This window comes from Meles meles, chromosome 18, assembly GCF_922984935.1.
Source record: "Meles meles chromosome 18, mMelMel3.1 paternal haplotype, whole genome shotgun sequence".
Classification (NCBI taxonomy): Eukaryota; Metazoa; Chordata; class Mammalia; order Carnivora; family Mustelidae; genus Meles; species Meles meles.
Genome location: NC_060083.1, coordinates 46,928,130 through 46,979,307, shown reverse-complemented (window position 1 = coordinate 46,979,307; position 51,178 = coordinate 46,928,130). Strand labels below are relative to the sequence as shown.

Sequence of the window (51,178 nt, the reverse complement as noted above, 5' to 3'; positions counted from 1 at the left end):
AAACTACCCGAGGATGAGGCTTAGTATTGGAGGGAGAACATGGCAGAGAGAGAGAAAGAAGCTGGGTTTCTGACACCATCGCTGAGACATCAGCTGACCCCTGCAGAGTCCTGCTTCAGAATTTCTTGGTATGTGAAATAATACATTTTCCTTGTTTATTAGGCCACTCCCAGCTGTTAATTTGCAACCATAGTCTTCCTAAGTGACATCTGTGCCCTCCTGTCCATAGTGTCTAATATGGTACAGTTAGATTAAGTGCTGTTGATTGACTCACGATCGAGCTACTTTAATTTATTGGCTGGTTAGGCTTCTTTTTCTTGGTTTGGGGGTTTAGTCTGGTTGAGGGTGAGGTTGAAATTGCTCTTGGAGCAGGGAGACTCACTCTGAGACGCCTTGGAGGGAGAAGGGAGCAGCAAGAGATGGTGTGGGGCGGGGGGGGGGAGATAAGGCTTAAAATTAATCCAGAATATACTTACATCTTATGCTGCCTTTTCCTTTTTCCTTAAGAAACTGCGGCTTGATGGCTAATGGGTATGAGTGTGTTTTGGGGTTGATGAAAAGGTTTTGAAATGAGACTGTGGTGATGGTTGCATGACTCACTGAATATACTACAAGCCACAGAATGGCACACTTTAAAATGGTAACTTTTGTGGTGTGTGAATTGCATCTCCCTTTAAAAAAAGAGGGGAAAAACCTGGAGCTCAGCCGCCTTCCTCCCACACTCTCTCCACCTGTAATCACAGCTCTCCATTCCTTCGTGGCCTCCTTGGGGTCCCAGAGAAGCCCCCTCCCACATATCCACACAGCTTCCTGAGGGAAGCTCTGGGGCTGGTGCAAGTCTCCTCTGGGGACCCGGGTGGGGGGTGGGGCTGTGTTCTTCCTCTCCCCCACCCCCCATTGGCAGGCTTCTGTGGGCATCAGCTTCACTCTTTTGTCTCCTGGACAGGATCTCCTAAGTTAGGTCTCTCTCCACTGGCCAGCCAGCCTCGGGATATTAGGGGAGCATGGGCTCTGGGATCAGAGGGAGGCATTTCAAATACTGGCCCTGCCACTGCTTTGCTGTGACTTTGGGCGAGTTATCTGGACCTCCATGCCCCTGTTTTCTTATCTGTCAAATGGGTATGCTAATTCCACACCTCCCCGCAGTTAAAAGGAATAATTTACTCAGAGAGCCTGGGGCACACAGAGACCACAAATCCTGATGCCCTAAAGACTTATTATAAACTTGTGACTCCCCAAATGGCAAAATCTTGATCAGAATGTCTAATGATTGAGGGCCAGTGGTGATGGTGATGATGTTCCCAGAGCAACTTTCCTGGGTCCAAAAGTCTTTCTTCTCCTCATTCTTCTCGCCTACCCCTATCTGGATCATCCCCCGTTCCCTTCTGCCTTTTGTTCTGCACATCAAGGTGAGGGGTGCTGAGAAGTCATTTTCTGAACCCCAAATCAGAGAACATGGTGTAATCAAAATATTTTAAATTTAATTTAATTTTTTTTTTTTCTGCTCCAGAATGTAAGAAAATCTGAAATATGGTTTGGCCGAAGGTTGGAATTTGGAGAACGTTTCCGTCACTAATGATAATGTTCCTCAGAAGCTGGAAGGGACCACCGATGCCCCATGAAATGAAGCATGGTATTTAATTACTTCGAATCACACAAGAACGTTCATTTACTCACGTCCCTTATTCCACTCTCTTTCACTCCTTTTGAGTGTTGTCGAGGAGGAAATCCGCTTGGTGCTAAGATTTCTTTCTAATAGAGAGAGCGTCACACGTTCAAAGACTTTGGGGGGCCAGAGTCTCTAGTTAGAATAAATTCGCATTGTCGAACGTCACCATCATCTCACATTTCCTCTTTAATTGAAGTTATTAAGAACAAAGCAAATCAATTTAAAGGCAAGTGTTAAGAAAGTAGCGGATTGGGTCCCGTGGGGGTGAATGTGGCATGAAAATGCCCGTCAGATCCCGGTGTCAGCCTGTGTGGTCGTGGCCTGCACCTACTGGATGGTCAGGGGCCCTGAGGGTGAGCCGGGCCGGACCTGGCAGGAGTGGAGGAGCCTCAGAGTTGGAGCCCCTCTGGCCAGGAGCTGAGACTCACAACATGGGTCTGCCCATCCGGCTAGTGAATATGTCAGATGACACAGTGGCCCAGAACCAGGTCTCTGTGCCACAGACACTTGTGGTTGGGGGAGGGATGGAGGAGGAAGCTTGGCTGTCTCCTCATTGTCCAGAGGGTCTGCAGAAGAAGGTCTGGGGGTCTCCCTGCTAGTCCTGGCTGGACAGAAAAGCCTTTTGCACGGAGGAGGCAGAGAGCTTTGGGGTAGACAAGTCAGAGCTCAGAAGGTGCACTGGCCTCAGACGGCCACCTGTTTCCCCAGCACAAGGAGCATAAAGAGCCACGAAGAGGGAGAGCAGAAGCCAGGGTTGCAGCTCACCTTTCCCCCATCTGCCTGTGTGATCTCAGGCAAAGCACTTACCCTCTCTGGGTCTCAGTGTCCCTCTAGACTGAAGTGGCCAAATGAGGACTCCTGGTCCTGACACTCACAGTGAATGATCCACCTTCCCAGGACCCCCGTGCCCACCACCCCTTGTGTTCCTGCCCATTTCAGGGCAGACCGGGACACTGGGCCAGAGCTGGCAGCCGGCCTCTGGCTGGGGCCGTCCCAGCCTTCAGCAGAGGCTTGTCCTTCTAGGTGAGGGGTTGTTGGTGTCTGGCCCCGTGAGGCCCTAGCAAGGCCGGGCAGTGCCCAGTGGCACTATTGGCAGGCTTAGGGTACTAACAGAAGAGACTGGGAGCTGAAGCAGAGGAGGGGGGAGAGAAGGAAGAGGGGCGTGCAGGGTGAGGGAGGGCTGGTTCTCGTGGCTGCCCCTCGTGAACGTGCCGAAGGTTGCCAAATTGAGTTTAAGCCTTGGTTCCAGAACACAAAGCCTCGTCTCTGGGGGCTTGACCCCTCGGAGCCCCCACCCCCAGGCCCGGCTGGCTGAGCTGCCCCAGAAGGGCCTGGTTGTTGGCTGCGAAGTGGCTGGGAGGGAAGTTTTAATGATACACAACACAAGACACAGGGGGGAAAGGAAAAAGGGGGGTGGTGGAGGAGAGAAGGGAGGTGGGGTGGGGGGGAAAGAAAGACCTCCTGCCAGGCCTGTTGCCAGGAGACGGCTAGGCAGCCAGAATCAGCCCTGCTCTTTTCACAGTTGCCTTTAAGCACCGAGAGAAAGCCCTGGCCATAAAGGGGGACATGTGTTGCTGGGTGTGTAAGGCTAGCCTCTGCAGTTAGGGGAGCCCCTGGCCCCCGCCCCCTGCCACTGCCTGGAGAGAGCCCCTCTCGCCCCCAGCCCTGCCCCCGCTACTGGGGGTTATGGATGAGCGAGATTGGGCTGCAGAGCAGTGGAAAAGGGCTTGGGGAAGGCGGTGGCCCTGGCCACCTCTGGGGTGAAACTCACCAGCCAGGGGCACCAGGAAGCTGGCAGGGGTGAGAGGCCAGGGGAATGCAACGGAGGAGTGGGAGTGTTCTGTCGGCTCTGGGTGGGCCATGGGGGCTTGGGGCGTCTCCACAGAAAGAAGCCTCAATGGGGGACTTAGGTGGGTAGACTGAGGAGTCAACAAGTCTCAACAAGTACAAGTCCCCCCGACCTGCACTCCGGCCCTGATCCCTGTCTCAGGCCCCATGAGGGATCTGCAGGGATCCCAAGGCTGTGTGTGCTCTAGCTGCCCAGGGGACAGTGTCCTAGCCGCCCAGTGTGTGGCTGCATCTATTTCTACTGGAAGTCCACCACGTGACCACGGAGGAAACAGGAGGTGAGGGCTGTTGGCAACACCAGGGCTCCAGTGTCCCAGGCACTGGCTGTCCATCCGTTGAGAGCCATCCGCCCCGCCAGTGGGGGGGGGGGGGGGGGGGGAGGGGCAGCGCACTCAGTGCCCAGGCTGCCAGTAAGCCAGCTATGGCACCCACCACCCCTGTGTGCGGAAGCTGGGCTGGGGCCCCAATAGGTTTGATTCTATGCCACGTGACCTCCCCAGTGTGTAAGGGTTCTTTCCACCCCACGTGCTTCTGCCCCCACCGGAAACAGGCTGTGGTTTCTGTTGCTTTGTGTAGGGATCAAACGAGAGAGCGCGCACGTTTCTCCCAATCCTCTGGCGTGCCACCGGGGCCTGGGTTCTGGTTCCAGGAGCATTACCAGCACGTTGCAAGGTGTCTGAGTCTGTACTGGGAAGGAGCAGCCGATGGGCCTCAGCTTCCTTGCTGGGGGGCTGGCTCCCGTGGGCACGTGCAGAGAGGCGCCGACCACTCCTCTGACCTGGCCACCGGCTTTCCCCGGCTGGCCAGGCCCCGGGGAGCGAGGCAGGGCATTGTGTGTCGCACGGGTCTGCTGAGGCCGGCTCTGGACAAGACGGACACTTCACTGCACCTTCTCCAAAATCTTGCTCCCCGCCTCTTTCTGCACCTTGAGATGGTTTTCTCACGTGGTGGCCTCCGGGAGGCGGGGGACCTCTGAAGGAGGGAGGAGGTGAGACTGCCCACAAGACACTGTCCGTTCCAGGCTCCTGCGGGTGACCCTTGCTTTTCCTCCCGCTTCCCTTTTGCACGTGATCCCTGCCCCAGTCTGAGTGCAGTTACTAGTTCTCAAATCTTTCCTGTCCCCATCTGGGCCAGGCCCCATGCCAGGTGTCAAGGCTCACTTCCAGAAGGGCCGAATCTCCATGAGGTGATAACCAAAAGGGCAAGTCTCTCAGAGGGGGAAGTGGGGAGGGGAAGGGGCGGGGTGGCCGGGGCCTGGTACTCCGGGAGGGCCTCTGGGAAAGATGGCAGGAGGGTGGACAGATGGGCCAGGAAGAAATGCAGAGGAGGGAGCTGGTGAGTTCTGACAGGCCCTTGACACATCTTTTGTGCAAAAGCCCATCTCCCTGCCTTGGCACTGACTTTTCAGCCCAAGAAAGGCCAAGGGCCCAAGGACGCAAACACATCTGGCAGGCTCAGCCCTGTACCTGAGGCTGGGCACAGGTTTAGCTCTCCTCCCTGCCCCTCCCCCTCCTTCTCCTGTCGCACCCCTCCCCCATCCAGACAGCCCAATTTTAACCTGGAAGGCAGGTCTCCCTCTCCCCTCTCACCACTCTGCATCCTACTATTCTCTCATATCCCTTGCCAGCCCCTCCCAAAGCTCTCTTCCTACTCCACACACACACACACACACACACACACACACACACACACACACACACACACATGGTCTGTGTCTCCTGCTTCCCTGACTTGTGGGAAGAGAGTCCCTGGAAGCCCACCAGACTCCAGAAACATCTCCCAAAACAGCCATCCATGAACTCATCTCTCAGTATTCCTCCCCCAGATAGTACTGAGTCCCCAGGTTGGCCCCTCTGCACTTATTTTTCTTGTGAGGCAGGGCCCTGAGTTAATCTCTTGAGTCCACAACCATCTCCTCCAGGAAGCCCTCCCTGACTTAGAGTCCCCTTTGTGTCTTCTGGTTCCTCATCAGTCTAGTGATTCCTGACCCTGAGGGGCCTTCAGCAGTCAACAAGATTTAGCCTCAAAGCTCAGGGCTGGAGGTAAGGTGGATTGATGAAGAGTGGGGTTGGGGAGGACAATCTCCTGATGCAATGTAGGAAGAGACTGATGGGGGAAAGGGAGGAGGGTCTAGGTCCCCTTCACTCTCCACTCTATACCTAGACCCTTGACGGTAAGGTTGAACCTTCCCTGGACCACAATCCTTCCCTAAAATGATCCTGGGAGAGAGTGCAGCAGAGATGGGACCCTTCTCTTTGGGGCAGGACTCTTCCTGTGGGACCCCTTAGAGGTGAGTTCCCACCTCTGGGAGGCCCCCCAGGCTTCAAAGGTGTCTTGCCTGCAGACCCAGAGGAGGGGCCTGTGAGGATGGTCTGGGTCACAGTGACACCTGCTGGGACTTCTAGGAACAGCAGCTGAAGAGACGTTGACAACGGGTGGAGGGTGCAGTAAGGGCATTTAATAACACTTTAGTGCAGATCCTGAAATTCCCCTTAGATATTTAGATATTAAACCCTTATCCCTTTTCCCAGGGGAGAAGCACAAGAAGGTGTGGAGGGAACTGGGGCATTGGAATTCCAACTGGGGCTCCTAGGGAGAGCCAGGGCCCCAAGGACATGAGCTGCATTCCTCAGAACGGATGGTGGTTTTTTTTGAACTTCATTCAGAGTCTGGTTTCTAGGGATGTACCCAGAAGGAAGCCTGAGATAGTTCTTTGCAGGGCCAAGAAACAAGAGCACCCTCTTTGTTTTACTGCATTGAGAAGAGGAAGAAAAGTGTGTGATATTGCAAATGGCAATGACTAAAAACAATTCAGGTGATTGCTGTAATGTCAATTTCTGAAGAAACTGGCAGGACTGAAAAAGACAGTGAAATGAACGAGCACAGTGCCTGACGCACAGCCAATGCTCAACACGTTGGGGGCAATCCGTTGATAGAATGAAAGCCACGGTAGTGAGAGCCATCAGCTTCCCTGGCGAGCCGGGCTGGTGAGCAGCTGCCCAGAAGGCTGAGGTCCTGCTTGGAAGCCACCAGCTGACGGTGTCCTAGCACACAGGTGTGCTGCTCGCAATTCTCTGGAATAAATAAAAAGCCAGGCATGTGAAGAAAGAAATGCAGGGATGAGGATTTCAGTTTGTAAAATAATCCTTCACTTCAGGAAGAACTCAGTACAAGACTTGCAAGTGTTTCATGTGTTGTTTACTTGAGGGGCTTAAGGACGATCAGATTCTGCCGGCAGTGACAGGACTGGAGGGAGAAGCTACCCAGTAGCCTCATGTTGAGGTTCCTGGGGCAGAGTTTGAGGTGTAAATGGAAGAATATAGAGGTCAAGGGCAATGTGGGGAACTCGGTGACATCACGCCCTGATTGTGAAGCACTACGTTTATTTCCCCAGGTCTTCCTCACTCAAGTCCCAGGTCAGAGCTGGCATGGCTCTCACTTTGCAGCTAAGGGACTTGTGGCCCAAGAAGACTGTGAGATCTAGTTGAGGTCACAGTCCTAATAAGAGCTGGACCTGAGATGTGAACCCTGGAGCTCAGGAGGGAGAGGGAACTCTTCCAAAGGGCTGAGGCTGGGTACACAGGAAGGTTTGGTGGGCTAGCTCACGGTGCAAGACTCAGTTTCCCATTCATCGGGCAGAGGAGCAACCTGGTGTATGCCTTTGGTGCTGCCATGCACAGCTGCACAGGTTGGGCACTGCAAAAGGGAAGCCCTCATAGGAATGCATCATTGGCATCACAGGCATATTGGCTCGGACCATTTTCTGACATTTTCTGGAGGAGGACATATCTGTTTCCAAATCACTCAGAGGGGCTGTGTGGGTGGGCAGTGCTCTGCTAGCCTTTTCCGTGGGCACACTCATCTTCCTGGAGGCCTCCACACTAGGGAGTGAGAAGTTGTTGGGGCAACTCCCAGCTGTAGCCTGGAAGTGGAGAAACCTTGTGCATTTTCTGCCCCAACAGTCATCACAGGGGCAGCAGGGAGGAAACTCTTCCCGTACCTCCAGTCCTGCTGTTTCCTCTCAGAGCTATCTGGCTAAGGGTTCAGGCTTCTTCTCTCTTTGCTGGAGTAGGGCCTTATAATTGGGGATGAGGGAGGGGAGGAAGGAGGGAGAAACGAGTCAGGAGCCCAGTGGATAAATACAAGGAAAGATACAGAACAGGAGTTGGCTTTTTTCTTTTTTTCCACGTTACAGATTTTTAAAAAGATTTTATTTATTTTAGAGGTAGTGAGGGGAAGAGGGGAGCAAGGGAGGCAGACCCAGTTACCTGAAAGTCACGTTCTCTGTGGCTTGATCACCCCTCATTGTCCAGCCTTTCCATTCTTCTAACAGCAGGACCCTTCCTTTCCTAGGGCCCTTCCACACTCACTGAGTGGCCTGGTCCCTGATGCTGCTCGCAGTGGGAGGCAAGGTGTGGGGGAGCATTGCATCTGCAAGGTTCACATCCAAGATTGAGGGTGCCAAATAGGAGAGGGATGAGGCCAGGGAAACCAGCCTAAGGCTCCTTGAAAATCTGACAAATCAACCTTACTAATTATTGAGCACCTACAATGTTCAGGCACGTGTTACACATTTTCTCATTCAAGCCTCATAACCCACCGGATGAACAGCTTTATTCCTATTTCACTGTCAGGAAGCAGAGGCTCTGAGAAATTTAAAGTGACTTGTCCAAGGCTAGGAAAGAAAGCCCCATAGATATCCTGGCTGTTAGGGCCAAAGACACTGGTGGGCTGCTTTGCAGTGAGATGAAGAAAAAGACACACGTCTACGTTCATCACCCACTGCGAGTTTGGCCCTGTACCAGGCACCTATGGGTGGGGAAGGGCTGAGTGGGTGAGTGGAGAATCTGAAAGAAAGAGACCTCATCTCTGGTCCCCAAGATCATGCCAGGAGCCTGACAAAACCACGTCCCCCAATTGAAAACCATTTAAACTCGAAGCCCCGGGAGACAATAGGCTGGGGGACCTCTGGAGCTGCAGGGTGGGAAGGTTCCCAGAGTGGGTGGGCTTGTGGGACGGGGCGGGACTGGAGAGGAGGGAAGGAATGAGGGCTGGCTTGGCGCAGGCCGGGGAGCCAGGGGCCCTCTGGGCTCAGGAATGCGGGGGTCCGAGGGGAGGGGAGATGGAGGGCTCTGCACTGCAAGGCACGACGACCGAGAGACCCGCATCCCGCTGGCTTGCTGAGAGCCTTTGACCAAGTCACTTACTCCTCTGAGCTTCGCGTTTGCCATGTGTAAAGTGAAGAGGTTGGGACGTCCCCTGGGTTCTTCCTGTTCTAGCCCGGGGAGCCCAGGTGGTCTCCGGTCCTCTAGAGAACAGTCCCTCCAGCACTGAGCATCCTCCTCCACCAGCGGCTGCCGTTAGCAGCAGCAACGGTGACCAGCAGGGGGCACTCCTGCAGAAGGCTGGTGGCCGCAGCTGCCCTCAGCTCCATCGGCCTGACCAGGGTGTCCCGACCAGAAGGTCTTCCCTTCTCGTCCCACCCACCCCCAACCCCCGGGTCTGCTCAGGTTGACTGACTTTTCATTATGTCCCTTCCCACCCCATGTTCTGGAATTAGCTGGTTGGGAGGTTCTTCGAATCCAGGTTCTTTCTTGCGCGGGCCACTTCGCTTCTCTGTGCCTCAGTTTCCCCATGCGCAAACTGGCTATGAGAAGAAGAGATGAGTTATTGGGTGGGAAAGACTTCCAGCCAGAGGCTGAGGTGGATGTCCTACCGCTTTAAACCTCATCATTTTCCCAGGACCGGGGATGCTGCTTTTACTGCTCTCCGGGGAGAATTCTTCCCTGCCCCCATTCAGTGTTACAGTTTGCTTTAAAACTTGTTTTCAAAGTCTGATACAAAGAGATAATTTTTGGATTCCATATGGCACCTGGCAAGATAAGGGATGCTCAAAAGGTGGTTATGGAATGACTGGTTTTTTGAAATCATCAGGACAGGAGCTGCCTCTTCTGAATCTCAGGGGAAGATGTCCGTATTCATCCTCATTTCTCACCACTGTTCTGTGAGGAAGACAGCGAGTGTTGTTTCCATGTTACAGACGAGGAAATGAGGTCACGGAGAAAGGTTAAGTTAGGACCCACGGTTCTCTCCATTCAACTATTGGCAGGTGTCCCATCCTTTCCGTATCAGCGACCCCTATTGAAGACATGTGGTATTACAGCCAGGTCGTTGTAGACACTGAATGCCCTGCGGGCCATGAGAACCGTAGGCACATCCCAGGGGCTAAGCCCAGAAAGAGCAACTCGGGTAGACCTTGACTTTGGAGCTGGGGGGCGGGGGGGGGATGTCTGTGTGAAAATGAGATTCCAGAGTCAGTAATATAGGGTGGCAATATTCAGCAAGTCTCAAAGACATTTCCTAATCTCAAGTCCCCAGTACCCTTTCAATCTACATCTGATTCCAAAGGTGGACTCAATACAGCTAAGGAATGTTCTGGAGGGTCATCCCTTAGAATTATAAGGACAACCACTGGTAAAACTTGACTCCTTCTCAAACGTTTACGTGGCAAATTAGGATGGATTGTGTCTGTTTGGTAAAGTTCAGGAAAATGAACAGAAAAAACCATTCTACAAGATCCAGCTCAAATATGGCTGCCCCCTGGTAGTGTCCTAGACACCCCTCCCCTGGAACAATGAGTGGACTGTCCTCTTGTCAGTTCCCCTCTTATTTGGGGCTTTCTAGTGTTTACTGCAGCACAGTGATGAAACACGTAGCCTCTGGGGCCAGCTCCCTAGGTTCTAATCCCAGATCTAAGCTTACTAGTTGGCCAGCTGCTTAACCTGTCTGTGCCTCACTTTCTTCATCTGTAAAATATCATGAGAATTACATGAGTTAATATTCTTATAGGACTTAGAACGATGCTTGGCACATAGTAAGTTCTAAATAATTAGCTTACACTCACAGAGAAATGTCAAAATACTCTATTTATTTATGCGTCCTTCCCAACAAACTGCCTGCTCCTTAAGGACAAGTAATCATCACTTATTCCTAGGGCTTAATACCAGAAGTTCAACTGAAGTTCATTACATTGCATATTATATAATCACACTTCAGATGGCATGCAAATTTTGCAGTAAAATGGAGGTAGTCACCTTTTTTTCCTTGAGCAGTTAAGTCTGAGCTTACTGTTTCCCAGATATAAGTCAAGTTTTGAGTCTCTCCCCAGTTTAAAGAACAACCTCCGGCTGGAACAACGGAATCCCGCACTGAATTCAGGGAGACATCCTGTGGTCCAACCGTCTACTGGTGAAGACTCTGCTAAGGAGCACTCCCTGCAAGCTTATTTGTACCTGTAGTTGTGAAAACGTGGCCTGGAGGAAGCCGTCTCTGATGTTTTTCCTACAACTGCAGGGGATGGCATTCTGAACTTCAAGACGGGACTCCTTCCCCCTCATCCTTCCCTTCGGAGAGCAAGAATGTCCTCAGATGAAAACCAGCTACAGAGAAAAGCCTGCCTCTGTTCAGAATCAAATCTTTAGAATGTTATTTGTAGTAAATTCTGGATTGTTTTTCTTTCTCTCTCCTCTCTCTCTCTCTCTCTTTTTTTTTTTTTACTAAGAAAGCTGGGTGCTTTTTGTTTTTGGTTTTTGGGTTTTGTTTTGTTTTTGTTTGTTTTTCCTCCTTCCTTTCTTCCTTCATTCTTCCTTCTTTGAGTTGTATTTGTAGCTGTGCCTTACATGCAACACCTTTTTGCAGTAAGACATCCCAAAGTAGAGTCTCTCCTTAGTGCTTTGCCTTGGGAAAGCCTGTGGAGGATTCACAATAGTCACAAACAGAACGGATGCTGCCCAGCACTGCATGGCCCGTCATCTTGCTGTACTTGAATGTTTCTGGAAGCAAAGACCCAGGGAGGGGGTATATGGATGTTGAGTCTGGTGCCAAGGCGGAGCACAGACATATATGTGACTTAACATTTATGAGTTATGTGTGGGGACAATGGAGCAGGCTATTCAAATTGGAATTGTCCATCCATATTATTATCTATCTATCTACCTACCCAGCTACCTACAAACCTATCCATGATCCCTAGACAGAACCAGACTGATCAGAACACTCCCTCTAGCGCTAACCATGCTGGTATAGAGGGCTGAACGTCTTGCCTTCATGAAGATTACAAAATCAAGGGCAGAGTTTGTAGCCTTCAGTATGTCAGGTTTGGCCTATCCATGGTCCAGTGTTTATTTACTCATTAATTCAAATATTTAGTGATTTCTGTGGGTTGAAGCTCAGTATATATAAAAAAGCAGAGGTCAAGGTCTTGCTCATTGAGAAATCTGCAATCTACACATAATCGGGGTACCTAACATCCCCCAAACTCAAAGACAGTGTGCATTAATATAATCACTAGCATGGGGGGCCCTGGGTGGCTCAGTGGGTTAAAGCCTCTGCCTTCGGCTCAGATAGTGATCCCAGGGTCCTGGGATCGAGCCCCGCATCGGGCTCTCTGCTTGGTGGGGAGCCTGCTTCCCCCTCTCTCTCTGCCTGCCTCTCTGCCTACTTGTGATCTCTGCCAAATAAATATATAAAATCTTTTAAAAAATAGAATCACTAGCATAAAATTAAGTTGTGCCAATCAAGTGTCGAGGTCCAAAGTGATGAGCGAGCAGAGCCAGGAGTGGTCAGTGAAGGCAGGTGAGGGTTCCCGGAGGGGTGGTGCCCCACAGCAGGAAAGATGCTGGCCTTGGCAAGGGAAGCATGGCTGGGTGGAGGGGTGCTAAGGGGCACCCCTCTGCATTCAGTCTTCCTTGGCCAAGTTCAAAGATGCTGCTGTATCAAGGGCTGGAGAGAAGCCTCATGCAGGCAGGGCACAAGGAAGGGTCATATCTTCCCACAGCCTTTACTCAGGTGAGGAAGGTAGGGAGGAACAGAGGCAAAAAGACCTTGAACTGGAATAGCCATGGGTGGGGGAGATCTGTCGTCTCTGGAGTGAGCTCTGCAAGAGAGAACAGGGGCACTTCCTACAGAAGTATGGATGGAGGGGGCCATAGAAGATATCCAGAATGCTTCCCTCTGCCCCTCCCAAGTATCTTTCCTGACAGTGTTTAAAGTCCTATCATTAGGTACTATTCTTGGGTATTTGTCCCCTCCCCCTTGAAAGGAATTTTCATTATAAATTTTAAGCATGCTTGTAATAGAATATTTGGAAAATGCAAAGGGGATATAAACATTTTCTACCCAGACTTTCAACCTCCAAGGCACCCACTATTTTATTTTTTAACACTTTGGTGTCTCTCTCCAGCATCTTTTTGTTGTCGTTGTTGTTGTTCTTTTCGCACATAGCCCTGAGCCTCCTGTGCGTGGGATTTGGTAGTCCACGCTCCCCACCGAGTTTCAGTCCCATCTCAGTCTGATGTTCTGGCAACATGAAATCCCCAACCATCAAGTGCCAGTGAGTTCGATGACACTGAAGAAGTTGCCCACCTTTCCGGACTTTGGGGTTGTATGTGAACAGCGAGGAGAGTGATTGATGCCTGGCAAGCTATCGCACCATGCCCCCGAGTCAAATCATGCACGGGAGGGTCAAGTCTGGTTCAAATGTGCAAAGGTAGGTCAGAACAGAAGTAGCAAACAAGACTGGGTCACAAGGAGGTGGGGAAGACAGGCTGAGGGACAGGCCAGCCTCCCCAGGACCAGCTCTCCTGAGCAGCTGTGCCTCGGACCACCCAGCCACTGGTGCCTTCCCGCACAGCTGCTGGGCCATCGCCTGCCCCACTTCCTGTCAGGTCGAGTCCATTTCCTGTGCAGCCTGGAGGGCGATCAGAGGGAGATAGCCAGCCTGGAATTCCTCATTTCCACTTGCTCATGGCCCGGTGGTGGGCTTGGAGGATTGGGAGGTTGTGTGATTGCCAGCCTCTGCCTGGGGCCTGGGTTGAGCTGGGGCTTGGAGTCCTGGGGGACCTGGGGACAAATAAAGTTGGATGCCCCCGAGGGTTAGGATCAGGCAGGGCAGCCTGGTCTGTGGACAGGCTTCAGGGGGACGAGAGAGGTCTGGAGAGACCCAGGCACTGGATTTGATGCAGCCTTAGCAAACCATTCAGCACATGCTTGCGCCCTCCAAACTCCGTGTGTGTGTGTGTGTGTGTGTGTGTGTGTGTGTACACACAGGGGGAGGGGAGGGCTCCGTCCCTGAGCTTGGCTGCCTTGGGCTGGTTCATGGAGACAGGTAGCTGCATGTGGTGTCTAAGAATGCTTCTCCTGCGCACCTGTGTGAACCTGTGGGTCCAGGAGCAGCTGTGGGTCTGCCTAGGAATTTAGACATCCGCGGGGGAGGTGTGGGGGAGTCTGTGTGTCGCTGAATGCCTGGACTTGTGTTGTAGAGTGTCATAGTTATAGGTGTGTGTTTGCACACGTGCACGCGTGCGTGTGTGTGTGTGTGATGGAGCTTGTGTCTGAGCTTGGGAGGGGATGCTGTGAGCACACATTTTGTCAGTGTGACCTTTTCTCTGCAATCCCGCATGGAGATCACAGACGGATTGCAAGCTGGCAACAAGACGTATTTCCTGAGCACCAACTACGTGCTGGGTCCTGTGCCTGCCCCTGGACATATGGAGAGAAGTCAGGCTCACAGGGTATAGGAGCGGCGAACCACCTGTGGCATGAGGCTCTGAGTCCTGCGGGCTCCCTTCATGTCCTTCCTTGGGGATTCCACAGTCCTGCAACTGCGGAGATGGTGTGCTCTCACCACTGCCTCCCACTCCAGGCAGGAGCCCTGAGGAGGGACCTGAGGCTCCGCAAGGATGGATTATGCAATGGCCAGTGTGCGTCAGGGTGTGCCGGGGCAGTCCCCAGCCTGCCACAGCCAGCCGTGAGGCACCACCAGTGTGACAGGGCCGCTGGGCCTGGACTCCACTTCTGTGTCCACTATTTCCAGCTGGGTCACCCTCACCAACTACTTAACCTCACTGAGCCTCCAGTTCCCTCATCCGCAGTGGGGATCATGATTTCCCTGACCTCTCAGCGGGAGGTTTCAGTGAGACCACATGCCACGCCCGGCATGCGCGCACACACACAAACACACGTGTGCGCACGGTACCTGGGAGCTGCTGCTGGATTTGTGATCAGAGGCAGGAGCTGCCACCTGGGCAATTCTTTGAAGCCCAGGCGTCAGAGAAGGGGGGGCAAGGCAGAAGCAGAACTCTGATGATTTTGTGGGCAAGCCAGGAGCCACCCCAGAGACCCACACAGTTCGAACACCAGGAAGAATAAGTCAAGGGTGGCGTCCATGCCATTGGCTAGTGAGGGCTCAAGAACACCCATCTGGATAGTTTCTGTGTGTATCCCACTATCTAGCCATTGACCTCTCCCTCCCATCTTGGTGCTTTTCCTCCAAGCCCTGCGTCACAGCCTTAACTGACAGGTGTCCACATGCAACTTTTATGAGATGTTGAGAATGTGTCACTTTGGGAGCATATGCTCCTCCCTTGCAACGCCCCCCTCCAGGCACATGCTCACCTGTGCATGCTGGTATATGATGGCCTGTGCCATGGGCATGAGGACAGGAGGGCCCACTGGGTCTCCTTGATCTTCACGTGCCCACACTCCGATGCCCATTGGGTGTGGCTTGGGACTCTTCCCCTTCCCTGACTCACACTGGTTGAGCTTGCCCCACCCCCCTCCTTGAGCCTCACTGAGCCTGGTTCAAGGTCTTAAAAGTGGTACCCTGGCGTCAGTTCCGACTGGCGTCCAGAACTGATTGAGCGAGTCTCTTCCTAACTCAGGAGATTGGGGATGATGCCGTATTGCCATCTTGACATCAGCCATGGTGGGAATATTTACAGCATGGCAACTGAGAAATGATACAAATCAGACACCCATCCACTCCCTGAAAGCATGTAAAACACGAGCAAACCCCTGGTCCTGCCCGCTGTTGTAACACCCCGCTAGCCCCCGCTAGGCATTTGGTGTCACTCTTCTCTGCACAAAAATCCTGTGAGATAGTCGTCAGCATCCCCGTTTCATATTCAGGGTTCACGATGTACATGATTTGATGCTGGGTCCCAGCTTGCCACCCTGGTCTGTGCACCTCAGTAACCAGGACCATGAGAACTGACAGGGCTGGCCGAGTTGTTAAAGATCATTGATCATCTCGTCACTCCACTCTGCAGAGAAACTGAGCTCAGAGAGGCTCACTGTGGCAGGGGCTTCCTCTGCTAATCCTGCCTAAGGTGGAAGCCGCCATCTCCCCACACACCTCCCAGCACCACATTGGTGCCCACCGCAAAGTCAAGGTCACTGTCACCTGATGTTCTACAAGCATGGCTGAGATTTTGGAAACTTTGAATGCAGATCTTGACATTCAGTGCAAGTTCTATTTTATTTTGCTTGATTTGACCCAGTGCTCAAGACTCTCAAAAACATTTAAAATCTTGCTTGGGTCATTTGTGGTATGTCTCTCTCATAGACTGGTGTCATCTACTGCCTTGATCACTGCACCGTCGCTGCAGGAATTGGGGTTAAAGTTTTAAAAAGGGACAAGCAAGACAGAGCTTTGTGGCCCACTACTGGACATCCCCATCTTGTCTGACAGAGGTCTGGCATCCACACACTTTGGAAAGCAGGTTCCTCCCTGGCCCTCCTTTTCCCACCCCGGCTCCTCCTGCCGCCAGCACCCCCCCCCCCTCCGAGAATCTTGATTTGTGTTCAGTGAACATCAGCAGCACTTTTTCAAGACGCCCACTGAGGCTCGTGCTGTGCACCTTGCCCTCGACAGTCTCGAGTTTAGAAAGAGGGATCTTTCCCCCTCCTCTGCTCTAAGGGATACCCCTCCAGGATTCCTTTTGTTGGACAGCAGAGTCCCCCAGCCATTCATTAGACGTGGAACTCCGGTTTCGGGAGTAAGCGGCTCTGCGTTAGGACCTGGCCCTGCCCTCAGAGTCCCAGGACTGGGCAGAGGGACGCATACCCGCCGCGCAGGAGAGTGGACACGACGCGGTTTCTCCACAGACTCCAGGGGCCTCCCTCTTTCTGCGCCCTCCACCCGCGTACCTCGGGGGAGAGAATCTTGCGCGTCCCTCTACCCCGCCGGGAGATTCAGAGACTCCCTGGTCTCAGCCTCGGACCCCCCTTCCCGCCTCTCCAGGCCTGGGGACCTTCACGTTCAGCCCGCGCGCCCCGGGCGGGCACCGCCTCAGGTGAGCTCTCACCTGGGGGCGGGTGGGAAGCGCAGACCGGGGGCGGGGCGGGGCGGGGCGGGGGCGGGCCCTAGGCGGCGGCTCCACCCGCGACGGGGCGGGGCGAGGCCGGCAGGGCCAATGGGGCGGGGGGCTCACCGCCCGGGGGGGTGCCGCCAGCGGCGCTCCCTCCCCCCACCCCCGCTCCGCCCCGCCCGGCTTTAAAGCCCCACTGGCTGCTGGTGGCGGCGCTGCGAGCGCTGAGCGGCGCGAGGAGATGCGCCAGGGTGCCGCGCCGCCGGCACCATGCGCCCCTCGCCCGCGCTGGCCCTGGCCTCGCTCTGCCTGCTGGCGCTGCCCGCCGCCGCCGCCGCTGCCTACTTCGGGTCAGTGCCCGCCGCGCCCCCGGCCCGCGTCCCCGGCCAGCCTGCCTCCCCTCCTCCGGCTAGAACAGGGACAACTTTTCCCCTCCGCTGGCCCCGGCCGCGACGGGACCTCGAACTCAGACCTTAAACCCCGGCAGGCCCCAGTCCCCGCTCGCTGACAGAGTTCGCGTCTGGAGCTCCGTCTCTGACTTCCCCGGCTCCCGCACAGATCGCCCGGTCTGGTGTCCCACTCTCGGTCCTCTTCGCCACCGCCCTTCCCACCCCGCCCTGCCCGAGACCTCATCCCGCCCACTCCGCCGGGCCTCGTACCCCGGCGCGAGCTTCCGAACCCTGGGCACGTTTCGGACCCTGGCCCCACCCGCGCGGCGCGCCCAGTCCCTGCCGGTCCGGGCGTCCCTCCCGCGCTCCGATGCCCTCTCAGGATCCTCACTCCGTGCCCTATCTGCTCGTAACCTGGTCTCCGTCCAGCCGCAGCCCTCGCCCCGGGCTCTCTCTCCACCCTCTGCCTTCCCCCTGCGGAACCGAGACCCTGCTGACTGGGTGGCTGGGCGGGGTGGGTTGTTGCCCCGGCGGGGGGCGGGGATCGGGTGGATACCGGGGGCATGCGGACCTGCGGGCGGGTGGGGGGTGTGAACTGGAGATGCGGAAAGGAATCTTCCCCTAGGTAAGCCCAGCCAAGTCTCAGACTTGGCGTCGGGTGAATTCTGGGGGGGGAATGACCAAGATTGGGAAAGGAAGAGGGGTACATTATTGGAAAAGGAGGCTCAGAGTTGGGGAGACACCAGGAGGGGAGAGCGGGCGGAGCAGGGAGTGAACGCAGTGCACTGAGTTACAGGGCACTTATTCCTCCTTCTCTGACCCTCCTTCTCTGACTTAGGGACCTGGGTGGGAGGTGGGGTCGTGGGTGCGAAGGCACTCACTTGATCTCCACCCAACGTTTGCTCCAAATAAGTACGGGCTGTTACTTTCATCTTGTCATTTTTTGTGATCTTCACTGAGGTTTACAATCTGACTAAAGCAAAGGCAAGAAAACACATCAAGCCAGTGACCCGCCAGAGACTGTTCTTAAGGACCTGCCAGGGAGGGGAGGAAGGATCTGAGAAGTCCCCGCACAGGCAGAACTAAGGGCTGTGGGCTAATTTCCGGGTCATGACCCTGGTTGCAAACGTGCCTTGGCTGTGACCAGTGGCCTCTCCTGATATATAAGGGGGTTGGGTGGGGTGGTGTAGGCAGGTCAGCCCAGACCCTTGCTCTGAGCTCAGCTTGCTGGTGACCGGGCAAGAACAGCGTCTGGGCCTCAGTGACCCTTTTGTACAGAGAGGGAGCTGAACTTGATAGAACTGGGCCTCTGTTTCCACCTGGAGAGCAGTGCGCCAACGTGTTTGCTTGACAATGATTTCAGGCTTGGAGGAACTGCTGCTGCCTCAGCAGGCAGGATATATTGGCTAGGGCACAGACTTCCGGGGCAATGCCCAACCCAGCTACTTGCTAGCCCTTGCTCTTGGCCAAGTCACTTAACCTCTCTGTGTCTCAGTTTCTCATCTGTAAAATGAGGATGGTGGTGCCAATTTCATATGAACGCTATATGGGTTAGTGCATGGAAACCACTTAGTATAGCATCTAGCACATAGTGAATGCTCAGCTAATGCCAGTTATTATTATCAGTGAGGACATGAGGCATAGTAGCTTGGTATCCCCCTGACAGGGGTTTCTGAGCTGGATGGAGAGTAAGAGGACAAATGCACCTGCATCCTTTTGGACATCAGCTCGTTTCCACAATTCTTTGTTTGGGTTTTGGGGTTCGGGATGGGGTCAAGGCCAGATGGGGTGAGAAGAGAGGGGCTCCAGAAGGCCTGGACCACCCCGGCTGGTGTGGTTGGAAGGGAAAGGAATTTGTGGCAGTGCACAAGGGTAGAATTTGGGGCTTTTGAGCTGGGGCGTGGGTGGGGACACAAATACTTGGAGGATAAGCTGAAACTGGGGCCTTGGGCTCTTACGTATTTAGTCTCAGAGAATGGACAGGATTCAGCCTGAGCTCTCATTGAGAAAGCCCTAATGGGACTCAGGTAGGCCAGATTCTCCAGCTTCCTGTTAGAATTTGCTCTCTGGAAGGAATATGATATCAGTCATCCACACTATAGTGAGAATGGGAGGAAACGTGTTTCTCCTTTCTCTGGGTCATTTGCACTTCAAGTATCATTTCCAATTATAAGATGGAATGTTTGGGCATTTGATAAAAAGAAAATTCAAACACCGGGAGAGCAGCTGAGACCAATATTCTGGGGGTCTTTGGAATCACAGAATCATAGACCTAAGGGTCAGACAGGCCCCCAAAGCATTTCTGGCCTACCCCCCTGTTTCAAGTGGGTCATGTATGATTATTCCCATTTTTCAAATGAAGCAGCCATCATCCCCAAACCGCAGTAAGCCAGCAACCCAGAGCTGAATTCTGGTGTTGCTGATAATAACCTAATTCAGAATTGCCGTTTACAAATCATACAGCCCCTCTCTCCTCTGATCCCCAGAGCCATTCTTGAGGTCTATAGGATGGGGTAAATAGTTCCCCAAAGGAAACCAAGAATCAGAAACGTTCAGAGATTTACCCTATGCCACATAGCAGATCAGTGGGAGAGGCAGGACAGAAACCAGATTCTGCCCCAAGTCTGGGCTCTCTGCCCTCCAGGGAACAGTCTGCAGAGCGAATACTGTGTGATCATCCAGGGCAGAAGCAGCTACAAGGAGCTACAGAGGGTAAAGCCGGGGGAGAGGGGCAAGGGAGAGGGTGGTCCCTTCCCCTGCTTGGTTACTTGTATAGGTCACTTGCCTCCAAGGTCTATAGCACCTGGAGGTCCTAAGTTTCCCTAATTCTAATAGGCTGATCCTGGCCTGGAAATCTCAGATTGCTCAACAACTCGTGTTCTGGCTTGGATGGCTTGGGAGGTCTGGTGTGGTGTTTTATAAATGAACATGTCCTGTATTGTGTGACAAGTAGAGCCCATGACAGGCCTTGTCCCCTGATCCAGTCTTTAAGTCATCCCGATGGGTTGATAACTCCCAAGTCCTTCCTGTGGACAGAGTTTTGTAAATCCTGATAGACTTCGGGGATGCTTTTAAAACATGTGACCTCCGGGGCACCTGGGTGGCTCAGTGGGTTAAGCCTCTGCCTTCGGCTCGGGTCATGGTCCCAGGGTCCTGGGATCGAGCCCCGCATCAGGCTCTCTGCTTGGCAGGGAGCCTGCTTCCTCCTCTCTCTCTCTCTCTGCCTGCCTCTCTGCCTACTTGTGATCTCTGTCTGTCAAATAAATTAAAAAAAAAAAAGCAAAAACCATGTGACCTCGGCACTGGTTAGGTTCCTTTCCTCTCTACAGAGAGTACAGAGAAGTTTATGAAAGCATAGTGTTTGGAGTCAGCTAGACCTGAGTTTAAATCCTGGCCTTTTGTCTTGCTAGCTATGTGGCTTCAGGCAAAGGTCTTAACCTTGCTGAGCTTTCGGTGATGGTAATACCTATCTTAAAGGTTGATGCAAGGCTTCGCTGAAATGATGGGTGAAAAGGGGCCTGACTGGGTGCCTGTACGGGCTCACTTTTGGTGGTCGCTGGGACTCTGACCATCTTCTTGGCACGTGGAGGTGGCATCATCATGAAGAAAGCAAAACTCAACCTGCTGTGTTTTCTCTGATCAACATTACATGCAGTAAAATGCAGGCATTCCAAGTGCACAGTTTGGGTTTTAACAAATGCATAGCCTTGTGCAAACACCACCATGATTACTGCGTGGAACACTTCCATCAGCCCAAAGGATCCCTGTGCTCCTTTGCAGTCAGCCCTCCCCAACCAGCCTCGGATCATCACTTCTCTGCCTTCTGTCCTTATACATAAGTTTGGCCCATTGTAGAAGTTCGCATTAATGGAATCATCTGGTACATAGCCTTTTGTGTCTGAATTGTTTTGCTCAAAATAATGTTGTTGTCTTTTTAGATTTTTTAATTTTTTTAATTTTTAATTTTATTTTTTAAATTTATTTGACAGAGATCACAAGTGGGCAGAGAAACAGACAGAGAGAGAGAGAGAGAGAGAAAGAGGGAGAGGAGGAAGCAGGTTCTCTACAGAGCAGAGAGCCCGATGTGGGGCTCAATCCCAGGACCCTGGGATCATGACTTGAGCCAAAGGCAGAGGCTTTAACCCACTGAGCCACCCAGGCACCCCTCACAATAATGTTTTTAAGATTCATCCACGTTGTGACATACATTAGTAGCACATTCCTTTTTACTGCTGAGTAGTATTCCACTGTATGGACATACCATAGTGTGTTTCTTCATTTACCAGTTGATAGACATCTGTATTGTTTCCAGTTTGGAGCTATTCCTTTTTTTTTTTTTTAAGATTGTGTATTTACTTGAGAGAGGACACAGCGAGAGAGGGAACACAAGCAGAGGGGGTGGGAGAGGGAGAATCAGGCTCCCCACTGAGCAGGAGTCTGATGCAGGACTTGATCCCAGGACTCTGAGATCATTACCTGAGCTAAAGGCAGATGCTTAATGACTGAGCCACCCAGGTGCCCCTGGAGCTATTCCAAATAAAGCTTCATATAAGCATTTGTGTACATGTACATAGTGGACTTACGTTTTTATTTCTCTTGGATAAATACCTAGGACCTGACTGTTGGGGCATATGGTATGCCTATGTTTAACTTCATAAGAAACAGTCAAATAGTCTTCCAAAGTGATTGTACCATTTTACGCAATGATGTCTGAGAGTTCCAATTACCCCGTACTCTTGTCAGTGACTGGCGGTCATAATTTTCAGCCGTTTTAGTGGATATGTACTGATATATCATTGTGGTCTTAATTTGCATTTTCATACTAATGAATGGTGTATTGAACACTTTTTTAAAAGATTTACTTATTTATTTGAGAGAGAGAGAGAAAGAGAGAGAGCATGATCAGGAGGGACAGAGAGAGAGAGAGAGAGAATCTCAAGCAGACGGTGTGCTGAGTGCAGAGCCTGATGCGGGGTTCTATCCATCTCATGATCCTGAGATCAGAACCTGAGCCAAAACCAGGACTTTTAACTGACTTTTTACCACACAGGCACTCCATGTGTTGAACATTTTTGCACCTGCATGTTTTTTTTTGTTTTGTTTTTGTTTTTAAGATTTTATTTATTTATTTGACAGACAGAGATCATAAGTAGGCAGAGAGGCAGGCAGAGAGAGAGGAGGAAGCAGGCTCCCCGCTTAGCAGAGAGCCCAATGCGGGGCTCAATCCCAGGACTCTGGGATCATGACCTGAGCTGAAGGCAGATGCTTTAACCCACTGAGCCACCCAGGCACCCCTGCACCTACATGTTAGTCATATGAATATCTTTTTTTCATCGGGTTCTTCTTCTTATTGAGTTGTAAGTGTTCTTTGTATATTTTGGATCCAGGTCCTTTGTCAGAAAGTATTGGCAATATTTCATCCATATCTTTGGCTTGCCTTTTAATTTTCTTTTCTTTAAATTAATTGTTTATTTATTTGACAGAGGGAGACACAGCGAGAGAGGAAACACAAGCAGGGGGAGTGGGAGAGGGAGAAGCAGGCTTCCCACCGAGCAGAGAGCTCGATATGGGGCTTGATCTCAGGACACTGTGATCATGACCCAAGCCGAAGGCAGACACTTGAAAACTGGGCCACCCAGGCACCCTTTGCCTTTTAATTTTCTTATTGGAATCTTATGAAGAACAGAAGTTTTTAATTTTGATGAAGTACAGTTTACAACTTCTTGTATGATTTATGCTTTTTTGTGTCCTACCCAAGAAATCTCAGTCTACTCAGGTTGTAAAGATTTCCTCTTATGTTTTCTTCCAGAAACTTTATAGTTTTAGCTTTTGCACTTAGGTCTATTTGTTCCTTTTGAGTTAATTTATGTGAATTGTGTAAGGTCAGGGTCAAAGTTTATTGTTTTCCATGTGGACATCCACTTGTTCCAGCACCATTTGCTGAAAAGATGGTCCTTTCTCTGTTGCCATTTTTGTTGCAAATTAATTGAATCAACATTTGAGATTCTATTTCTGCACTCTTTATTCTGTTCCTTTTACCTATATGTTTATCCTTATACCAATACCATATAGTCTGGATTATAGTAGCTATAGTAGGCTTGAAACCAAGAACTCTTAAGTACCCTCTCTCTCTCTTTTTCTTTCAAAATTGTTTTGGGGCCCCCCAGGTGGCTCAGTTGGTTAATCGTGTGACTCTTGACTTCAGTTGAGGCCACGATCTCAGGGTCCTGGGATAGAGCCCTGCACTGGACTCCATGCTCAGCAGGAAGTCTGCTTCAGGACTCTCTTTCCCCCTCTTTCTCTGCCTCTGCACCACCCCCCCCATCTCCCTCTCTAAGATAAATAAATAAATAAATCTTTTTAAAAGGTTCTTTTGGCTAGTCTAGGTCCTTTATATTTCCACATAAATTTTAGAATCAGCTTATCAATATCTATGGGAAAGTCTGCTGGGGTTTTGTTTGGGACTGCATTGAATCTGTAAGTCAGTTTATTAGAAGCTCGACATTCCAACAATATTGAATCTACTTTATAAACAAGCATATCTTCTTTATTTAGGGCTTTTAAATTTTCCTTCAGCAATGCTTTGTAATTTTCAGCATATAGGCTGTACACATATTGAAAAACATTCCTAAGTGTTTTTTATATTTGGATGGTATTGATTTCACTTAAATACATTTTTTTTAAGAAATTGATTGGGTCCTGACAAAAACAGCATTGGAGGGAGGAAAGGGTAAAAGAAATTTTACTGCTTTGGGGTGGTGGATTGAAAGCCAAACATCACTGATAAGAATCATTGTGTTTGGGGAAGGAATTTAGGCCGGCTTGTCCCTGGCTGAGCTGTAACCCCCACCCCCGAGGAGGAGTTGGGCTCTGTAGTTGGGCTCAGGGTCAAATCAGCCTCCTCATGGAGAGTGATAGATTTTCGAAGGCTAAGGAGAGCAGGCAAGCAGGGGGGACTCCGGGGCTGGAATCCTATAAGCCAGAGAGGTCCAGGTGCCTTTAGGATTATGTGCTCAGGTAGAATTTGGGCTCAGGAGGAGGTGGGCCAGGGGCTGTGAGGGTGACCCCACCCTAGCATCACCGTAAGCAGGGAGAGAGGCAGCCTGAGGCCCTGCTACAGTGTAAGAAGCACTGGACTTGGAGTCACATAGATTGAGTTCAGATCTTCCATCCAAGCATTTATTAATGTGACTCAAGGCAAGTCAGTTAACTGTTCTTTTTTTTTTTTTTTAAGATTTTATTTATTTATTTGAGAGAGAGAGCATGAGCAGGGGGAGCAGCAGAGGGAGAGGGAGAAGCAGAATCCTCACTGAACAGGGAGCCCACTGTGGGACTCGATCCCAGGACCCTAGGATCATGACCTGAGCCGAAGGCAGCCGATGAACCAACTGAGCCACCAGGCACCCCAAGTCGGTTAACTGCTCCAACCTCAGTTTTCTCATCTATTAAAATGGGCTGATCCTCAACCTGTAGGGTTGTTATAGTTGAATAAGTGTGTATAAACTGCTGAAATGCTATCCATGTATAAAGAGTTCAAGAAATCTAGTGATCTGGTTTTAGAGCTTCCCAAGTTAGGAGAATCTTCGATGTCCCATGTTTCTTTCTCTCTTCATTTTTGCCCCCGTCACTGTATAATTCAAATCCTTTCCATGCTCAGCGTTTTATGCGCATGATCTCATTAATCCATTGTGACATTCCAGGTGGTAGGTGCTGATCGAATTTTCTTTAGACAGGTGAGTGGGGAAAAAAGCTCAAAGAGGTCAAGTGCCTTGCCCAAAGTCACCCAGCTAGTGGTTGGCAACACTGAAGTTTGAATTCTGGCCTGTCAGCATCCAGAGCCAACCTCGTCATCATTCCTGCCTCCTGCTGCCTCTGTGCCCCACCCCTGGGGGCAGCTCTGACCCATGAGCCCACATCCTTCCCCTGGCATATGACCTAGCCATCTCTTGCACTGCTGGTCTTAAACTCTTGCTTTGCTACCCATTCTTTTCACGTGCTGGTGTCTTTGATTCATGCATAGCTCCCTTTAGGCAAGGGTCTTGGGGCCCTGTTGTTGGCTGAGCCCCCCACGGTCGCTAACACTGCTTCATGGTCCACAGTGAATGTCTAGATGGGCAGCCCCTCTCCCTCTCGTGGGCCCTTCCTCTCCCCCAGAATCTCCCTCTGCCCCATCGTATTTGCTCTTCCATCTCCTACCTACTCTTGGCTCTTGGAAAAGCACACACTGCTTTGTCATGACCTGGCCGCCGTCAGGATAGGAAGTAGAAACAAAACAGAAAGCAGAGACTTGCCTCTGTCGGATTCCAGAAGTCAGCCACAACTGGTCTTCTCTGGGAATCCTGGTGGCAGCCAGGATGAACTGGGGGGTAGGACAGCTGCCTCCAGCTCCCTCCCTGGAGAGATGAGGACCGAAGGGGAAGGGTGGAGAGTCTCAAAGAGCAAGAATAGGTTTAAACCACCATGTTCAGAGTCCTGGATTTTTTTTTTTTTTTTAATAAGTGCTGCACCCAACGTGGAGCTTGAACTCACTACCTGGAGATCAAGAGTCACATCCTTTACCCACTGAGCCAGCCAGGCGCCCCCCAGAGTCCTGGAAATTCTAAAGAGACTGGTTTTAGGGCAAGAGCAGAGGAGGTCTACTTTCTTGATAATTACATTCGCTTTAAATGCCAGATCACGTCAGAATTCGAGAATTTGTGAATTTTAGAAGGGTAATACAATGCATATACCACGTCTAGGGCAGCACCCCATAATCAGACACTTTCTTAGTTTTGCAGGAAAATATCTACATGTGGGGATAAACGGTGAGACCATAAACTATTCTCATTTGGGTTCAGGTCAGGACTTGCTGCCGTAGGAATTCACCAGAACTGCATAAAAATCTTTAGTGGTCGAGCTCCCTAGAGCTGGGATTGTGAATGAAGGTCTGTGAACTTGGGGTAAACTTTCAGCGCTAGAGGCTGTGCAAGCTGAGGTTTAAAGAAAGACTTTTGGGCCAAGTTCTTGTCGGGTCCTCACTGGGTATCAAAGGGAGGCTTCAGTTGCCTGGCACTGCTTGTCTCAAGGAACTGAGGTCGGGAGGGAACAGGCCTGGCTCTCCCAGTCCCCAAAGGGTACTGAGCCTGCCTGCGGCCCGGCGGAGTCAGGGTCTGACTGAGAGCTCCGATCAGGCCCTGGGGAGAGCACGCGCCAGTGATCAGAGTCGGAGGGCCGGGGGAGGGCGTGGCCGCAGGTCGACCCCTCCAGAGCCACGCCCCCCAGAGTCGGCAACTTGCGAAGGTTGGGAGCTTGGGGGGGTTGGGTGGCCCCTGCAGCTTGGGAGTGAGAGAGCAGGGAGACCAGGGTGTGGAAATGGGCCTGGGGGAGGCTGAGGGTCAGCCTAGAGCTATACTCTCCTCCTGGGGGTGGACATCGGAGGGATTTATGCAGCCTGCAGGTGTCTGAGGAGTACGTGCTTGGGGTGGAGAATCTGATCTAGAGACAGCAGACCTCAGGGTAAGAGAAACCAGGACCTCTGCCAGGGGCTTACAGGCTACCTGGAGAGTCTGTGCAGCTCTGAGGAGGAAGAAAAGAGTGTCAACCACACAGAGCTAAGGATGTTATATCTGAAAAAGTGAGAGAATGCAAAGAAAAAGAAACAACAACAACAACAACGATGGCTCGAGGAGATGGACCCTCTGCTGCAGCCGAGCCTGGCTCTGAGTGCAGGACATTCCAAGGTGGAAAGATGTCCTGGTCCTGCTGTGGTGGTGGTGGCAGTTGGGGGGGGGGGGTGTGCTGCTCTCTTCCCAAGGAAGCCCCTTAGAGCTTCACCCCTAAGGGCCCTCCTGATCACTCAGGTGTTCCCTAGGCACATTCAGGACGTGGCTCCTTCACCAGGTTGGGAAGCTCCTCCTGTCCTTGGAGCTGAGAGGATAGGTGCGGCGGTATGGGCCACCCCTGGGCCCTGGAGGAGGACAAATGGAACAGGCAGCTTGGGACATCTCTGCCCAGAGCAGCCACAAACAGTAAACTACCCTCATCATACAAGGATCACACACAGGGTGTTCCCCAGGGGCCTGGTTCTTCCAGGGCCCCCAGCTTAGGCTGAGCCTGCCTGGCCACCGGTGGGTGGCCACTCCAGAGCCTGCCTAGCTGACTAGTTGGTCAATGTACTACATACAGTCCAATAACTTGGTCGAAGTTACCCAGCCCAGGAGCCAGGGTTTCAAGGTTGGGGCACAACTGGGTGGGAGTGTTGGCCACCACAAGAAGAGACATTCTTACTGACTACTTGCCTTTTCCTGCAGTCCCAACCCTGTGTCCCTTAAACTACTCCTCCCCTGGGTCAGGGCTGGGCTTGTGAATCCAAGAAGCTGGGGAAGCTTGTCCTAAGGCTTCCAGCCCCTCTTTTCTCTACCCCCCCCATCCTTGCTCTAAGCTTCCCCTTCCTCTTCAGTTTCTTCATGATCCTAGACCCTCTTCTATGCTCTTTCTTCTATCTCACAAAGTAGGTTCTCAGGCACTAATATTGTATCAGACTCTCACACTTTAGTATGAATAAGCAGGTCACTTCTCTAAGCTTTATTTCTAATTTTTAGCCAAAAAGAAACCGAGTTTTAGACCAGAAAAAAGCAGTCTTTTAAACAAAGCATACTTCTCTCCCTTTAGCTGCCCAGGAGTCCAGAGGAGTCCTGACCAGATTGCCTTCCTTTCATACCTACCTGTCTTGTGTTCTTTCATCCTAGACCTTTGCTGTGGTGGTGCTGATTTTACCTCCCTGAAGTGTTGCAGTGAAACTGAAAGCAGAACCCACCACGCTTGACACCAATCAGGAATCCCATCCCTGTCCTGCCACTAACTCAGTGGGTCACCTTAGGCAATAAATATTACATGAACTCCCAGGACACCAGACAGGTCAAAGCAGAGACCTGCACCCTTGGCAAACCCCTTGCCCTCCCACTTGCCCCCAGAAACCTCTGGAATACCTCTCAGGAGCTATCAGGGCAAAAACCTCTGGCCTGGGTGATCTTAAAGGTCTTCTCCAGCCTTAAAATATAATGCTTCAAGTGGTGTGCATTGGGACCCAGACAGGGAGCTGGGGGAGATGTTCCTAATCTCAGGCCTCTAGAGATGAGGGAGCCCTCTGCACACGGGGACCCTTGGTGGCCACTTGTGCCACCCGATCCATGCGTGCTGGGGATGAAGGCTTCCCCTCTCCGGCTTCTGCCTGAGCCTGAGTGGAGAGGGAAAGAGACAGGAAGGAGGAGGGGGAAACATTTCCTCTGCAGATGTTGTACCAGCCAAGCTCAAAATACCGAGACTGTTGAGATGCAAAGCGTGCTTGCTGAGCGGGCTGCTTGCTGCCCACTTAGCTGTGAGCACACGTCTGCCGAGATGCCATCCTCAGCGGCTGCAGACAGGAAGTGGAGCTGTTCTGGGAGAGACAAAGCCCACAGCTGGGCTGGCTCTTTTCTCTCTCAGAGCCCGGGCTGTGCTGGGGCGGGGCATGAGGCTCTGGGGATGAGCTCTAGGGGGGAGGTGGTGCCCAGATTCGGTCCTCAAACTAGGTTCATGGAGTCCTGAACTTAGGAGCTGGAGAGGAAAAGAGGGGTAGAGCCAAGAGGGGATGAGGGGGACCGGTGACAGGGAAGTAGTGAGTGATCTTTTGTGTCTTTCAGTCTTCTGTGGGTAGACCTGGCCTGAAGTGGACCCTCAATAAAGTCATTGATATTTATATTTAAGTGAAGGGGTGAGTGAAGGGGGCTGGAGCTTGGAGGAGTTGGGGGGGGGCACCTGAATGGCTCAGTCAGTTAAGCGTCTGCCTACAGTTCAGGTCATGATTCCAGAGTCCTGGGATCGAACCCCATGTCAGGTTCCCTGATTTGGGGAGCCTGCTTCTCCCCTCCTCTCTCTCTGCCCTTGGCCCCGCTCATTCTCTCCATCTCTCAAATAAAGAAATAAATAAATCATCTTTAAAAAAGAAAAGAGTAGAGGTAAGATATGACAACTGGCGACTTGGTCAGGCTGCTCATTAAGGATGTGGTCTTGGAGGAGGCATCAGGTTGACACGGAATCCAGGAGAGGAGAAAGGAGTCTGAAGGATGGAGGGAATGTGCGCTCCTCACCAGCGTACGCTGGGGGCTCCTCGGCGTGACAGAAAGGGGGGGAGAGAAGCTTGGAGTGGGTGTTGAGGGTACCCCCTCTTTGCAGAGGAGCCAAATGCTCTCTCTTCCAGGGCCAGGCACGGCCCTCGGCAACTCTCCCTGCTGGGAAGAGATGGGTGGTGGAGAGTCCTGGGAGGGGGCGGGCTGGGTGGATGTGTGGGGGGATTTAGTGAGGGCTGTGAGGTGCGCTGAGATGTTTGAGATGAAAGCACAAAGGAGCACTTACCATGCAAATGGCCGTGCAGCGGAAGCCTCTTATCGGGAGCATCTAATGGGGTTTTTCCAGGTCCAAGGCCAATGCTCCAGGCAGGGCAAGGCTTTCCTGGTTCCCAGGCAGCTGCCCACAGTTGGCATGGTCCCTGGTGCCAGGCACAGCTCCTGGCCCCTCCAGCTAAGGGTCTAGACAGGCTGGCATTACCTGGTGCCCTGGGAACCGCCAGCCTTGTCCTACACCTCCCCCCCACTCACTCACCCACATCCTGGTGGTGACCTCCTCTGGAACCATCAGACCTTCTCAAGCAGAAACAAGAGGGGGTGGGGGAGAACAGCGCCTGAGGAGCCCCCAAGTGATGGGAAATGCACTACACCTGCCTGGTCCCCCCCCCAACCCAACCTACCCCGACCAGCCAGAAGTGCTCCGGGGACCTTCCTCCTGCCTCCTCCCCACCCCTCAGGACTCTTACTACAGGTAGGATGGGGTTGGCCAGCCTAGGCCAGCCTAGGCCAAGGTCAGGTTCTCACCTCAGCCTCTCTTCTGCTTCCTGGGGCCTTGGGAGAATCTGGAGTACTGCTGAGTCCAACCAAGTTCCTTCTAGACCAAAAACTCAGGGGCAGGAGTGCGTCCTCGAGGCCAACATGGCACCTGGCACATAGTGAGTGCTGGGGAAGGACATTTCTCTGGAGGTTACTATGTGTCAGGCACTGTTCTAAGCCCCGTGCAAGTGCTGACTTATTTAATCCTCCAGATAGTCCTGCGAGGTAGGTGCTGTCGTGACCTGCATTTTATAGGTGAGGCACAGAGAAGTGCTTTGTCCAAGGTGCCCGAGGTGCTTTGGCTAGTAAGAGGCGGAGGGGGGATTTGAACCTGGGCAGTCTGGTCCCATCATGCTCTCCCACTAGCCAGTGTGTATTTGTTAGATGGAATGAGCGTAGCAGGAAAGTTGACGTTCCCAATGTCATCAATGAGTGAGGACAGACCTGGGACCAGACCACCCAGGCCAGAAGAGCTTTGGGGGCCTGAGGCCCTTGGGTCCCCTACTTCAGCAGGTGGTGGGTGATTAGTGCAAGGTGAGCTCCATTTTTCTCTCTGGGGCTTAGTGATGACTGGGGTCCTGTTGAAGGTAAACCAAAGCAGCCTCCTGGGACACCTGCTCCAAATCCTGGGAGAACCTTCAGGGTCATCCCAGGTGGGGCAACTTCAGCCCAAACTGTGGATGGGATGAGTGCTGGGGAGTGAAAGGAGGTGAGAGCAGGAAGAGCTGGGAGCGGGCAGAGCAGATCTGGGGATAGGGGTGTATGTGAGGTGAAGTCCTGAGGGGCAGCCTTGACTTTTCCCACCCTGGGAGGAGACAAGGTAGCCCAGGGAACTGCTGGGGCTGGAGTCAAAGCCAGAGACGTCTTGCTGTGTAGGGGTGAGGACTTCTGGTCTGATTATTAAACTAAGGCCTTGGGTTGAGGGTGCAGAGAGCAGAGGATCACAGGCTGGAGGCAAAGAAGGGAGGGGAATGGAGCTGGTCACATGTGATTGTTGCTTTTGTAAAGGAGAAGAGGGGCTGGAAGTCAGTTTGGGGAAGCCTGGCTGGAAGCAGAAAAGGGGGAGACCAGCTGGGCCAAAGCAAATAGAGCCTCCTGCGCCCAGATAGCCCAGGAGCCCTTGAGTCAGGCAGAACCCTGGAGGAACTCTTGTCCCACAGTCCAGAAGAGCAACTAGAAACTTCACAGACTGTTCATCCTCGGCTCCTGAGCTCAGAACCCGGGCTACTTGTCTGGTGGAGAGTGTCTGACCTGACCACAGGGCTGTGTCTTTATGAAAACTCCAAATTTTGTCTGGATTTGTATGACTGACGAAGCTCACTTGATCTTTTCCAGGTGTACCTCTTACCCCACAGGGCCCAACTGACATGTGAGCAGTTAAGATTTTGCAGAGAGGCTGGGGGCGGGGGGGTTTCTCAGGCATGGGGTGCCAGGGAATGTGGTTTCTTCAAGGGGAGGGGATCAGGCCCACAGACTCTGAAATGGATGGAAACCCGCGATGACTAGAATTCTTCTGAGGTCCGGGAAGAAGGCTTCCCTGGCAGGTACTATGGGACGGGTCTGTGGAGGTTAAAGCTGACTAACACCATTTGAGGGAATAAGGGGTTTTCTAAATTTGATGTCATGGCACTATTTCCTCAAAGGAAATTTGATCCCAGCCACAACATAGGAAATCAAGAAAAAGGAAACCGGGTCCTGGAAGATCCCCCAGTTGTCTTCGCAGGCCCTGAGGGGGCTCCTCAGGCGGTCCCAGGGGAGTCTTCTCTGAGAGCGGCCCTGGGCAGACCAGGGCCCAGTGAGGCCCGAGGCCTCTATGCGGTTGGCTGCCTTTCCTGACCATTAATCGCTACTAAGTGTCATTACTGCTAATAAAATTAACCGACTTTATACTGGACTTTTTCTGGGGCCATCAATCACAGGGTCTATTACACAAAATTAAAAAAAATAGGGGTGAATGGCTGGGAGAGAGGGTATTTGTTGAGCCTGGCTCCCATGTTCAGGATGGGGCATGCTGGTCCTTCACCACTGTCCAAAGGTCATGATCAGTGAGAGCACCCTTTGTTAGACAACCACTCCAAGCCTTAACACTGTACTAGAGACAGGAGTGTCGAGGGCAAGAACACAGCTGCCCACAGGAAGACTCTAGGGCTGGGGCTGAAAAGCTCCCCAAATTCTCCCCCCACTCTCGCCTCTGTTTCTCTCCATGTGCTTGGTTCATTGTTTCGCTCTCTCTCTGGACCAGGTTCTTCTTTTTATCTCCTGAGTGATGGTCCCAATCACCCAAAGAAAGAAAGAAAGAAAGAGAAACCAACTGTATGCGCAACTTAATTCAAATTCCAAATTCCCAGAGAAAGAACTGATTGGCCCAGTTTGAGTCATGTGATCCTCATTGGTCCAATCACGAGGTCAGAGCAGCAGGTCACGTGGTTTAAAATGGTCAGCCACAGGGTAACCAGGCAGACAGGAACAACCAGTGGGCAGCCAACTCAGCAGGTATCTGCAATTTAAAGGTCTTCGTAATAAGGACTCAAAAACTGATAGAGATGATCTAAATTATATAAAAGAAAGTATAAGATGTAGCTCTAATGATATAATAATCATAGCTATTATTCTTGGGATGGCATCTGAGACAGACCTGGAAGGATATGCAGCCCCATTGGTCCCAAGTCCCATCACTCTCTGCCTGTTCTCTCAACTGTCCACCAGCTGCTATGAGGGAGGTCCCAAGTTCTGAAACGCAGGATGGGCGTGAGCAGTTTTCCCTCACACCAGCACCTGTTGTGGGGAGGAGAACATTTGCGGGACTCATTGGCTCCCATTCCCTTTGCTCCCTTCCTACTGGAAGCCAGGCAGGGTGGGGCCTCTTCGGCGAGAGCTGACATCTGGACCTGCCTGCCAAGGGTCAGGCTCTAAGGGTTTCCTGCCAGGCTGCAGGGAGGGGCTTGGGTGTAGACCTGGTGGACCGGAAATTTACCCATTTGCCCCCAGATTAATGATTAACAGGTCCCAGCCCTCACCCTGTCTAGCAGGGGAGCCTAGGGCCAGGCTGGGCCAGGAGGAGCCTGATAGCATCTGTCTCTGCTCAGAGGTTTCGGAGATAGGCTCCACACTGGGTTGGCTGCATCTGATGGATTTAGAATCTATGGGCATTTTCTGGGGGCACCTGGGGCCTGGCCAGAACCCATACTCTCCCTGGGGCAGTGTGGCATCCAGCCAGATGTCCAGGCTGGGTCAGGTGGCTCCAAACAGGAGAGCCGTGTCCTCGGCTCCAGGGAGAGTGGGCCTCTCCTGGAATGGCAGTTATTCTCCCCATGCTGAGGGCCAGCAGGGGACAGGACGGGAAAGAGGAGAATCATCTCAGAGGGCTGCTGGGGAGAGGGAAGGTGAGCTCTAATAGTAGTTCCTCCCTTGCTGCTCATCTGTGTTATGGCTCAGGCCAGTCCCTGCCTCTCCATAAAACCTTGTTTCCTTATCTGGACAAAGGGACCATCTGCCCAGATTAAAGAATAAAGCATCTTGCGAGAGGAAAGAATTTTGACATACTCCAGCCAGCAGAAAGGTAGACCAGTGTGTCCCAGGCACCGTGTTTGGTACTTCCTGTATAATCCTCCCAGCAGCCCCAGGAGAGGGAAGGGATCCCTCTTTCCACTTCCCAGAGGAGAAAAACCAAGGCTTCAAGGTGACAGGGCTAGGAAGTGACAGCTTGACTTCAAAATCCACGGACTTCAGATATAGTAGAACAGGAAGTCTGGAGGGGATGGTGTGATGGAAATTCACCCACCCATCTGTCAGTTCATCTGTCCATCCGTCCATCTGTCCTTCCGTCCATCCAGGTACTCCTTACGCATCTCTTTGTAACAGGCACTGAGTGGTCAGAAGTTTGAAGATCTGGCTGGGAATTGTGGAAACAAGTTGGGCGGGCACAGGATTACTTGGGGAGCCATATTATATAACCTGAGGGAGAGAAGGATATCAAGGAAATTGTGGAGTATTTGCCCAGCACCTCCCTATGTCTGCCTGCTCCCTCCGAGAAACGTGGCTCTCCCCTCCAGGCGGCAGCCAATACTATACGCAGTATTTCCCAAATGTCCCTAACCATAGACATTGCACAAGGTACATGGTGAATACATATCCCAAGGCTGCCCTCCAGACCAATAGGATCGGGATTGCCGAATGTGGATCGTGGGCATCTATATTTTAAATAAGCATCCAAATGAATTTTACGATTGGGCACGTTTGGGAAATAGAATGGCTAAGAAGAGCAGAGACGTTGACATCTGGAAAACTTGGGCACGAGATCTTATTCCAAGCCCTTGGGTTTCCTACTCTAAAGATGGGCTCATAAGTGCATGGGGCTGGCCCATCACCCAGCAGGGAACAAGTGAAGCCCCCTGAGAGAGCCTCCTTCCTGCTTGCTTGTCCCCTGTCCTCCCTACTGCCTTCTCCCATCAGAACTCCCAAGGGTCACTGTCTCCCTCTCTCTCTCTCTCCCCCTAGCCTGACTGGGCGGGAGGTCCTGACACCCTTCCCAGGGCTGGGCACCGCCGAGGCCCCCGCACAGGGTGGGGCCCACCTGAAGCAGTGCGACCTGCTGAAGCTGTCCCGGCGGCAGAAGCAGCTCTGCCGGAGGGAGCCCGGCCTGGCCGAGACCCTGCAGGACGCTGCCCACCTCAGCCTGCTCGAGTGCCAGTTCCAGTTCCGACATGAGCGCTGGAACTGCAGCCTGGAGGGGAGGACGGGCCTGCTCAAGAGAGGTAGGGAGGAGGGCTGGGATGGGGGGTGGGGTGGAGGATGGCTGATGGGGGAGGACGGCTGGGGAGGAGGACGGCTGGGGAGGAGGCTCGCCTTTCTGCTCCCCACCCCCGGCCACGCTGCCCTCGTGAAGCTAGCATAGTCCCCAAGAGAAGAGTCTTGGGAGTTAATGAGGCCCTGCCTTTTCCCTCGGGTTGGGGCGAGTAGAGGAGCAAGGGGGACCCGGGATCACAGGAGGCACAGCCTATTCCTGGATTGAGGAGTAGTCCACAGATGAGACGGGTGGTCCCCCAGTCCCCTCCCTCAGCCTCCTGCACGTGCACACACACTCACACACACGCAAACACGGGGCAAGAACACGTAAGGATGGAAGGCAGGTAACAGTGGGCCAAATAACCTGAGACGGGCCAAATTCATGTGTTCCTTCATTCACCCGTGACTTTGTTCATTGCATCCATCGGTCCATCCGTCCATGGGTCCCTCCTCTCCTTCCATTCGCACCCCGCCTTCTTCCCCCCTCCCTGCGTCCCTCCACACCTCATTCACTAAGCATCTGGTGAGGCTCGCAGCGAGTCGGCCACCGGGCTGGATGCTGGAAGCACAGAGCTGAACCCACCCCGCTGGCCTTGGAGAGCATACAGCCCCAGGGGGAAGGAGGTCGGTGGTGTGTGACTCTGTCGCCAAGTAGCAAGGGCCGTTCAGAAAAAGGCAGTGGTGGTCTGTAGGAGGAGCCAGCCCCCTCCTAGGCCAGCTGCTCTCCCCGGCTGCAGAGGGCCCGGGATGGAGCTGGCGCTACTTCCCCACCAGGGTTACTGGCACCCAGGGACCCTGGAGCGCAGGTGGAGGGCGCTGGGTGCGGGCCATGCCCCAACAAGAGTATGGGAGTAGCGATGTTCCTGGCAGGGGGTGGGATGATCAACCCTGAACAAGTCAGGCAGGAGACCCCAAGTCACTTCTCAGTGGGTCTGCTGCACAAGTAGGTAGCAGAGAGTGACGTTTAAGCGGCATCCTGATGCCCACATCACCCAGGGGATCAGGGGCCTCAGAAATGGGTTGGTCCAGTCTGCTCACACCTTGACTTGGAGTCAGTGGTTTGGCCTCAGCTCTGCCCCTCACCAGGTGCCCAAGTCACCTCTCTTTGCATCTTCATGTCCTCATCTAGAGGCAATAAACACTGTCTGCTGCCCTGGGAATCGGGCATATACTCCATAGTGAATCTGAAAGTTCTATGGAAAGGGCAGCCTGCAGCTGGTGCCCAAGGGACAGGTGACAGGAGGCTGCCCCGAGCCATGTCCTCAGGTCCATACGACCCTCCTTGGGCTCATCATGGCACCGCCACCATCCTCTTCTGCCCTCAGAGGGCAAAGGGCAGCCTCTGAGCCCACTCTCCTCCTCCCTCCGGGATCCCCCGGGTGCCTGGCCCAGGTTTCAAGGAGACGGCCTTCCTGTATGCAGTGTCCTCGGCCGCCCTCACCCACACCCTGGCCCGGGCCTGCAGTGCCGGCCGCATGGAGCGCTGCACCTGTGATGACTCTCCGGGCCTGGAGAGCCGGCAGGCCTGGCAGTGGGGCGTGTGCGGGGACAACCTCAAGTACAGTACCAAGTTCCTGAGCAACTTCCTGGGGCCCAAGAGAGGAAGCAAAGACCTGCGGGCCCGTGCGGATGCTCACAACACCCACGTGGGCATCAAGGTGAGCACGTTTCCTGGAGAGCCAGAGCCCTGCCCCTGCCCCAGCCCGGGTGCTCGTGCAGGCGGCCAGGTCTGCAGCAGGCCCCTCAGCATGCACGCAGCTGTCCCCATGGGAGCCCCATTCCTTCCACCAGCATGCCCTTACCAGGTGTCAGGAAGGAGGGAAGGGTCCTGGGCACCATTGCGGGCTAAGCAGGAGGTGGGAGCCAGGCTTGGGACTGGGCCCTGATGAGGCCAAAACAGGGTAAAAAGTTTCGGAGTCTATCGGGGTCAGAGGCTGAGAGAGGCCCGGCTTCCAGTTCTTGAGGACACTGACTTCTGCGTCCTCACTGCTGACTCTGTGTAGGTGTGCTGCGTTCAGTTGTCCAAGCTGTGTACGCCACAAGGACTCTGGGCCAAGGGAAGGGGCAGGGGCTGAGATCTGGCCCGCACTGCTCTCCCCAAGGCACAGTGGCCCAGCGGAAGGGTGGCCTTGAGCTAGTTTGCACAAAGGTGGCACGTGGGTTACCTCGGGTCCTATTTGCCCCCTTCCGCTGTCTCTTGCCCGTCCTGCTGCCACGTCCCTGCTGGGGTCTACGTTCTGGGGGCGGGCTGGCGCCGTGGGCTCCGGGCCCCCGGCCACACCTGCACTCTGTCTCTCCTGGCAGGCCGTGAAGAGTGGCCTCAGGACCACGTGTAAGTGCCACGGCGTGTCGGGCTCCTGTGCGGTGCGCACCTGCTGGAAGCAGCTCTCCCCCTTCCGCGAGACGGGCCAGGCGCTCAAGCTGCGCTATGACTCCGCCGTCAAGGTGTCCAGCGCCACCAACGAGGCCTTGGGCCGCCTGCAGCTGTGGGTCCCCGCCCGGCCGGGCAGCCCCACCAAGGGCCTGGCCCCGCGGCCCGGGGACCTGGTCTACATGGAAGACTCGCCCAGTTTCTGCCGGCCCAGCAAGTACTCGCCTGGCACGGCGGGCCGGGTGTGTTCGCGGGAGGCCAGCTGCAGCAGCCTGTGCTGCGGGCGGGGCTACGACACCCAGAGCCGCCTGGTGGCCTTCTCCTGCCACTGCCAGGTGCAGTGGTGTTGCTACGTGGAGTGCCGGCAGTGCGTGCGGGAGGAGCTGGTCTACACCTGCAAGCACTAGGCCCGCTGCCCGGGGTGCCCGGGGGTGCTGCCAGGACCCCACTGGGCGCTCGGCCACCGTGAGCAACCCCCCCAGGCTGGGACACAGGCAGGCAGGTGCTCCTCGAGGCACGTGCCCTTGCGCACGCCTCCTCTCTCGGCCAGGCTCAGCTGCCTTTCCCTCCCTCGATGCTCCACGGAGAGAGGCTCTGGGAGGAGGGAGGACACCCGCACGGAGGGCCCCCAGCCTTTTTGGAGCAGGAACGCTGAGTCGGAAAGGAGGTGTGGGGCGGAATAAGGGAGACCAAGAAGAGGCCAGGGCTAGAGGGGCAACATCCTGCTCTCTCCATTCCTCCGGTGAGTGGCCTAGAGCCAGCAAGAGGTTGGGAGGTGAGCTTCTGGGCCAGCGGGGCACGGGGAGGCAGTGCCAGCTGGAGCCTGGCCGGGATGGGTCCTCCCGGAGGCCTTTCTCAGGTCACAGTGAGCCCTGGGGGTCACACAGCTCCACCCCCAGGGGCTTTGCTATGTTAGAGGCTGGGGGTAGAGGCAGAGAAGGAGGGGCTGTTTGTTCGCAGAAAGCCAGATACATGCCCCAGGGCCCCGTGTCCTTGACTTGGCTTTTAAAATGCTCACCCAGGTCTCATTCTTGCCTGGAGAGCTGAGCTGTCCTCGCCCACCCAGCCTTGCTCGGGAAGAGCCCCAGTGGATGCGAGGCTGGTGGGTCGCACCGTCCCCGGGTGGGTGCATCTAGCGCACCGAGGCTGGACAGAGGGACAGTGATGCCTCCCCTGTGTTCCGACTTGGGAAACTTTAGTCCCAGCCCTGGAGAGGGTGACCCCCCCTTGGGCCGAGGCAGAGACGCAGAGAGCTCAGTCTCTCAGCCTCCCCTGAAGCCCGGTTTGGTCCACTGCCTGTGGCCGCGGTCCACCCGTGCCGTGAGGCCCCAACACAGCTGACATCCGTGACCCAGACGAGTTCTGACTCTGCTTTACCATTGCCGCTCTGCTAGCTGTTCATCTAATTAAGCTTTTGCCCTGGAGTTACAGGCACGGGAACGTCTTGGCTAAGCCTGGTTCCTTGGGGGCCCCCTTCACTCACGGATGGCCCCCACTCTGGCTCTTACCTGAGGAATAGAAGCGACTTTGCTAATTTCCTCTGATCCTGTGGACATTTCAAGTGCTACCCACCAAGGTCCTGTGTGGGAGGAGGAGAGAGTAACTGGTACATACACCCAGGTGTGCATGCACAAGTGTGCGGGCACGTGGGAACGCACGCGCGTACGCACACACACACACAAGGGCGCACGCCCCTTGAACCTGCCAGGCTGGAAGGTTCCCATTTAGCAGCACACACCCTCTGGTTCAGAACCAGGACCTTGCAGGGGTCACTCCGCTGGAAGCTGAGTGCTTCCCCAGAGCAGGGCCCAGTGCCAGCTGGGAGGAAGTGACCTCCTTCGGGAAGCCCTTGACCGCTTCGCCGGCCCTGCCGCGCCCTCAGTCAGCTTCCTTTCTCCCTGAACCCGGAGTTGCTGACCCTCCACTGAACAGAAACTTCAGAATCAGCCCAAGGCTCAGAAACCACCAGTGGGAGCCCGGGAAGAAGGCCCGGGCTCTCTGGGACCTCCTGGGCTGAGAAGCTTTCCTGGCTTTGCGGGGGTCAGGGCAGCCTGTGGGACGCTGGAAGGATCTCTGGTTGCAGAGGTTCTGAGGAGAAGCCAAACTTACCCGAGACCCCCTCACCAGACTAACCTCGTTGGCCCAGGCAGCCGGCCCACCTCTTGTCAAGAAGAGCAAAAAGGAAAGCGGGCTGGTTTTCTAGGTTCTTCCACTCCCCCCACTGCGTGGAGACTGTTTCTTGGCCAGCCCAATCCATCTTGTTCCTCTGAGACTCCAGCTCATGGCATAAGGCCCTAGAGGGCTCTCAGACAAGAAGGGGCCTGATCCACCAACCTGCCATCCACACCCCGACTCCTCTGCTGGTTGGGGTTGCAGGAGGATAAAGGCAGACTCTGAGGGACCAAGGACGCGGATGGCCGCCAACACTGACAAACTAGGCCAATAACACGGGTGTGGGCTCTGAGGGGGAAGCCTCCCATGTAGCCCTCTGTCTCTTCGAGCCCTTTTTTCTCCACTCCTTTCTCTCCTGGGCACCCCAAAGGTCCACCTCAGCCCTGCAGGGGCCCCTCATTCTACAGCTTTAAGGGAAATGCTCACAGGGTATTTTTTTTTTTTTGGGTCTACCTCACATATATAGTTTTTAGGGCAAAAGAGAATAATTTATATAGCTAAGATATATGAGAAAATATTTATGTATAATATTTATATAATTTCTATATTTCATGGGCAGCACCTGTGGGGGTTGTGTGTCCTGTCAGAAGCCGTCTGTCTGGGGAGACACCGCTCGGCTGGACGGGGGCCGCCTCTGAGCTGTTCCCCTGGGGGCTGGGGTGCCTAGGAGTTTCCTGCAACTGGCTGTCTTGGCGCCGGTCAGAACGCATCCCCTCTGTGCATGAGCCCTGGTGGGCTCAGTCCGGATCTTCCTTGTGGAGGTTTTGTAAATTCTCTGTTCTTCTGGGTCCCAGGCCCCTCTTCTGCTCCAGAGACACTGTCCTGCTCAGAATAACGATGACACTTTGCATTTGTAAAGCACTTCCGATTTTCAGAACCACTGTTGTCCTTTTAATCCCGCTTGATTTCCCCTGTTATCCCTGAATTGTTTGGAGCGGGGAGAGGGGGCTCTTACTGTACAGGGTTTAGAACTGGAGGGCTGTGCTCAACGCCACACCCAGGACGTCCGTTCAACAAGTATTTACTAAAACTCTGCATGGGTCAGGCCCTGTGGGAGCGGACTTGCCTAGGAGCCCCAAAGCCTGGAGACACGTTGAGCCCAAGAGCCCAGGGAAGTAGCTGCTTCTTCAGTTGTGTGTGACCTTGGCCTTTTGGATCTGGACACACATCAGCATCTCTCCAAGCGGAGGCAAGGACCCCAGGGGCTACTCGAGAGGATTGGGCCATAGCACGGGGCCCCTCCTGGGCTGGAGATGGGTTTTATTTGCTCTCATTTGTGGTTTTCTCTTAAAAATGAATTGTTTTCCATTGGATTTTGGGCTTGCCTTGTGAAATCAGTCGTGCTGGCCAACGGGATCTGCATTCTTACCTGGTCACAGTCAGCGACAGGGAGGGAGCCCTAGGAGAGAGGTCGCATGGGGGGGGGTGGTTCCCAGTTTGCCAAATACCCACGACCTCAGTGCACTTCATTAATGGATGTTCCCACCTGGCTCCTGTGGGCACATGGTCTCCCTCCCCCTGTCCAGATCAGTCCCATGTCCCTGTGTCCTTCATTGCCTGGCAGGCCCATAGGCAGACCCTGCCAGCCCCAAAGATTATTTCTTGTTTTCCAGAGTTTCCTCTCTCAACAACTATAAACTTCGCGTGCTTTTTGTCTCAGCATGTTTTGGAATTCCAATGGGACCTCTCGTATACTGAGCACACTTGACGTCCATCCGCTCAATCAGCGATCACGTGGGGGAGCCCTGAATGAGCTCCAGGCACCTCTCTGGGCACTGGGGCGTAGCAACGAGTGAAACCAAGTCCCCGCCTGGTGGGGCTGACCCTCTACTGGGGGAGAGAGACAATAAACTCCACATCAGATATCTGTACCCACTTTGTCTTGATTTATTGCAATAACGCTGCGTATTGGACACAACCAGTAAAGGCTCGTAAAGGCCACTAAGAAGCAGGGATGTCAGACCTGCTGGCCTTCAAAGTGTGGCTCGGTCCCTCTCCGGACTGCCACCTCCCCTTAGAGAGAGATAGGGCAGGAATGGACCTCCCCCTTTTATGGATTCTGGGTAAACTGAGGCCTGGAGGAAGGAAGTGGCCTGGCCAAGGTTACGTGCTAAGTCAGACCAGGCTGGAGTTTGGTTCCCCTCCTGGACTCGATCAGTGTTTCTACCATCTTCCCCCCAAGGCTGGCAACGCAGGTTGGGGTGGGGGAGGCAAGATAATGCAAAGCAGGAGCCTTCAGGGACTTAGGGCCCAGGAGGGGAAATGAGAGGCAGCCCCTGAGTTCCTTTCTCTGGCCATACTGCCTTTCCAGTATGCTTCGGGAAGGGCATGGCCTTCACCACCACTGCGTTTGGCCGTCTAACGGGAGAGGGGCCCCTTATTGAGCAGAGAGCAGCAGAGAGGGCTTGGCAGCTGCCCCCCCCCAGCCCCCCCACCACCACTCTCCAGCCCTGCTATGATCCACACCAGGTCCCTGGAGAGGGAGCCAGAGGGTGGTCCAGCCCAACCGTGAAGACACCCATGCTTCTACCCGCATCCCCTTCCTAACGTGTCCCTCCTGCTTGGTGTCCCTCGGGGCCCAGGGCCTGGCTGGTTCCCAGTGGTGACCGAAGCATCCACGCAGCAGGTTCCAGTGTTCCAAGGGACTTCTTCTTACCTATTTTCTCACTTGAGCTTCCTAAGGCAGGCACCTTTCTTCCCTTTTTTACAGATAAGGAAACTGAGGCACAAAATGGTTAAGAGACTTACTGAAGGTCACACAGCACAGAACCCAGGTCTTTGCCTCCAAACTCCACATTCTTTCTACTCTACACTGCCTTTGACCTCCCTCCGTCTGCTCCTGCCCATAAACCTGTCCCCAAACAGGCCCTCAGTGAGGGCATCTCTCCCTGGGGGCCATTGCTTGCTGAGACAATCTTGGGGCGGGTATTTTGTGTACCGAATCCTCCCTTTTAAAGACATTGAGCTGCTTCTCTCTTCCAATTTTGTTGAATCTTTTGTGAGAACACTGCACACACCAGGACATTCTTACACTTTGTTAAACATCTCCTAAGAACAAGAACATTCTCCAAAGAACCACAAGGCCATCATCATATCCAAGACCCAATATGATCAGCCATATACTCCCTATTCCAACTTCTGCGGATGTCCCTCAAACTGTCCTTTCTAACTTGTGTGTGTGTGTGTGTGTGTGTGTGTGTGATCCAGAATCCACTTAAAAATTAGGCCTTGCATTTTGTGGTCATGCCTCTCCTGCCCCCCCGTGATCTAGAATAGTCTGCCTGCCTTTGTTTTCATCCCTTTGGTATTTTAAAGGGTTTAGACCAGCTGTCTCATAGAATGTCTCTCCATCAAGATGTTTGGGGTTGTTTCCTTAGGACTAGATTCTGGCTCAACATTTTGGCAAGAAATCTCCTTGGGTGATGGGCGTCCTTCTCTGTGCGGGCCATGAGGAGACGTGGGGATGTTTGCTTGTCAACAAGACCGGTAATGCAAAGTTTCATTGCTGGGGTCAGGTGGTTTCCACCAGATCCCTCTGATATGTGGCGGACATTTTACCCTGGTGATTCGTGATTCGTCTGTGGGGTGATGTTTGGAGCCTGGTAATATCTTGTTGCCCAACAAACATTTTACCCAAAACTACCAGCATCCCTTGATGTCCCTGCCCAAGCTGATTGCAAATGGTGATTTTCTAATTTCTGTCATTCCCCGCCTATTTTGTGGTTGGCATTCTTCTATAAGGAAGAGCTTCCCCCTCTTCCTTACTCCCCTTGGTATTTCTTTTAATTTTCACAATCCATCCTGCAGGGAAAGAATTGTTACCCCCCACCCCCTTTTTCTTAAAGATTCTATTTATTTATTTGAGGAAGGGATAGAGCATGAACAGGGGAAGAGGCAGAGGGAGAGGGAGAAGCAGGCTCCCTGCTGAGTAGGGAACCCCACGTGGGGCTTGATCACAGCACCCTGAGCTGAAGCCAGATGCTTAACCAACCGAGCCACCCACGTGCCCCAAGAATTGTTACCCGCGTTTTACAGGTGAGGTGACTGAGGTCTAGGGAGCTTCAGACATTGGCTGAGTGAGTGGCAGAACCAGGATTCAAATTCAGGCCCTTTCTCATGTTGGAGCTCTCACCCACTGCCCTCTGGAATCTTCTCAGACTTCTGGGTTTCTTCTCTGATGACTCAGCTCTGAGCAGAGGGTGAGGAGCGGTGCCCTCTCCCAGTGGAGTTCCTATAGCAGGTGGGAGAGGTCTATAGGTCAGCAGGGGTGGGGTGGGGTGGGGGACAGAGATTTCCTCTCTTGGAAATCACGAGATGGCCTCGTTCCAGCCTCCCAGGGCTGCCTCCCACCTTAGAGGCTGTTGGTGCTGACAACTCCGTCTCCGCCCCCCGAGATTCCCAACCCTGTGGTCTGTGTTCTGTTCTCCCCTGGGCTTCTGGCTCTGTGGAGCAAGACCATGGTGACCCCAAGTCCCAGAGCTCTGGAGAAGGGCCCAAGGTCAATTATTCTGCCCCACTGTCTCCTGAAGACACATGGAATGATCCCACAAGTCTGATCTCTGGTCACAGAGACATAGTCACTGTCTAGCCAGCAAGCATAGCCTGCCTAAACCCGGCTCCAGGAGAAAGGCTGTAAAGGCCCAGAGCGGTGACTGGGATGACACGCAGGAGTGAGAGCAGCAGGGTGGGGTCCTCCGCCTACCTACTGGCCTTCCCATTCATTCTCCGCCTTTACTTTGCTCCCTCTCTCATCTAGGGTCCCTTCCTGTAGCCGCTCACTCAGCAAACCCAGGGCCAGGCGTGTTCTGGGGTGGCCCCGGTGACAAGGCTGAGTTGCAGGCTTCAGGGAGGTCATGGACACGAAGACAGGCAAGGGAAGAGGTCACTGGGTGCTAAGCTCTGTGAGAGATGTCTCATGGAACTGGACATCCGGCGCCCTTCCCAGGTCCTCTCCTTTAGTCCCCATGGTAACCCTGGGATGTATACAAACATGATGCCCTTTGCACAGATAAGGAAACAGAGGTTCAGAGAGGTTCCTGCCATGCCCAAAGCCCTACAGTACACTCTGGAGCTGGCCATTGAACAACCCCTTGACACCTCTTGTCCCAAGAGCAGGGCACGGCTGATGCAGAAACCAGGGCGCCAGGGAGAAGGCGGCATCGGGAAATTACAAGGGTTCAGTATGGTTGGTGGTGTCCCCTCCCTCTCGCTCAGTCCTCCTTCTTCCCTCTCCCTCTCTCTACTCTCTGCATACCTGCACAGCTGAGGCTGACTGCCTCTAGGGTGTCTGATCCCTTCTCCGCCTACCACCCCCCCTCACCCGGCCCATCCCTCCTCTAGTCCTCAGGGGCTGTGAGGCCCACATTCCTCCCTGGCTCTCTCCATCCCATTAATGTGTTTACGCTGGAGCGGGCCCAGGGGAGCTGGGCCGGACTCTCCCCGCCCCGCCCCCACCGTGCAGAGTGGACTGGTGAGAGGTGGAGGCCAGTCAGAGTCGCAGGAGAACCTGACCCAGAGTCCAAATTCCTACCCCCGTCTGAACAAGTCCAGGGCGGCCAATGGTAACCCCCGGGTCCCCGCACCCCTTCCCGCACAGCTCCTCCAGTGGCTGACAGGCCCTAATCTCAGCTGTCTTCATGCAGCCAGCCCTCCAAGCCTGGGGTCACCTGACGCCAACACAGTTTAATTCAGAAGCTGATTTCTGCTTGTTGGCAACATGTCATTTCTGAAATTGCTTTCTCTGCCCAGAGGCGGGAGATGTCAGAGCCGTGCAGGTGTTACAGCCGTGCCCCCCCCACTCCCCACTCCCCACCCCCCCAAGTTCAGGAAGGATTAAGGGGCGTGGGGGGGCACATTAGATCCTCCAGCTCTGCTTCTCATGTTTCCCCAAAGGCCGGGGGCCAGGGATGGGAGATGCTGGAACAGCCTCGGCTTTCCTCTCCTGCCCAGAGACACAGGCCCAGAGCTGGGGAAATGAAGCTGCTGCCACCGCTGATACTGACAATGTCATCAAGACATTGTTTCGAGCATGTTCTGTGCAGGTGCCAAGCACCTTGCAGACTGCCTTTCATGCATTGCCCTATTTGAATCGCCAAGACAGCCCTCCAAATTGGTACTGTCCCTCCCTTACAGCTGAGGGGACTGAGGCTCAGAGAGGTTAGATCACTTACCTGAGGTCCCACAGCAAGTATGGGGCAGACCTAGGACTCAGACCCAGTGAGGGCACTGTGCAGCCAGACCAGGATTTGGAAGTCTGGCACGAGATGGGCAACAGGGGTGGGGAGGGCTTGGGGGCTGACGTCTAGGCTTCCTTCCTGGCTTGGCTTAAAAACCTTTAGTGAAATTTGCAGGCTCCCCTAACTCCCCCACTCCTGCAACCCATCAAATTGTTGTCTGCCCGCTCATTTACATTTTCTTAACATGTTGCATATATCTTGACTAGCAAATAGCTCTTGATATTGACATCCTTGGCTTCATTGGATGAATGAAAAGATGAATGAACCAATGAATTTGTAACTCTTGCCCTCCCTACTGTTCCCTCCCTAGCAGCGTCCTACCCTGGACACACTGGCTCAGCACTGGCCATGCTCCCTGTCCTTCTCTCTCCTCCCTTTCCTTCCCCTCGCTCCTTCGGGCCTCACCTTCCCAGTCCCCGGGACCCTTGGCTGCCCCACCATCAGTGACAAGGCCATGCAGAAGCCCAAGCCGGGAGCTTGCCCGAGATTAGAGCTGCTTCCTGCAGCCCCAGGCCGGGAAAGAGCTAATCACTTGGAAAGTAGCCTGCTGGTCTCCTTATAAAGATATGTGGGTCAATCCTCCCTCCCCAAGGAGGTCCTCATCCCTCCACTCTACCTGCTTCTCCCCAGGTGAGCGTCTCCCCTGCCTCTCCCTGCTGCCATTCAGAGGACCCCCAGCTGTGCATCCTTGACCCTTGGCCTGGACCAGAGCTAGGACATGGCCGAATTGGCTGGTGCAGAGCGCAGAACAGACAGAAAACTGTCCTCACCCACCTCATGCCTTTCTTGCATGGGTATCAAACATCCACTTGAGTTAAAAAGCTCTCATAGCTAGCATTTCATTTTAGTGTTGACTTAAAGCAGCACCAGCTGGACAGAGTAAGAATAGGGAACACATGAAAGACCCAGAGAACTTTGGACCTAATGGGCTCTTCACATTTTAGAGATGAGGAGACTGAGCCCCAAGGTGAGCAGCGGGCCTTAACATCCTTGGGATCGGGGTTGGGCAGGCAGCATGGGGACCTCTGAAGTGGGGAGACACTATTTCCTGCTACGTGGCCCTTTCCTTGTGATCATTTATTGAGGAATACTCTTTATGTTCCAATTACAAATTAGGATTTAAAAAAACGAAATCAGGATCCACTTCCCAGAGGGTGCTTAAATGTCCAAGAAGAAAGGATAGGTAGTCTTTCAAAGTCAGATAAACAGAATTCTAGGTGAGTCAAGCAGCCATGTGAACTTTCTTCTCTGGGCCTCATTCATTAAAACAAACGAACAGGACAGAAAGCTCTATATAGGTAGCCCTAGATGGATAGATGATTGATAGGTAGATAGGGGGATAGGTAGCTAACGGTAAATAGAGAGAGAGAGAGAGAGATTGCATCATAGTACGCCTGTATGTGCCAGGCGCAGTTATGGAGATGAAGCAGTTAACGAACGAACGAGGCAGACAGGGTCCCAGCTCCTAAAGGACAGAAGACAGATAAACAAGTCATCACTATTCAGCATGATGAAACTGACAACCTTGCTCGCCCCAGGCCAGGCGACTGAACTCAGTGACTGGGGAACAGCGCTGGGAGAGAGAGAGAGAGGAGGCTTTTCCCTATCTTGGACTGTGAACCATGGGAATGCATTTCTTACCTCTGAAAATAAACAAAATAAAAAACAGAATAAAAATAAGGTGTGATGAGTGTTGACAAGGGACGAGTACAGGGTGCTTAGGGGATGACGGGGGGTGGGGGGCTGAGTAAGCAGGGTGCAGACCTGGCCTGGGGAAGGGAGAGAAGGCTCCTTGGAGGAGGAGGAGAAGGAAGCCCAGCTTTAGCCCGCAGCACAGGGAGGCCTCAGAGGTGAGGAGTTTGGAGGGGAGGAGAAGGGAGGTGCTGGCGGGAAGGTTATGGGGTGTGCAGGGTTGCTGGGGGGCTCAGATGGTAGTTCTAGAAAGGGCCTGGCACATAGGACATGCTTAACGTACAACAGCCACTACTACAATTATCCTCTGATTATCGTCGGCGGGGATGAGGGACGGGGCCCTCGTGTTGCCGCAGACCCTAAGAGATATTCCGGGACCTCCAAAGTCTCTTGGTGATGGGCGCTCCCGGCACTTGCTGCCTTTTGTCATCCGCGAGCACCCAGCCCCGGGTGCAGGGGGACAGAGAGAAGGCCCCAGCTGAGGGTGCCTTGCTCTGGGGAGGGGTGCTTGGCTCCTCCTCTCGCCACGGTTTCCCCTTGAACGCAGGCCCCAAACAGCTTGGATTTCTGAGGCAGAGAACGGCTGGCTGGGTGCTTCGGTTTCACATCACAGACAAGAAACCTGCCCAGGCTTGGAAGGGTCGCAGGCCCAGGGCTGTGTGTGGCACAGCGGGGACCCAACAGCATGGCAAGCACGAAGGGCGGCCTAACTCCTTGGCCTCACCCCACCCCATCAGGAGCGAGGGACTGTAATTACTCCCCCATTTTACAGATGAGGACGCCGAGGCATGCAAAGGTTAAGTAACCTCCAAGAGATCATCTCCGTGAGGTCACATGATCAGGCTTTGACTGCTCCCAGCCCCAGGCGGCCTCATGGCTTCTTCCGGGCCCTACAGCAGAGCTCCCGTGTCGCAGATTGTCTGTGCGTGTCTGCTCAGCCCGTCCCTGCAACAGGAAGAGAACCATTTCCTCCAACGCAGTAAAGCCCACTAAGCACATCGAAAACCTTATTTGTGTTCTGGACTTAGGACCCATGACCACAGCAACCACATTTTTTGAAAATCTGATTTCCAGGGAGGCCAGACAGTCTGGCGTTCTCTACATCTGACGCAGGATGGGGTAGGGGAGCATAGCTCCCTGAGAAGTGCTCCTTTTGGAGTCAGGGTCTCTGGGATGTGACAGTCTTAGCCTGACAGGAAGTGCCCCCCCCCCAGGGAGGGGGCTCGGCATGTGACCCCATGGCTGGGGGCGAGTGGGGAAGAGTCCTGACCTGAGGCAAGCTGTGAGCTAGGGAGCCACGAGGAAGCGGTGCTGAGGTCCATGGCCCCTCTCTACTTGTCGGGAGAAAGCAGGAGTCACGTAAGCACACAGCTTCATCATGGCCTTGGTGGGGTCCAGCCAGCTGTCAGTGGTCATGGTCTCCAGCCCCTGGGTTGACTAGATGGACCTCAGATTTCTGACTCCTAAAGCTTAATTCAGACCTCTGACCTCTGTGTTTCTGGCCCCCCTTCTCCCTGGCACTCAGCAGACCCCCGTTGGCCGTGCATGTGCGGGAGTTATGAGAACATGTCTTTTCTTCCCTTCCAGACCCTGGGCGGGGGAGGTCCACCCACCCTTCCGTATGAGGAGTCTGCTCACTCATCCAGGCTCTCAGAACTGCTCTCGGCACACTCAGCTCTAGACCAGCATTGGCTGCTATGATCATGACCATCACCGCTATTCCTAGAAGACTCTCCCCCGCCCAGGGACCTGGGCTACCCCTCTCCTACCACCACTTTGGCCCTGCCTAAGCCTCCATCTCCAAGGCCCTGCCTCATTCCCTGTTGGCAGTGTGTCTCTGTCCCTGGCCCCCCTCCCACTTTGTCCCCTTCCCTCCCTATCAGCCCACCGCTCCCAAGGCCCTTGGCCAGCTAATCCTGCTGCCTGTCAGCTCAGATTAGAGCCAATTACGTTCCTTCATCTCAGCTTAAAATTTTTGTGGTTTCCCAGCTCTGCCTAAAGTGCTCCACGAGGGGCAAGGGCTGCCCAGCTGGAGAAAGCTTCGGGAGAAGGAATGCGGGTCTGTGAATTCCCCAGGTGGGTTCCTGTCTCGGAGATGGGACTGCGGGAGGCGGGGGGTGGGGGGTGGGGTGGGGTGGGGGCTGGGGGGGCCCTCTGTGGGCTGTGAGCAGGAGACCAGGGAACTGGCAGTCTTGGGATCGTGGCCTCATGGTCCTGGGGTAGACTCTCAGCCCAGTGTTCTCCGACAGACAGAGTCCACTGGGGCCTGCATCTCGGGCACTCAGTCGAAGAGGAGGCCCAGAGTTACCAGAATTTTGCAACTGGGAGGCTCCTGGCCAAAACACAGGGCCAAGCCTCTCTCCTCAGCCCTGATCAGCCCTCCTCTGCCCTCCAGTCCAGGGGTCTCACCAGCCACAGGGTTCCACGGGAAGAGACAAGAGTGGGAGCAGGGGGCTGGGAGGGGTTTGCGTGCAGGGTGGGGGGCTGGACAAGCAAAGGGCCACTTCGGTACATGCTCCCCACGGCCTGGCAGTGAGTCCCCAAGGACTCGGCAGGCTTGGTTTGGTTTGGTTTGGAAAGCAGGTTTGGTTTCCAGTCCATCTGTCTCCCTTGCAGAGCCTCTAATGAAGGGTGACAGAGAAGGGGGACCCTGCGGTTCTCAGGGGATCTCCTAGGCAAGTCCCAGACCCTGGCAAAGGTTCTGGGTGCAGAACCCTGACAACCCACATCTGGGTCCTCCCTGCTCTGGGACTCAGGTATCATGTTTTAATCATTGCGTCTAACTTTTGCATAAGATGCTCCCATTTACAAAGTGTCTTCTGTAGCTATTATTCATTTGTTGAACCCCCAGGAGCTCCCAGGGGAGGCTGACATTTAGCATCTCTTTTTGCAGATGAGGAAACGAAAGCTCAGAGAGGTGAGCCCCTTTCCTGGGTTGCAGGTGGAAGAGGGTGAGCCAGAACTCCAAGGGAGGTCTGCGGGGCCCAGGGGTGCAGAGCGGCTGCTGCACACTCTGACTTCTCCAAGGGGAGAGTCATCGTTTCCCCATCCTCTGCAGTGTTCCCAGCCATGCCGCCTGCTGCCCGAGAGTGGAGAGGTTTCCGGCAGGTACCCAAGTAGGTGGATCTCATCTGGGACCTTCTAACCTTCCCTGCCCCAGTCCCTGCTTTCAGTGGGGAGGATGTCAGTTTGTAGAGAATGTCCTGGAGAAAATGAAATGCCTCCCGTATCACCCAGCTCAACAGCCTACCGGCTGCAATGTCGTCACCCACGTCATCCAAGGCCCAGTCTCGCCCTGTCACCAGGTCCTGGTCCTTTCGCATGCTCCAATCGTGAGGTTCAGAAGATCACTCTCTGCAGGGCCTCGGGAACCCCAGAGCTTTCTTGGCTCCACATGGAATGGTCTCTCTAGTGAAAGTTAATGCCAGGGCTCAGAGTTTCAAAGTCCTTCTTTACACTTCTTACGGGCTGGTCATGTCCCAGCCCTGCTTGGAACCAGGCTGTCATCCCCAGGCATGCCCCTCAGCCTTTCCCCACCAGCTCCAGGCCCCGCACTGGTGTCCCAGGCCCCATGCAGGTGGGTGTCCCATGCTCCAGCCAGCCAAGCCACTTCTACTCTCCCTGCACGTGGCCACATTTTCCCACTTCTGTGGCTCTGCTCATGCCAGTCCCACTGAGAATGCCTTCCTCCTTGGTTCAACTTCCTTACTCCGGCCCTACCTTAAAGACTCAGCAATGGAAAGCTTCCCACTGCTCCCCAGAGTGAATCGTGTCTTCCTGGGAGCCCCTACCATCAGACTGTTTTCTCCTTTATGTTCACACTAAGCACCCTGAATGGTGGGCACCCATCCAACCATGTCTCTCTCCCCCAGATCGGACTGTGAGCTCCCTGGTATTGAGGCCTGACTCTCATCCATCTTTCCTTCTTCCATCCCTTCCTCCATCAATGAATTTTTTTTTTTCCATGAG

The 51,178-nt window shown here is 53.8% G+C and overlaps 1 protein-coding gene across 1 annotated transcript; it reads left to right on the top strand.

The window, feature by feature from the left end:
- The first annotated feature begins 16,935 nt into the window (after positions 1-16,935).
- Positions 16,936-41,152, top strand: WNT9B (Wnt family member 9B). Its single transcript, XM_045986276.1, has 5 exons — positions 16,936-17,015; positions 17,224-17,349; positions 34,451-34,707; positions 36,131-36,396; positions 37,043-41,152. Exons 1-5 carry the CDS (start codon positions 16,936-16,938, stop codon positions 37,514-37,516), a joined length of 1,203 nt encoding a protein of 400 aa, XP_045842232.1. The 3' UTR covers positions 37,517-41,152.
- The last annotated feature ends 10,026 nt before the right edge of the window (positions 41,153-51,178 follow it).

Excerpts from the sequence above, each read along its gene's own strand:
- WNT9B (XM_045986276.1), top strand. The coding sequence starts at position 16,936 with ATGCGCCCCTCGCCCGCGCTGGCCCTGGCCTCGCTCTGCCTGCTGGCG. Across the intron at positions 17,016-17,223 it reads GCCGCCGCTGCCTACTTCGG|ATCGCCCGGTCTGGTGTCCC; the intron begins GTCAGTGCCCGC and ends GCTCCCGCACAG. Across the intron at positions 34,708-36,130 it reads GACGGGCCTGCTCAAGAGAG|GTTTCAAGGAGACGGCCTTC; the intron begins GTAGGGAGGAGG and ends TGCCTGGCCCAG.